This window comes from Pediculus humanus, genomic scaffold (assembly GCF_000006295.1).
Source record: "Pediculus humanus corporis 1103172108261 genomic scaffold, whole genome shotgun sequence".
NCBI lineage: Eukaryota > Metazoa > Arthropoda > Insecta > Psocodea > Pediculidae > Pediculus > Pediculus humanus.
Window position 1 is genome coordinate 50265 of NW_002987830.1, and position 62965 is coordinate 113229.

The following is a 62965-nucleotide window of genomic DNA, read 5'->3' on the forward strand; positions in this document are numbered from 1 at the left end:
GTGATGTTGTCTGCACGACGGATCCCATCATTATATCCACCGTTAAAAGTATTAAAATTTACGATCGGAATATGCAAAAACTTTGACGAAACAACAACAAAAGAAGAGAGAGGGAGGGAGGGAAGAGGGATAGAGGGGAGGAAGGGGATATTATTATTATTATTACTTTAATTAACTTCATCCAGGTAGGAAGAAGTAAAACCGACAACAACAACAAAAAATTCATTCACATTTTAATTATGTTAATTTAATTGAAACATTATAAATTAAAATCAATTTTAATTTATTACTATTATTATTATTATTATTATTATTATTATTATTATTAATATTATTCTCGTACAAACGGTTTGTTGATTAAATGATAATAAATAAATAAAAATTAAATTATTAATTAAGTAATATTCGACAATTACCCGTGAGTGTAAAATATATAAAATTACAGGTAAACAACAACAACAACAACATTAATAAATAATTAAATAAATAATAATAATAATAATAATAATAATTTTATTAATTTAACCTCGAAGGCATAAAACGGTAATAAATAATAAATTTATTTAATAATAATAATAATAATAAGAAAAACTTGTTGTTTAATAAAGAAAGAAAAGAAGGGAAAAAATATATGCCGTTGTTATCACTAGGTGGTTGTAAGTGGGAGGTGATAACAAACAATATTTTTCTCAGTGATAAATATTCGGTTGTGTTTGTCGTTGTTTGTCGCACGTTTGTTTGGTAGAACCAAATCAAGTCAAATAATTATTGAAATGGCGCCCCAAATAATTTTCATTACGTATATTAAACGAAAATAGATTAATATGGTTGTTATTATTATTATTGTCGTTTTTTTGTGTCAAAGTCTAATCCGACGTTAAATAAATAATAATAATATTAAAAGATGCCAAAATAATAATAATAATATAAAAAATGTTAAAGACGACGACGACGACGACGATAAAAATTCAATGTCAGATATATATGTCGTTGCCCTTCTCTTTCTTTACAATGAGATTATTATTATTATTATTATTATTAATGATGATGATGATTATAATAAATGAAAATGAAACAGACTGCAGGAAATAAAACTGTAAAAGGAATCGAAAGAGAGAAGGAGAGAGAAAGAGAGAGAGAAGAAGACATAAGAATATTATTATCCATTGTCAAAGCATCCTACGCGCGAGTGGTCGTGGACCGGAAGCACCTGGAAACCGATTTCAATGAAATTTTTAAAAGGTGTTTTTTTTTTCTTTTCCTTCTTCTCCTTCTCCGTCTTCTGGTCTTGAAGGGTTCAAAAGGGCGGATGTCCAAAAAAAGAAATAAGAATAAGAATCGGTAATGATTTAAAGATGTCATTTGATTATTATTATTATTATACACCTTTGTTCCGTATTTATCGCCACCCAAACTATTTAAAAAAAAAAAAAAGTTTCAGACGGATCTTCCTTTCCTTTTTTGGCTCCTGCCACGTATTTCCCTCCCTCCCTCTCTTTCTCTCTCTCTCTCTCTCTCTTTATTTAATCGTCTGGTTGATGCAAGAATGAGATTATCAAGATTTTGTTTTTTTTTTTTTTGCAGCTTGTGCGTATGCGTTTTCGTGAGGGTGTGCGCGCGGGTACACGAACGGTTGTTTATTGTTCTTACTAGAGACACGACGGAAAATGTAAAGAAAGTACAAAAAAAAAAAATAATAGCAATAAACATAATAATAATAGTAACTTGTCCTTGGTGTTGCATAAGCCCATTGACACGAAAAAAATGAATGATGGGCGAGAATGAGAGAGAAAGAGAGAGAGAGGGGGGGCAGAGAAAGAGAGATAAAAAAAGATGTTGTTTTTTGATATCATGAGTCACGTCGTCCGGCCTTGAGCCGTGGCAAACTAGAATGAGACAGGTATCAACACGATCATCGAAAAATATCGTGGCAAGAGATTAACAGTAGATAAGACCCCCCAACAAAACAACGCTTAGACGCGTGACCGGAAATAGAATGCGTTCTCGGGGGGTTTGTTCATTATTTCCGATAGTTCACGAACGACGACGCGTTTTATCTTCATCAAATCCCATTAAAATCTTTTGAAAAGACGGTTGTTCGTCCTCCTCCTTCTCCATTTCCTCTTCCTCCTCCACCTCCTCCTCCTCCCTTGGTCTCTTATACTGCAGACCAGTTTGTAATCCGGTGAAACATGATATGATTTAAATGATGCGATAGTTATTCAGTAGTTGTGCGCGTGCATGTGCGTGATAGGCGTGCGTGAGAGTGCGTGAATGAAGATTTTTATGTAGGAAACAAACAACAAGCAACGCATTGTCTAAGACAATAAGAGGAGGTTGTTGTTGAGACGCAAAGACGCCAAAGGTGTGTGTGTATCACGCACACACGCACGCACACACCGGACATGTAGTAATAAAACATTCGGAAGTAAATAACAAACCGCTTTTCACTTACTTTTTTTTTTAAATTAAAAATCGCTGACGATTTTATGGCGGTGGCGACGGCGGAAAAATCCGGCAGAATTTTGCTGTCGGTGAATGAAATATAATTTTCAAAAGGAAGAAACCAAAAATTCAACTTTTCCGTCGAGACAACAAATCGAAATCCAAAAAATGTTTCCTTCTCTCTCTCTCTCTCTCTTTGCCTCTTTTCCTTTTTTTTTTTATTTACGAGAAAAGTTTTTTGCTTTGTTTTGTTTTTTCCAGATCACGGAACAAAAATCTCTCTTTCTCTCTCTCTCAAATTGTTTTTTCCATTATTAAAACTTGTCTAAATTGCAAATGGGTTTTGATAACTAGGAAAAACCGTAACCGATAACTTGATAAGAAAATTTTCTTATTTTATTTCTTGTCATTTTTTGTCTTTCGGAAAATCGTTTGTGTACTTTTTTTCTTTTTTTTTGCGGGGGAGGGAGGGAGGTGGAATAACAAACGTGGCAACACCGTAAGTTTTTTTTTCGTTTGTTGTTGTTGTTGAAATTAAAAATTTTTTGACGTCATCGATCGATCGATTTGATTATTTATTTTTCGAATTTGAATAAGTTTAAATTTTTTTTTTCATTTTCATTTTACCGGAAATGATTCGGTATCGAAAGATATTTCGAAACGAAAAACGAGATTTTTTTTTTTTCATATATTCGTCGTACGTTTTCATTTCTTTCTCTCTTTCCCACGACATTTAAAAGTTTTTTTTTTTAAATTGTGACGTAATAGAAATGATCTATTTACGTAACAACTTTTGTCCGATTTCATCGTTGGCATTTCCGCCGGAAAAAAATTTTTTTCTTTTCTGTGATTTAAGTTAACGACGCGAATAAATTATTATTATTATTATTATTTTCTTCGTCATAACCAACGAATTAATTTTCGATGGAATTTTTAGATATACGCATTTTAAAAAAAACGGGGGGGGGGCGGAACCTGTTAGAAAACCGAAAATGAATTTGTTTCAAAAAAAAAATTTTGTGTCGCACATGAATTTGTTGTTTCTTATTTTACGGTGAGGGTGACGAGTTGATTCGTTGACAAAAAAAAAAAAAATTTGACACCTGTGCGTGTGTTTGTTTTTTCTCCAGACGTCGACACGTGTGTGCAAGTGTGTTTTTTTTTAATTTTTTATGGAGTATAAAAAAGAAACAAACTAACTCGAGGGGGGGGGGAAGGCAGGAGGGAAAAGGGGGAGACGATTTTTAACTCTACGGTTAACTTTCGGATAATGATAAAGGGTCGAAAACGAAAATGATAAGAATAAAAAGAAAATTCGTATCGTTCCAGAAGGAATAAAAAGTAAAAAAATGAAAAAGACAAACCGGAAACGGAAAAAGTTGAATTACGTCCTGGAGAAGCGTCGGTTGAAAAGGAAAAAAATTAATTTTATGCTTTTTAAAAAAATTTTTCACGGAGAGAGAGAAAAAAAGCGGGGGGAAGGGAGAAGAAGACTCGCTGGAGAGAAACTGGAAGAGGAAGGGGGGAAGGGAGACGGGATGGGAAAATTGACGAACCTTAAAAAAAACGATTATTATTATTATTATTTGAAAACTAAAAGATTCACATGATTGATTTTGTTTTTTTTTTTTGGAGGGGGAGACAGGTGAGAAAAATTTTCAATCGCCGACAAAAACAAAAAAATTTTTTATATTTCAATTATTAATTTTATCCGGCCATTTTGAAAATTTTTCTTTACGTCATTTCGAAGATGATAATAATGATGATGATTTTTTTTTTTTACGATCGAATGATTTTTTTTAAAAAATGAAATTCACCGAATGTTAGTTTCTTTTTGAATTAAACAAAAAAAAACGACGGGTTCGAGGTGTCAAAGGAAAATGAAATAAGTGAAAAACAAACAAACAAACAAACAAACAAACAAAAACGAAAAATGGCAGGAAACGTTTGGTAGTAGTAATAGTCGTTGAAAATATGGTGAAAATTTAAAATTGACGCCGGAAAGTCGCGACAAAATACCATTCTTCATCATCTTTTTCTTTTTCTTCTGCTTCGTTTTTTTTTTCTCCAGAGAGTTTTTGGAATATTTCAAAGGGAAAAAAAAGCAAAATTTTCCGATCATTATCCATTAAAAAAAAAAAAAACTTTTAAAAAAATTATCGTTGAGTATAATCAACTTGGCAGAAAAGTTTTAAAAATGTTCTAGAAAATTTTTTCTTTAAGGTAATCGAGTAAGAGAGAGAGAGGGAGAGAGTTTTTCTTCTCACGGAAAATTAATTTTTTTTGAACTTTTAAAAATTTTCCGAAATATTATTATTATAACGATACAAAACAAACAAACAAACAAACGATAAATAAGACGCCATTTTTATTTTATTTACGCTACGTCAGTAAAATAAATCAATTTTTTTTTATTTTAAAACGTTTAAAAAAAGGAATTAAAAGAGTTTTAAAAGAAAAGTCAAAAAACTACCCTCAAAGAAAAAAAAAAGAGTTAAGGGATGAAAAAGCTGATGCTGATGTTGTTTTCAATTTTTAAACAACGAGAAAAAAAAAAAAAATTTTATTCAGGTTGGCAACTTTTGGAATTCGATTATCGTCTCTCTCTCTCTCTCTCTCTCTTCTCTTTATAGGTAGTAGCGATCACGAAAAAAAAAATACCTGAAACGGGGTCAAAAGGGCAGGTGTGCGGTGAGATTTAGGGCTCGTGCCTTCGTAAAAAAAAAAAAAATTATTTTTTGTTTATAAAACTGTCCAGTTTTTCTTTTTTATTATCAAATTACATAAAATTTATAAATAGAAAAAAAAAAAATTTTGTTTATTAAGGGAGGGAGGGTTTTTACAAAAGTAAAAAAAAACAGGTGATAATAGCCCCTAATGATAAGGGATGATAATGACAAAGGTGGAGAGGGTGGTTGTAGGAAAATCGATATGTGAAAATTTTTTAGCCCGAAAATTTTTCGTTAACGCGCGCTTTTTTTTTTATTATTTATAAACAGATAAAGATCGCGGTGGGGTGTAAAGGTTATTGACCCCTTATCACTCCACCCTCTTTTAAAAAAAAGATACGAACACACGCGCACGTCCTCATGCACGCTAAATTTTTTTTTTTCTACCACACGCGTTTTTAAGTCACGTTAATAAATCGATCTACGACGATACCTTCTTCCTTTCGTCACGTGACACTTTTTTTTGTACCAAATGTACCTGATTTGATTTCGGTCGAGTAAATAACAGAAAAAAATTGAAAATTTTCTCAGAAACGATGTGCATAATGTTAAAAAAATTTAAAGAATTTAAAACAAAAAAAAAAAAAAGTAAAAAACTCGTCTTGTTCCGATCGTCGTTCAGCAATGGGTCAAACGTATCCGAAGGGCATAAATAAAAAAATTTACGGTACGATACTTTAACCGCCGCTGCCCCCGCCCCCCGTTACCCTCCCCGTCATCCCGTCACCCCTCGCCGCCCCCACCGCTTACTATAAAAAAAAAAAGCTTTCGAGGTTTGCAAATTTAAAATTTTTTTATCCTTAAAAAATTATGAATTTTTTTTTTTTTTAATGCTTCGTCCGTCGAACAAAAAGGAAAAAAAAAAGGAAAAATTCAATAGAAATTTTTATAGAATTTCATCGAAAAATTTTAATCGAAATTTTCTTTTTTTTTTTTAAATGTAAAAAAAAAAAAATAATAATTATTAAATAATATATAAATATTTTTTTTCGTATTGTAATTTGAAATTCGTAATAGATTAAATTATAGGACCGAACCGAATAATAATAATAATAATAATAATAATAATAATAATAATAATAATAATAATAATAAATTCCACTCGGAGGTATTTATATAACTTAAAGGTATTTTTTTTTGTATTTTCCCATAGGTAGTGGGTTGGTTAGGAATCGGTTGTCGGTCGGTTGATCGGTCGGTCGGTTGTTGTTGTTGTTTTAATTAAGTTAAAACAATTGCGTTCGGTTATTTTTCCTGAGAAAGTATCATCATCATCATTATTATTGTCGTCGGAAAATTTTTTTTTCATTTTTCATTTCCACCTATCGATTCGTTGTTTGTTTGTTACCCTATGGGAAACTGTAAAGAGATGTGAGTTAGTTGGACAAACAACAGGAAAACGACGACTACGATGACAACAACGTTTTCCTTCTCGTTTTGTTTGTTTGTTTGTACGTAAGTGTCACGTGGGTACGACGGATACGAACGTAAAGTTTTTTTTTTTTTTATGTAGAAAACAAAACAAAAAAAAAAAAGTTGCTGACGTAAATAATAATATAATTGCTGAATTTTACATTTGATTGTTTTCCTGTTGGCATTTTATTATTAAATGTCAACTTTTATTTGTTTTCCTCTTTTTCCGTCCTTGAAAGGTGGTAATAATAATAATAATAATAAATTACAATGTTGCAAATTGTTTTTATAAAAAAAAGGTTTATCCGTGGATTTATTTGAAAAAACGCGCGTAAAAAAAGGAAAGCGTTCGTTCTTACATACAAATAATAATCGTTATTATTATTATTAATAAACGACGCGTCGTGAGAAAACAGAAAAAGTCCCTCCCCTTTCCTCTCCCTCCCACCTCCCCCCCACGCGGAAACGTACCGTCCCCCGAGGGTGATAAGTTGCCCCCAAAAAAAAAATGGCGGTTACGTCGATAACAATTTTTTTTCAAACTATTTTACAATTCTTTTTCCCCCTTTTGTTTACAAAAATAATTTAGCAGACGAAATAATTCGCGTTGTTGTTGTCTTGTGTGTGACGTCATTATTACGTTTTGTTTATATTTTTTTTTTTAATATTTTTTTTCCTGCGTTGAATTCATACAAATATTTAAATAATTTTAATTTATTAATTTCGATAGATCGATCGTTCGATCGATACATATCGATTTTTTTTTTTTTATTACTTATTTATTTTTAAAATTATCATCATTATCTAGTTATTTATTATATTGAGATAATTTAAAAAAAAAGAAAATGCATTTTTCGTATGGAAAAAAAAAAAGAAAACCACGTTTAATGTTATATAATAGCATCATTAAAAAAGGTTACGAACCTTTTTTTTTTTTTTTTTAACCTTTTCATGTATATTTATATAAGTTTTTTTTTTTCCTTTTTTTCGATTCCTTTTGCGGATCAATTTGTGTAGTTAATGGAAATTTTTTTTTTTGTAAAAGGAAACATTAAGAGAAAAACGTTTTTTTTTTATCCGGTTTTGATATTTTCATGTTAATACGAGTTTGTAAATATTTTTTTCTTTTTATCTTTCGACATTTTTTTTTCGTAATTTTTTTGGAGCGCTAGTGACACGACGTTATCATTACCAAACGATGGATAGATTGTTTAAAAAAATAAATAAATACGTGAAAATGAAAATGAAAAAAGAATCGTACAAGATATTCAAAGTGGCAGGAAAATAAAAGTAACTTAAGGCGATTCGGTTAAAGGGGAGGTGGTTGATGCCGTCGGGCCGCCACCTGTCGACTTTTTCCCCCTCCCCCCCATTTACCCTCCCGGGATCATCCATTTCGGAAGGCATCCAAAAACCTCGAGGCAAAGCAGACAAGAACCCAATCACTTAAATTGCCGCTCTGCCCTTTTTTTTTTTTTTTTAAATACTTTTAATTTTCATGTTATTTAATCAGGTTTTTTGGCACCCTTAGGCAAAATAAATTTCGATGTGTACCACTACCACCACGATCACTACCACCACCACCGCCGCCACCGCCACCGTAATCTCTCTCTCTCTCTCTCTCTCTCTCTTTTTATAAGAATGTGCGAGATAGAATGCAGGTGCCATTAAAATTAGTTTTTCATCATCTATTTTACCATAAATTTTTTTTTTCTGGTATTTTATAATATAAACTTCGGTTTATAATTTTTTTTTTTGGGGGAGGGAGGGGAGCCTTAATGAATTTAAAAAAAATTGTTTTTCAGTCCAACTTATACCTGATTAATAATCGACCACTTTTCCAACTTTTGAGCGACAAAAAAAAAAAAAAAAAAAAAAATTTGTCGGATTCGATACGAGATGACACCGCCATAATGATATTTTACGATGGTCGGAGGTGAAAAACAAACGTGGGCGAAAAACGTCTGATACATAAATATTATGCGGCGTCAAAGCCTAAAAAACTTGTATTTACACGTCTTTTCTTCTTCTACCACGTCTTTTTTTTTTTTTTTATCGGAATGTGTGTGTGTTTGTTTGTTACCACCTTTGTATCTTTTTCTCACGTTGTGTGTTTAGCAATCGTGTTTTCTTTTTTTTTTTTTATATAGGTTATTAATCGATAACGCAACCCTCGAAAAATAATAATGATGATGATGATGATGATGATAATTAAAATTAATTAGAGTAGATAATTTTTTTTTCTTTTTGTTTCATTCGAATAAATTTTTTTTGAATGCGCAACCTGAAACGTGGTTGGTTGCATTTTATAAAAGAATAAGAATAAGAAGAAGCCATTAATTATGTTTGAAACACCGCAGAATTTGAATTCATGTTTCCTTTTTATTTTTATTTTTTTTCGTGGTTGTAGATAAAGATCGATTCGAAATTATATTTTATTAAAAAAAAAAAGGTTTCACAAGATTTGTGCGGTCGCCATTTGCCACCGTTCAATTATGGATATAATTATTTTTAATTGTCATGAGAATAATTTACTTAAATTTCGAGGAGAGGAGGGAGAAGGGGAGGATAAGAGGAAAGGGGAGGGGAGGGAAGGGTTAATTAAAGAATTTCGATCATAACCGCCGCCACCACCACCACCACCACCTGATTTAATTTCCTTAAAAAGTTTGTGGAAGAAGAAGAAGCGTCGAAGGTCGAAGTTTTTTTTAAAGAAAAAAGTCATTTTTTAAGAAAAAATTTTATATCTTGACGTGGAATTAGATAAATGCGGGGAGGGGGGTTTAAGGATTCGAAAGAAAAGACGAATTAAAAATTGGCACCAACAAAATTTTTTTTTTTTTCTTCCGAAAATTATTCGAGAATAAAATTTTTTATAATCGATTTATCGAATCAATAATTAATATCGATCGATCGATTTATCGATATTAGTAAAAAATTTGAGGGGAAAAATTTTTGTTTTCGTAACGGTTATTGATAACTTTTACAAAAAAGGAGCAAAAGACGGAAGGGTAGGGGAGGGGGGAGACGGAAGCGGAAAATAAGGAAACACGACGACGATTTGTTTGCTCGTAAAAAAAAAAAAAAAGATTTTAGTTGGTGTAATGCGATACACGTCGAAGAAACGCTTTTTTGCTTTTATCTTTAATTTGCCAAAAAAAAAAAAAAAATGTTCTAGAAAGTTCTCGAATTGCATACATAAATTGATTTTTTTTTTCGAAAAAAAAAAAAAATGAATGAATGGAAAGGATTTGGAAAAGAAAATAAAAATAAAATTTCGTTTGAGTCGATCGACTAGTAAAGAAAAAAAAAAGTTTTTACCGTTATAAAAAAATCTTCTTCCGTAATCTTCTTTTCACACTCTCTATGAAATTTATAAACATCTCTATGAAATTATAAAAATCTATATATATCTATGTATCTGAAAGGTCTTTTGACAAAACCGCCATTTTTAAAATAATAATAAACATTTTCTAAGTGAAATTTTAAAGTTTTTCTTGATACAAAAAAAAAACCGCAAAAAAAACGCGTTCGTTTTTTCCGAACGTTGTTGTTCGCATGCAATTCTTTTGTTGTTGTTGTGAACAAACAAACAAACAAACGAAAAAATATTTACACGTAAATTCTTTTGCAATTTCACATTCTCACACATCTCATCGCCACATACAAAAATCCTCGTTTTTATTATTTGTGGTTTTTTTTTTTTTTTGATTCTTTTCCAAATTACGCGCGACACGCATGACTAAACATTCCGACTATCACCTAATAAAAAACAATAATAATAATAATAATAATAATAATAACATACGGTAAATATTTTTCTCTCTATCTCTTTCTTTTAAAGAAAAAAACCGGATCGTGAGAGAGAGAGAGAGAGAAAGATCTGTCACGGGTATTTGATTTTACCCGTGTGTGTGTGTGTGTGACGTCACACGTGATACTTTAATAGTAAAAAAAAATAATTTAATTTAAATTATTTAAATTTTTTATTTTTATTAATAATGATGATAATGATGATGATGATAGGATTCGAAACGATGAAAGTCGTGAAAAATAAAAACGCATAACAACAACAACAACCACAACAACGCGGTGTTTGTCCGAACAAATATTTATAATGTTTTTAAAAATTTGTGTCCGTTCCGTACGAGAGAAAAGAGAGAGAGAGAGAGATAGATAGATAGGTAGAAAAGAGGAGTTTTTAACTAGACCGTAACAAATAAGGAAAGCAGATGTTTTTTTAGTAGAAAAGTTAAAGATATGATTGAATGATTGAATGATTGACTAACCGATAACGAACGGTTGGCAAATTTGAAAAAAAAAATTCGATGGATTGCGTGGACATAGTGACTGGAAAATGCATAAGAGAGAGAGAGAGAGAGATGATGATCAATTTTTTTTTTTACAACTTTAAGATCCGGGTTTTTAAATCCCCCATCATTGTTGATCCGATGTTTGTTTGTTAATGATCGGTAATACTTTTTTAAATGGTAACACCCACGAAACCGGTAAAAACTAAACACAAGACGACGATAATGATGATGATTATTATGATTGAAAAACGACCACGACGACGTTCACACGAACGACGACGACGACGACAAATATTCCATCCATATTTGGATTCGAATCATTATTATTATTATTATCATTCCGTTTATGTAACGTTTTTTTTTTCTCGTTAATTCCACGTCGTATTAAATTCGATTTTAATATTCTTTTTTTTTTTTTTTTAATTTTTGAACTTGGTGATCCCCGATTAACGATGACGTCGAATGACGTCCATGATAGAAAAAACAAAAATTTTTAATCCCTTTTTTCTTTTTTTTTCAAAAATCGAAATTATTACGGGTAATAAATTCATTTTTAAATTTTAATTAACTTTTTATTAAAAATTACCGAGAGTTTTTAAATAATAGTAATGATAATAATAATAATAAAACGCGTTTTTTTTTTGTTGTTAAATTTCACGTGAATTTTCGCAGCATCTGTTTTTCCTTCCTACCACCCCGTTATTATTATTATTACATAATTATTTAAGATGAAAGAGAGAGAAAGAGATAGATAGAGAGACTACCTGAACACGATCTTTGTGTACCAATTATTTAAAATACCAAAGGTGAAAACGTGAAGAAAAAAAAAAACAGACTGAAAACGTGAAGGGGAAGAAATAAAAAAAAAGCAGAAGATGAAAAAGAAATATGGCGTTAGAGAGTGAAAGAGTAGCACGAGGCATATGTTTGGCCCGTGCCATTTACTGAAGAAGTTAGTCGTGCGTGTGTTCCATACCTGAAAAAAAAGCCTCTACGTCATCACAATTAGGTATAAAAAGTGGTAGTGGTAGTAGTAGTAGTAGTGGCTACCTACCTACCTACCTATCTTAAGCAGGTGTCCCCGGCCAACTGTTTTTTTTTTTTTTTTTTTGTACCCCCGTGAGAGCACCTGGAAATTTATTTCGATCAATATTATATCAAGTTGAAACATGTTTAAAAATATTTATTTCACATCCGTTTGAGTGGGGAGGAGGGTTGTTGTTTGTTGTTTGTTGTTGTCGTTGTTGTTGTTTCAAATGTGCCATTTTGTATAACCTAATTTGACGTTTTTTATCACCCGTGGCGCGTATATAACGAGTAGGAAAATAATTTCTTTTTTTTTTTTCTATTTGACCCGTTATTTTTACGCCGGCGTTTTTGTTATTAATTGTTTGTTAACACTCGCGATTGTTCTATCTCTATCTATCTATCTCTCTCTTTCTTTCTCCCCCGTGGTTATAATTAATTAGAAAAATTTTTTTTTTTTATTATCGTTTGTCGAGTTGTTTGTGTGTGGATAAATTGTCGGATTTAAAACTGTCAAGATTTTTCGTACGCCGCGTTTTTAGCGATGAATGAAATGAGAATAATAATAATAATAAGTTTTTCGAACGTGTTTCCTACCTCTAAATTTACTTTTGTGTTTTTTTTTAACAAACAAACAACAAACAAAAAGAAACCTTTTCGTTTCATTCATGGCAACGCATAAAAAAAAAGTATTCGTACGGTGGGAAACATGTTTGGGTCATTTAGAAAAAAAAAAAAATCGTCGTGTGAAATTATTAAAAGAGGCAAACGGGGAAACAAACGACAAACAAAAATAACGATAATAATAATGATAGATTGAAAGTTTTTTTTTCAGGTATGAATGAAAGAAAGAAAAACTTTCTCGTTAAATTTTTTTTTTTAGAATGAAACAGATAAATAGATATTATTTTAAATTGACAACGAGGACGATGACATTATCGGTATGTCGTTGTTGTCATTTGTTGTTGTTGTTGTTATTGTTTGTTTAAAATTTTTTAATTTTTTTTTTAATTGATCGATCCATCGATTGTTTCGGTAAAATTTCGTGAGATTCGTTTTGAAATTCAAAAAAAAAAAAAATGAATAAATAAGTAAGGCGGTCGGTTTTCGCGCGTTTGTTGTATTTATATCCTCCCCCGCAAATACGATTCCCTCCCTCTTTTCTTTCCTCCTCTCCTTCTCCTCCTTCTCCTCCTTGATTTTCTTTGTCGTCGTTTGTTTTGTTTTGTTTTTATTGTGCCATATAATGCTAATTGCGGCTTTTGTTATTTTTTTTTTAATTTTTTTCTTATTTCGTTTCGTTTTTTTTTTTTTTTTTTTTTTTAATTCGTTTTTCTTTCTTTATTTTTTTCTTTTTTTTTCATTCTCGAGCCTTTGTTCATAATAATAATAATAATAATAATAATAATAATAATAATAATAATAATAATTTTATTTCCCACGAGTTTAAAAAGAAAGAAAAGAAATGAAATTAAGAAAAAAGAAAAAAAAAAGAAAAGAAGACGTTTTAATTTAGCACCTTTAGTAACGACATTTAATTTTATATTATTATTATTATTATCATTATCATTATCATTATTATTATTATTACAATTTTTTACGGTAGTGTTGTGGAATTAGTTGTTGTTGTTGTTGTTGTTTGTATGGTTTTTATACGAGTTGTTTGATTTATTTTAATTACCAATTAACGGTTTTGTTTGAAAAAAAAAATATTTAGTTAAGTTATATATACATTTAATATACGATTTAGAATCACACGAATGTAATAGATTATGTATTTTATTATTCATTGTTGCCAACAATAACAACAAAAATTTTTTAAAGAGTTAATCGAGAAAGATCGAGAGAGAGAGAAAGAGATAGAGAGATGCTGGAAAAATATAGAAAAAAAAGAGTTTCGATCACGAGGTGGATGATCTTTTTACTCTCGGATTTATTACCGACGACGACGCCATTGTTTGTCGCCGGTTGTTCTTTATTATCATTTTGTTTTTTTTTTTTTTTTTTTGGTCCATATGAATCGGGGTGACGTATCTGATGCCACTTCACCCTTCAATTTATTTATTTGTTTGTTTGTTTGTTTGTTTTATTGTTTATCACGGGTGGGATGAGAAAATTTTTAGAACGAGGAGGAAATTTTGTTTTCTTTTACAAAAATTAAAAATTTTTAATTTTTATCGGAACGTTATCACGATGAATAGGTAGTAATGATAATAATAATAATAATAATAATAATAATAATAATAATAAACGGCGATGAACTCAATCATCATGGCGGTCCAATAATCATAATCATCATCATCATCGTACGCGTCGACCGATTTTTTACAGTTTAACGATTACAACGCGAAATCCGTTATGTCGTAATTTTTCTGTTTTTTTTTTTTTTGATTTCTAAATTTACCGACAACTTGTGCGTAAAATCACGCACTCACGCACGCATTTACGCACGCGTTTTTTTTGTTTTCACGCAATCAAATTTTTAATTTTATCTCGTTTTGAATTCCATTTATAAATTTTTTTGTAACAATTTTTTCATCGTCGTTCACGAATTTTTTTTTTTTTATGGAATTCTAGAATGTTCGAACCGTCAAAACCTTTTTCTCCCTGTACCTCTCCCCCTTTTTCTTCCTTCTTTACCCCCCGTTTTCCTTCACTTAATTACGCCGTAATAATAAATAATAATAATGATAATTCATTTTACGGTTTGTTAGTTTTTTTTTTCTTTTTTTCTTTTCTTTTTTCATCCTCTCCCCCCCTCTCTCTCTCTCTCTTTTTTCATTTGTATTCACAATTTAATGATTTTCTTTTTTCTTTGGTTCGCATGATGAAATAACGACAACAATTAGTAAATTAAATTTAAAAAAGAAAAAAAAAGTAATGGACTTAGAGTCCATCTTTAATGAATGAAGGTGAAATAATTTATTATAGTAATGAAATATTTATTATTATTACTATCTCTCTCTCTCTCTCTCTCTCTCTCTCTTTGTTTTATCCAGTATGCACATAAATAAACATATGACAAAGAATACGTCACAATTAAGAAAGAGAGAGAGAGAGAGAGAGAAAAACAAACAAACAAACAAAAAAGTTTTTTTTTAACTTTCCCACATTCGATTTTTTTTCTTTTTCCAGTTGTTTGTTTCTTTTATTAATTAAAAAAAAAAAAAGTTCCAGGATATCAATTTAATTAAACGTTTATTATTCGTAGAAAAAGTTAAAAAGAAAAAAAAACGCGACGACGACTATAATAGTAATACTATAAAAGCTATATATTATTTATAGCAAATCAAATAATGTATAAAAAAAAAACATTTGCGTAAAACCCGAGTAAAGAAAGAAAAAGAGAAAGAGAGAGAGAGAGAGAAATTTTTATTATTTGAGGTCATAACCTTTTGTCAATTTAAAATTACAAACGGTAAAAAAAAAAATGTGTTGACATTTATTACAAATCATTTTAAACGCGCGCGTTTTTATAGCGCTATCTTTTTTTTTTTATTCTCGGAGTTAATACAACAAACAAACAACAAAGTTTTAAAAAAATTATTATTATTATTATTATTATTATTATTATTAACATTAATTTTTAAATTACACTTTAAGTGATGAAGACGAGATTTCTTTTTTTTTATTTTATTTGGTAAAATTAAACGCCGCGTAATTTATGACTGCGTTTAAATGGAGAGAGAGAGAGAGAGAGAGAGAGAGAGAAAAAGTTGCAAATTAATTACAATTTTTTATTGCACTTATGAATTTTTTTTTTTTTTTGTTAAACAAACGTGCGAAGAACGTGGGGTGGTTTTGTAAAAACGCCGCGTATTACACGCATTCATAAAATTATTATTATTATTATTATTATTATTATTAACCGCATTATAACGGTTAAAAACGCATCGAATCCGAATATTCCGTACGTCCGTTTTTTTTTTTTTTTAATTCGAATCCGTTAATCGAAAATTTTTTTTTTTTTATTTCTTTTGCAAATTGAAATTTTCTTTAAATGGTAAAAAAAAAAAAACGCGCGCGTAATTTTATATTTTAAATGCGTCGTTTAAATGCCTTTTATAGATACGCGCCAAGAGTAGGACATCAAATGTTGTCTTGTTAACCGTAAAGAGAGAGAGAGAAACGATTGTTTAATTTTTTTTATTTTTATTACATTAATATTTATTATTATTATTATTATCATACGAGTAACGTTAATAATATTAATAATAATAATAATAATCATAATAATATTTATTACTCATATAATTTGTTAAACGTTTGAGATTTGCAAATTATTTGACGACGATGATGATAATAATATTATTTTTGAAAGGATTGTTTTTGTTGTTGTTTGTTCGGTTGGAAAAAATTCGTTTGTCGTCGTTGTCGTATGTTCCTTTTCGAAATATTCTTTTTGTAAATTGTAAACGACAAACGAAATTTAATTGGTATTAAAAGCCTTTGTGATCGTAATAATGATGATGATGATGATTTTGTTTTTAGCAAATAATAAAAGGACGTCGATTTGAGCAAAAAAAATTTTTTATTTTCTAATACCCCGCGACAAAGGGTTTCTGCCACGTTATTCTTCGTTTTTAAATAATATTTTTCCAAACGATTTGTTTGTTTGTTTCCACTTTCGAAATAACTCGTTTGTTACATTAGAATTGTTTTTATTTTTACTTATGCGACAAACGGATTCGAAAAAAAATTTTCTTTTCTTTTTTTTTTTTTTAACAAAATAAAAGATTATTTGTTCGATCCAAACTCTTGTCATTTGTTTGTTAATCCTTCGACAAACGAATTATAAAATAAAACGTTCGATTTGTTGTTGTTGTTTGTGTAGTGATTTTCCCTGGCAACGAATAACATTTCAATTCTACAAATGATGATGATGATGATAAAAAAAACATTTTCACACGTAAAAGTTTGTTCGTTTGTTTGTACAAACAAAATCAATCGTATATAAACAATCGTTTGTTGCCATCACCACTTCACGTATACTCCACGAATTTATTTATTTATATATATTTACGTATACGCAAAAGTGTATTGTAAATTTTTTTTTTTTTCATATACATCCATCTCCGTCTAACAAATGACACGTTTATCTCCATCTTTATCTAACGAATAAAAAATTAATAGTAAATAAAAAGTCGAATCGTTGTGAATATAAGGGGAAGAGGATTTAAAAGTGCAAAAAAGAACTATTTGAATAAGTTAACCAAATGATTTACGTAGTCTTTTTATTTTGAGATTAATTGATTGTTTTTTTAGCGATCGTCCAATCGCGTGCCGTTTTAGTTTTGTCTCGTACAAGCATGAGGTAAGTTCTTGTCAGTTTGTCAGTTGAGCTCAGTAAATAAATATTGTCGTTTTCTGTTTGTTTGTTTGTTTGTTGTCGTCGTTGTACCGTTGCCGTTGTTTTTGTTGTTGTTGTTATCATCGTTATATTATTGTTTCTTCGTGTTTTGTATTTCTCGAATCAATTTGACGTGTTCTAAAAAGAGAAAAAAAAAACGCGAATGTGCGCGAAATATTTTTATACAATTTGTGCGTTTGTATTTACGCGTGTGTCGTCGTACTTAAAATAATTAACGAAAAAATAAATATATTATTATTATTATTATTAACGCCGCGATTTTGTGAATGACTGTCTGAAGGAGAAGTAATAATAATAATAATAAAAATAGTTAAAAAAACGAAACAAAATTTTTGTCACGTTTTTTTACTACTACTTATTGATACTTAAATTTTTATTTATTTTTTTCTTCGAAATTTATTGAAATTTTATTTATTTATTTACTTTATTTATTTATTACTTTTTTATTTACATAAATTTTTATTTTATTAAAGTCGCCGTCGTGCATTGAATGAATTCGATTCGAACGCGTGGAAAATTTATGAAAAATTTATCGAAAAGAAAATTTTCTTTCGTTTTTTTTCTCGTCTATCGCTTTTCCCATGACCACAAACGATTAAACAAACGGACGACAAACTAACAAACGCCAGACAAATTTACAAAACGACGGACGATTTGAACTATAACTGCAAAAGTAAAAAAAAAAAAAGTTTTCTCGAAAATCATTTTAAAAAAATAATAAAATAAAATTTATTTGTGGAAAAGTTTGTGCGTACGTATGCGTGTGCACGTGAAAATGCGTGAGGTTGTTTGCCTTTTTTCAATTTTCCAATGGGTTATAAAATTCAACGGGTTGAATTCGAATTTTAAAAAAATTTCACGATTTTGATCGTTTTCGATTTCGTTCGATGATTATAAAAAAAAATTTCGAAAAAGGGGAGAAAAAAATTGCAAACGCGTGCGAACACGCACGTTCGCACGCGTTTGCAATCCGAGTGATACTTTTCTTTAAAAGAAAAAAAAAAAAAAAAAGTTTTTTCCTTGCGATCTTTACAAAATTTTAAATCGAATCCTAAATGAATGATGAATGAGTGAATGAATGAATGAATGGAGGATTCCCGCGAGAATCGCCTCCTTGCTTTTTTCTTTTAAAAAAGTTCAAAAATTTCGATGTTTCGGTTTATTATTCTCTTTTGAAAAAGTTTTCGTTTTTCTACATTTTGCGACAAATTCGGACGAAACTTTGTTTTTTTTTTTCTTTTTTTTCTGCTTCCACGTTCAAAATAAAATTTAAAAAGAAATTTTTTTTTTCCCGCAAGTTCGCGCGAATGTTTTCATCGATTTAAGCGATTGACTTTAGTAAATTAATTATTAGTATTATCTTTTAACAATTATTACGTAAAATGAATGACGAATTCGAATCGAATTTAAAACAAAAAAAAAAAGAAAAAAAATCCGAAATTCCAATCGAAAAAACAAAATCGAAACTTTAAAAAAAAAAAGAGAAAAAAAAAGAAGAAGGAAAAAAACGAGTGCGGCGTTCGAATTGAGGTCGCAAACCATCTTTTTTTTTTTTTTTCTTTTTTTTGTTTTTTTCAAAGGTGAGAATCGAACAATTAGTAAGAAAGCAGGCTTTAATAATAATAATAATTATTGTTATTATTATCATATTTGCGGCGTCGTTTTTTTTTTTTTTTTTTTCATTATTATCGTAAATCGTATTGAAAAAGAAACGAAACGAAGGAGAAAAAAAAGAAAAGAAAAGAAGATTTTATTATTTATTATTTATTATTATTATCATCATCATTATTATTATTATTATTAATATTATTGTTATTATTATTATTATTATTTAGAATCGATCACAATGCAATTCAATGCGGCGGTATCGCATTGAATTGAAATAAAATGTATAAAAAAAAAAAAAAAAGTTCTTATTCGACACAAAATATAATATTTGTTTATCATTATTATTGTTATTATTATTATTATTATTATTATTATTATTATTATTATTATTATTATGCGAAAAAAAACAAAAAACAAAAAGGAAACGAATCGAACGTGGAACTAATTTTACTTTTTTACGAAATTACGAACGCGAATAATTAAAATCACCAATTTACGATTTAATTAAAAAAAAAAAAGAAAATTTTTTAAATTATACGGACGATGGATTTTATTATTATTAATATTATTATTATTATTATTATTATTATTATTATCATTATTATTTTCATTATCATTATTATCATTACGGTAACATTCGTCGTAAGGAAAAGAAAAATTTTGAGCCAAGTGTAGGAAAAATGTTTTTTTCCCCCTTTTTTTTTCTAGGTGAGGAGAAGGGCGGGATGAGAGAGAAGGAAATTAAGAGAAAAGTGAGAAAATTTTTCAAAAAAAGAAAAGTTTTCCTGTCGTCCGCCATTTTTTTTTTAAAATCGTAATTTAAATACGCTCGTGACGGTTAAAAAAAATTTTTTTTTTTTTTTTTTAACGTTTCGTCAACATTTAATTTAATAAAGTCAGTCGTCGGGGTAGAAAAGAAAAAAAAAGAAGGGAAAAAAATTTAAAAGTTTTTTTTCGTCGTGTCACGAGTCGGAGAGAGAGAGAGAGAGAGGGAAAAAGAAAAGAAAATTCATCGTCCTTTCGTGATAATATATATAAATATTTAAATAAACGTGGAAGGAAAAAAAAAGAAAAAAAAAAGTGTCGCAAGCAAGGAGAGGCGAAAACCTTTTTTTTCCGATGGTGGGGGGAGGCGCGTTGGATTTCTCCTCTTTTTTCCCCTCCCCTTTTTGATTTCGTTTTTTTTCTAAATTGAAAATTACGGTTTTTTTATCGGGGTCGGTCGCGCATGCATAGACAAAAAAAAGAAAAAGTTGAAAAAGATGATGGGGGGGGGGGGCGAACGAAAAAATACAAGATTTTTTTCCCTTTCCCAAGGGGGGGGCAGTGGAGTCAAAAGGGGAGAGAATGAGAAAGGATTAATTAGAATTTAAGTCGTAGTCATGATTATAAAATGACAGTAATTATTATTACCATTATCATTTCGTCTTTATCCACGACAATGAAATGAATAAAAAAAAAGGAAAGGAAAGAATGGGGAGACTTTTTTTTTTTTTTTTTAAATTTTTCCGGAGAGAGGTGATAGAAATAGGTGGGGGGAGGGGAGGAAAAGATTTTCTTTGAAATTTATTCTCGGAAAGTTTTTAAAAAACAAGAATTTTCCATTTTCAAATGTCGGAGATGTAAAAAAAAAATTTTTCTGTCTTCATTGACGCGTTCGTCGTCGTCGTCGTCGGGGAGAGAGAAAAAAAGACGTGGAAGGAGAAAGAAAAAAAAAAGAGGAGAGATTAAGAAAAAATTTTTGTTTTTTCATACAAACTTTAAAGAAAAAAAAAAATTCGAGTTGAGTTTTTCCGGTTGTTGTTGTTGTAAATTTAAAAAAAAAAGAAAATTTTTTCCCTCTCCCTCCCCCTCTCTCCCGCCATTTTCTGGAACGGCTGGAAAATTTTTTATTAAAAAAGGTAGAGAAATAAAATCCGGTTGAAAAATTATGATTATGATGATGATAATGATAATTGTCCACCCGAAAAAAAAAAAAAAGAAAAACGTTCGTGGTTGGAAATTTTTTATTCTCCCGAGTAAGAAAATTATTATCATTATTATTATTATTATTATTATTAATTATTATTATTATTATGTCGTTTCCTTTTTTTAGAAAAATTACGGAGAGAAAAAAAAAAAAACAAATTTTTGCTGTCATTAAGATTTTATTTCTTTCTTTTCTCTCGAGACAATAGATCGTGTTTAAAAAAAAAAACCGGAAATGATCTTCCCACTTGTTTTCTTTCAAATGAAATGAAGTAAAGTAAAGTAAAGGAGGGAACAAAATGACGAATCGGTTGTTTTTTGATGATGAGAAGGAGGGAGAGAGGGAGAAAGAGGAGGGGAGGGATAAACATCAGGGAAAAACGGGGATGGGGTGCAGGGAAATTTTTTTTTTTTATAAAAATGAAATCCCTGTTCGTCTGTTCTATTTTGTTTATCGCGCATTTTGATGTGCGTTTGTTTGTTTGTTTGTTTATACTATTTTGGATTCGCATAGAAATCGGAAATTTTTACGTGTCAATTTTTCTTCTGCTTTTAAATGTAAACATTAAATTACGTTCAAAATAAAAAACAAAAACGAAACAAAGATAATCGTGATTACGTGTGGACGTACAACCATATCCGGTTCGTTTTTTTTTTTTCTGTGCGACGACGACGACGACGATTAAAAAAACATTTTTGGCGATGTACAAAAATGTTTGAATGATGCAAAGAATGCCGGGGATTCGCGACGAAAAGGATTTTTATTTATTTATTTATTGTTTCTCGTTTGTTGTTTGGTGTTTGGCACAACCTGGGTCCTCCTACCAAATTTAAGGCTTGAGGCCTTGATAATTGGCGTCAAGCCACGGGACCATAATTATCATATTAACTCGATTCGAATAATAATAATAATCCAAAAATTCTTTTTTTTTTTTTTTTTTTTTTATGTTTATTTAAACGGGGAGAACGTGACGAAATTTCAATTATGACGTCATCATCACTTTTACCTTCGCGTTGGGAAAAAATGTGAACGAGCGCGTTTGAATATTTTTGTTTTTAAGGGATCGTAAGAAATGAGGGAATCCGGAATGGCGATGAGAGGGGGGAAGAGTGGGTTTAAAAAGTGGATGGTTGGACACACGCGCACGCACTCACGCACACACGCACGAACGGAGAAGTGTGTGTGAAATCATTAAAATGATTAATAGTTTTTTTTTTTTTTTTATACTCCTGGAGTGGGTTTAATGACTTTGTAACTTTTTTTTAATTAATTAATTAATTAATTATGTAAATAACGCGCGTTTTCGATGATTTTTATTAAATATTTATTTATTTATTTTATTTTATTCGGTTTCCGGTTCGTTCGCCGACGCCGGTTCTCTTCTGACGTGTTTTTTTCTTACCTTTTCCGTTCCACATCGTGTTTAATTTTATTATTCATGTAAATATACAAATTTTCCTTTCTTTTCTTTTCTTTTAAATTCCAGAAGGATAAAAAAAATTATTGATTTCGTGGTTGTAGGAAAAAAAATGGTTGATTGTCACGCAAACCGACCGGGCAAAACACACAACTGGTTCTCTCCCTCCCCCCCCCTCAGATAATGTTTTTCCATAACTTTTTCCCTTTTTTTTTTTGTTTTTCAACCCTCTAATCAATAAAACAGGAAAAGGAAGAAGAAAAAGAAGAAAAAATTTTTTTTTTTGTTTTATTGCGGTTCCAGATGCCGAAGCAAAAGAAAGAAAAAAAAATAATAATAAAAAAAATAAATTTTTATTATTATTATTTTTATTCGAATCGAAAGAAAAATGCTTTCGCTTTTTCGTTCGTTTGTTTGTTTGTTTGTTTTTTTTTGCATAAGATTTCGTTCGATCGTTTGTGTGTTTGTTCGTCGTGATTTTTTTTTTTTTTTTTTTAGAACGAGAATTATGAACTATTTTTAATTTTTTTTAAAAAGGGTATTAACCTTTTTACCCTTTTCCAGTTGTTGTTTTTTTAATGATAATGATAATGATGATAATGATGATGATGATAATGTCGCCGCCACCGGTAAACGCTTCGGTTATTTTACTTCGATTTCTTTTTTTTTTCTTTTTTTTTTCGTATCAGTGAATTTAAATAATTACTAGAAGTGCATTAATGATAATTTTAACGGGTGGGGAAGGGGGAAAGGGAGGGGGGAAATCAAAATTTTCACGATCGAACGAATTTCTTTATTTTTTTCCAAGTCGTAAAAAAAAAAAAAATTTCAAATTCGTGGTCGTATCGTATAATAATTAATATTAAAAAAAAAAAAGAAATTCTCGGTTTTTTTTTTTTTCTTCACAACGACTTGCGTGTTGTTTGTTGTTTGTTTGAATTTCGTACAAACGCCCGAAAGAGGGAGGAAGGGATGGAGGAGAGAGAGGGAAGAGGGAAAGAAAAGGGGAAATTTCCACTAATTCAAGGTCTAGGTGTTTTTATTATAATTTTTTTTTTACGTCGTTTTTCTTTTTCTTTTTTTTTATCTCTCTCTCAGTAGTCTCTCTTTCTCTTACTCTCTCCACTCTCTCTCTCTCTCTCTCATACAGTTTGATCGGAGAGAAATAATAATAATTTGCCAAAAATAAAAAAAAATAAAATAAACTACTCGACAAACATTAAAAATTACATTACTTACGTAACCGTTTATTAGATTTAAGTGAAAAAGTTATTATTATTATTATTATTATTATTATTATTATCATTTTCGGCGGTACACACGCTTACGTATTCATCATAAATTAAATAGTAGTAATAATAATAATAAGAAAGTCGTTAGGTATAAAGATTTATTAAGACGGACGAAGGAAAAAACGAACGGACGGATGGATGGATGGACGGGATGGACGGACGGGGCCTCTTTTAACTCGGGGCCTTTTTGACGGATTGTTTATGTAAGAAGAGAAAAAGAGAGAAAAAATGTGTCTCAAAGGACCACCAACACAGTTTGACCAACAAAAAAAAAAAAAAAAAAAACAATTTTTGAATTTGCGTGCGCTTCTTACATTATTATTTATCACAATCGGTTATCATGACGGGTTTTGACGTTTTTTTTTTTTTTTTGTACGAATCGAAATCATGACGCGGTGACTTTTTTTTTTTTCTTCTTATAAAAATTCTATTAATCTTTTTATTATTATTATTATTATTTATTATTATTATTATTTTTTTAAAGGTCCAGGTAACCGTTAACAAAAAAAAAAAAAAATAGTGAAAAGACAAACGTAAGAAAAGAAAGAAAAATATCGTTCGGTTTTTTTATTTTTAATCGTAGCAAAAATTGGATTGTTGTTGTTAGCAAAAAGAAAAAGAAAATTGTTATTATTATTATTATTGATTTTCGGTGACTGTCTGTTTAAATAGTTTTTTTTTTTCTGTGATTAGTTTTTGTTTTTTTTGTACTTTTTTTCGTGAGCCTGAGGAAATTAATTGATGGTCATTAGCATGGGTAAGTTTTTGTTGTTTTGTTTTTTTTATTGAGTCGGGGTATTTAAATTTTAAATGCCTCCTGTACACCAAAGGACACGTGAATTCCGAATGTGCGGTAAAGACATGAAAATATTTTTTTTATTTTTTTGCGACGATTTGTCATTACACGTTCGAACCTGAACGTGTTTTTTTTTTTTTAAACGGAAAACTATTAATGATAATGATAATGATAACGATAAATTTATTAATTATTATTATTATTTATTTTTTTAAAATTGGAATTTAATCGTTATCCTTTAAAAAGGTAAAGGAAACGGGAATTTTTTTTTTCCCTGTTGGGTTTACTGTCGTACTTTTTTATTTGTGTCTCTCTCCCCCTTTCTCTTTCTCTCTCTTTTCCATATCTACTACGATTTAAATTATATTTTAAAACGGATACTGGACGAGGGGAAGGACGGGAAAACAAGGACGCGATAAAAAATTATTGAAATCTTAATAAGTTGACTCGCGTGCGAATAAAAAATAAAAATCATGACACCGTTTGAAATTTCTAGAACTTTTCTTTTTTTTTTTTTTTTTTAATTTTTTATTTTTGGCGCCGCGAACGGATTCGAACGTTGAGGGAGAAAAAAAGAAAAACTTTCATAAAGTTCAAATCGAAAAAAATCCTCCGTTTAAAAACTTCTTCCCCAAACAAAAAAAAAAAAGTCGACAAACGAAAGAACAAACAAAAGTCTTAATTAAATAATCAAATGACGTAAAAATTGTTGTTGTTGTTTTTTTTTTCTTCTGCTAGTATTAATAATAATAATAATAATAATGAATAAACTCGTGAGAGTTTGTTTTAATTTTTTTAAAATCAGAAACGGAGAGGGAAACGAAACAATTTTTTTAAAAAATTAAATACATGAAATAATTAATTCGAATGATTTGTTAGGTCCATTAGAAAAAAAAAAAATTATTTATCGTCATCATCATCATCATCGTCGTCGTCGTCGTCGTCGTCGTTAACAATATCATTTCATCCTTTGTGAATGGATACGACGGTTTTTTTTTTACGAACTTTAAAAAAAACCTGTTTCGCAAACAAAAAAAAAGGAGGTTTTTTTGTCAGACGGCGATTTTTTATTTATTTATTTATTTATTTTTTTTACTCTCTGATAATAAAACTTATAATAAATTAACGACAAGTAACATTTTCTCTCTCTCTCTCTCTCTCAGACCTAATTATTGATCGTTAATTATATTTAGTGACATTCAAACCAATCGTTTATAAAAAAAAAAAAACTGCAAAAGTTTTCTTCGCGACGGTTAGAATTTATATATAAAATAAAAAATTTTTATTTTTTCCTTTCGCATCATATCCGATCGATGGAAAATCGATCGATCGATCGATCGATTATTGGCATAATAAAAAAAAATATAAAAAGAAATTACGTCGCGGAGTGATTGATTGTTGTTATCATTTAGAGGGAAGAAAAGAATAACAAATTGCGGTTGAGTAAAATTATTATTATTATTATTATTATTATTTGTCAGAGGTTGTCAATATGACGTAGAAGGATGAAATCGATAAACCGGAAGTTGTTGGAAGAGAAAAATATTTTTTGATGGAGGTACGCGCGTATGTTGGATTTTAATTTTTTAAAAACCGCGGCGACGAAAACGATTTTTTATTTTATTTTATACCGAAGAGAGAGAGAGAGAGATAGATAAATAAAAGACAAAGTTAGTTTGTCTTTCTCTCTGTCTCTCTCTGTTAGGAGAGAAGCCGATAAGTGAGTGACGGTTTAATTAAGCCTCCATCTTCCATATAATAAAGTTAAATTTATTGCCGGTAAGAAGATTTTTTATTACTTCGTCAAGAGAGAGAGAGAGAAGAGTTTAAAAAAAAAAAACTTTTCGGTTTTTCTCTGTTTCTTTATTATTATTATTATTTTATTTTATTTTTGTTTTTTTTTTTACTAACCAAAGAGTAATTTTTTATCATTAATAAAAACGAAGGCAAGAGAGAGAGAGAGAGAGAGAGAGAGAGAGAGAGATAGAAACGCACACACGAAACGATGATGAAAAAGGAAAAGTTTTTTTTTTTCCTCTTTGACGACGTTGATATGAAAGAAAATTATTTCCGAATTTATGGATTGTAAATTCGAATAAATTAAATAAGTCGTGGAATTAGACAGGAGAGGTCAGGTAGGAGGGAAGGGGTTCTGCGTGTGAAATTCAAACGCGAAGTAGGAGGAAAAAATTCGGGTGTCGGGAAAATATTTTTTTTTTTTTTTTAAAGAGGGAGAAGGGTAAAAAAATATGGCAAAGATTTTAAAAAATTCAAGACTAAGAAAATTTTTTTTTGTAGAAAAGGAGAGAGAGAGAGAGAAAGAGAAAAACTGGAAAATTTTGAGAAAAGTTTAAAAAAAAAAAAAAAAAAGTTTTCCTTTTTCTTTTTCTTTTTTTTTTTATTGTTTGTGTCGCAGTTTTGTTTGTTTTCGGTGCTTTCCGAAAAAACTCTCGAAAAAGATTTTTCCTAGTTTAATGAATGAATGAATGAATGAATTTTCCTTTTTGTTTTTCTTACTTACTTACTAAAAACTTTGATTTCTTTGATGTTTTTTTTTTTAAAAAAAAAAAAAAAAAACAAAAACTTTGAACTAAATTTTAATAAAAACGCGTTGTTAAAAAAAAAAAATAAGGAAAGTCAAAAAAAAAAAAAAAGAATTTCTGAACGCACTCGCTCTCTTTTTCGATAAATTTTCCCGCAAAAATTTTTTTTTTCAAACGAAAATGATAAAAAAGGATGTAAATTATCGGAACGGGAATTAAAATTTAATTTTCATCGCTCGAAAATTTTCGAAATTTTCCACTTTTTCCGTTCCGGTAAAATACCCATTACGACCGTCCCTAATAATAATAATAATAATTTTTATACAACGGAATGTATGTTCGAAAATACGTTCGGAAATTTTTTTTCCCCCCGTCATTATCATTATTATTATTATTATTATTATTATTATTATTATTATTATTATTATTATTATTATTATTATTATTATTATTATTAATGAATATCGATCGGAAATTCGTTGTTGCATTCATCGTAACGTGTTTTGTTGTTTTTTTTCACTGTGTGGATTTCATGTTATTCATTGATTGATTGATTGATTGATTGACTGATTATTCTTCTTCATTTCGTTGGGAGAAAATTATTTTTTTTATCGACTCAAGGTTGACATGATAATTAAAAAGATTTTTTTTTTTTTTCTTTATCAGAATCTTCGAATCCCCTCACTTCCTCGCTCCCTCTCCTCCATTCTTTTACCACCTCACCCCTCTCGTCTGTCGAATCACGATTGTCTTTTTAAATTTTTTTTTTTTGCTAACGGAAACAAAACAAAAACAAAAACAAACGTAAAAAAAAATAAAATAAAATTTCACGTGAAAATAAGGAAGAAAATTATTATCATTATTATTATTATTATTATTATTATTATTATTATTATCACTATTGTAAAGTATTGGGATAGATATAGAGTTGGAATTCGTCGTCGTGTTTTTTTTTTTTTTTGTTTTAACACACTTTCTACCGGTTGTTGTCGTTGTTGTTGTTGTTGATTCATATATGACGACAACACTTATCTCGGTCTACTACCACTACAACTACAACCGTCACAATTACGTGTTTAAATATCCGTTTCCGTTACGAGTAAAAATTTTTTTATAGATTGATTGACTGATTGATTGACTAACTGACTGACTGATTGTGATGCGGTGAACGATTTTGTTTTTTTTTTCTTACTTATTTATTTGTTTGTTATCCGATGGAAACGTCACGTCACGTCACGTCACGTTACGGCTTTTGGGAATTTTTGTTCTAATTCATCCCCGTTTAACAAAAAAAAAAAATTATAAGGGGGGGGAAGGGGGAAGGGAAAAGAAGAAAAAAATGTATCGGAAAACGTCATCACGATTGTTATTATTTATTTATTTTTATTTATATTTAAACAAAAAAAAAAGGAAGGAAAATTAATAACGAAAGTTGGAGGTGTTTAACACGTGTGTGAAATGAAAAATCAACAGGAAAAAAAAAGAAGAAAACAGGAAAAAGTAGAAAAAGGGAAGGGAAAGGAAGGGAAGAGAAGGGAAGGGTATGCGTGAATATATTAAATGGGAAAAAAAAATTCTAGCAGACGACAATTTATAAAAAAAAAAGTTTCGGTTTATTTATTTATTTGAAAAAAACAAAAAAGGCGGGAGAGTCACCGCCTGTTTAAATAAATGATTTTTTGATTTTCGTACGTAAAGGTTGTCGGCCCTTTTTTTTTGTCCGATCCTATCCGATCGATTATTTCCTTTTCCGGTTTTGTTTTATTTATTAAATTTTTTTTTTATATTCGTTTTCGTTCTTTTTTACACTTTTTCATAAAAAAAGCGCGGGAGGGGGAATGAATATCTCATCGGTTAATAAAAAAACTAAAGATGATGATGATGATATGCGTTATTAAAAACGTTTGCAAATTCGAATGGTTTAAAAAAAAAATTTATTTATTTATTTATAATGCGAAGGGCATTGCCAAGGTATTTTATTTTATTTTTTTTTTCACAAATTTAAAATTATTATTTCTTTTTTTTATTATCATTATTATTATAAATTAACGACCGATGGTGGCGGTGACTTTATTCGTCCTTAGAAAATGCCCGTGAATCATTAATAATAATAATGATAATAGTAGGATGTGGGAATTTGGATATGGTTTAAAAAGATCGTTGACTTTTAGATTTTTTTTTTTGTTTATTAAGTTTTACATTTTGCCAGAGGTTTCGAAAAAAAAAAAAATTAAATTAAAAATGGTGGAGGCGGAAACAAAACAAAATCTGATGCGATTAATGAAAATTTTTTTTTCCCTCTCCCTTCACTATTTTTTCCCTGCGTTTTTTTTAAAACTTTTCCTTTCGTTTCCCTTGCTCTCTCTCTCTTTCTCTTTTGTATCCACGGTACTCGTTTTTGAAATCGTTAATACGACGCTAATGATGATGATGATAATGATAATAATAATTGGGATTTGTTATTATTATTATTATTTATTTTCGCAAGAGGGAAAAAATGCAAACGACAAAAAATTTTTTTATAAATCTGTCAAAGGTAGCAACGTAGAAGAAATGATGATGATGATATTGTTGTTTGTTGTTTGTTGTCTGTTGTTTTTTTTCCGGCTCTCAATGATAATCGATAAGTTTAAAAATTTTTTTCTTCCCCCCCATTTTCGAACGCGAGTCTCCGCCACCGAATTTTAACGTTGAATTTTAATTCGGTTTCAATCTCACACATGTCGGAACCTGTCAAAATTTATTATTGAAAAATTCATTCCACATAATTGATTCCGTAACAAAGTTTTTAACCGGTTAAATGCCTTTTACGGCTTTTGTGCGTGTGCGTGCGCGTGTATTTCTTTCAGCGAGTTTAATAATAATGATAATGATAATGCGATGGACGTCCTCGTTACGATTCGAAATTATTCGAACGTCGAATTTTTTTTTCCCACCCGGAAGAATCGTCGTCGTCGTCGTCGAGTCGCGAAAAGGTCAGAAAATGTTTTTCTTCTTTTCTTTTCTTCTTTTCCCGTCTCGATGACGAGAATCCGACGTTAAAATATTTAAATTGGTTTGTTTGCACACACGAGGAAAATTAAAACGAGAAACTCCCCCCCCCCACCGATAGATGCGGTTTATATCGGTGGATTCGTGGTTGGCGAAAATTAAAACGATCGATCGAAAATTTGAAGAAGGTTATTTAGTAAAAAAAAAAAAGATCGAAGAAAGCGGAGGAAGGGAGTAGGGGGAGGATGAAAGGAAGAGAAAGGACGAGAAAAAGTTAAAAATTTTCTATTTTGTTTCCGTGGAAAAAAAAAAAATGACGGAAGACGAAACTTTTGTAAATCATCGCAAGAAGAATTAAATTCAATAACAAAATTGCCGACGGAATGTTTTCGTGGGGGACCCCTCCTTCTCCTCCTCCTCCTCCTCACGCACAAACCATCCTACTCCCCCTGCCTTCGAAACGTTTAAAATCAATAAGAAAATTTTATATGTTTGCCCCTGGGGGCGGTTTTTCGTCTTCCTCGGGGCGCAAAATCTGGAAAATTCGTGTTTTGTCAAATGTTTGCTCGTCTCTTCCCCTCCCCCTCACAAAAATTTTCTTTTTTCCTTTCCCACCCCCTCCCGTCTGTCTTTTTCCTTCTGTCCAATCCCAACGGATGATGATTTAAAAAAAAAAAAAAAAAAAAAAAAAGGAAAAATTTCGTGAATTCTTACTAAATAAATTATTTATTAGGAGCTATATACGAGTTTGTAGACTATAAAAACTAGATTTTTTGGTTGTTTTTGTTTTGTTTTGTTTGTAGTTGTCGTTTGTTTGAATTCGTTCTTCTATAAATAAATATATATATAGATGTATAAATGCGTAACCCTTCGTGATTTTTAATTTATTTATTTATTGAATTTTTCTTTTTTTGTCTTCTTTTTTCGTTTTTTTTTTGTAGTTTATAGCAGACGATATTAAAAACGTATAAACAAAAATTTGTCACGGTCTATAAAATGTTTTTTATGAATAATTTTTTCGTTTTCTTTTTCTTTTTCTTTTTTTTTTTTTAGTGTGCGTTTGAATGATAAAAACTTGTTTAATGGTATCGTCGGACGTCGTTCGATCGCACACGTACATGCATACATATTAATACTCGTTTGCGTGTTTGTTGTTCCCTCTCTCTCTCTCTCTCTCTCGCTTGCTTGATCGTTTGTTTCTGTTTGTGTGTGTTCTCAATAAAAAAAAAAAAAAAAAAAAAAAAAGAAAAAAAAACGAAAACGAAGAAACACGCACGCACTCGGTTGTCTCGATTTGACTTTAAAAAAACGAGTGAAAGTTTTTTTCGGGAATTATTATTATTATTTGTTGTTACTACGCGAGGGGGGGGGTTGCGATGGCGGGTGATCATGGACCAAACGCAGAGGGTGAAGAAAGGGGAAGATTGAAAGTGTCACTCGTCGCAAAAATCTTATTTTTTCTCCCTCGATTTTGAAAAAAAGTTTTCTACGTGTGAATATTGGAGATCCACGTGATTGTTCGACGTGTGCGTGCGTGAGTGCGTGCGAAAGTGCGTGGGAGGTCGGGTGTCGAATCGGATAAGGAAAAAAAAAGGTTAGAGAGAGAAAAAACGTCGTTTTTTTTTTTAAAAAAATTATTCGACTCCCACGTTTTGTTTGTGTGTGTGCGTGCGAGACTGACGAATGTTGGTGGCGACGGCGGTGGCGGTGGCGGCGGTGGTGACGGTTTGAGCAACGGAAAAATTTATTTTTATATTTTTTAATTAATCGCGTCCAATGAGAGCGAATTATTATTATTATTATTTTTTTTTTTGACAAGAAAGAGAAAAAGTTATAACGACGATGACGATGACGACGTTGACGCAGAGCGTTTCGATACAATTTCTCCCGAGTGTGCAATTTTTCGGTTCACTTATTTCCCACGTGCTTTTAATTTCTATTTTATTTATTTACTTTTTTTTTTTTCTTCTGCTTTTTCTTACGTTTTTTCATTAAAAACCCTCTCTCCTCCTATTAATGCTTTTCATATTTTTCTCTCCCCCTCCCCCCCATCCGTCGTTTTACGTGCCGTCAATTTAAAAAAAAAAAAAGATGGCATCCGCACAAGTTTTTTTTTCCATATTGGTGTAAAAATTTTCTCCTGGAAACTTATAGAAAATTTATTATCTCTCTCTCTCTCTCTCTCTCTCTCTCTCTCTCACACAAGTTCGTTTTTCAATTCAATATGTTGATTTCTGTCTCGGTAAAAAAAAAAAAAGTTATTATTATTATTATTCGAACATTTTTTTAAAAAATTCTTTTTTTTGGTGGGGGGATTGTTGTCGATTTGGACGTTGGTTGTATAAGTCTCTCTCTCTCTCTCTCTCTCTTTCTCTCTCCGTGGAATTTATTTCGAACGACATCAAACGTATTATGTTATTATAAATTAACGACTCGAACGTTTTTTTTTGTTTGTTCGTTTGTTTGTTTGTTGGAAATTTTTTTTTAATGGGATGATATCGATGATAAATTTCAGTGTTTGGAACGCAAACGCTCGGAACGAACAAGTCGGAAAGTATGGAAGAAATAAATAATGATAATGATAATAATAGTAAAACGATTGATGATCTTTCGTATTATTTATATCGACTACCAAACAACAACCAAAACAACAACCAAAAAACAACAAGCAGCACCTGTGGAATCGAATCGTGCAATCCAGTCAAAAACGTTTTAAATTGTAAATCTAAAATCGCGGGTGGTCCTTATCTACTACTAACCTCATTCCTTGCCTATGATGAATTTTTTTAGCCTGAAAATGATAGAGAGAGACAGAGAAAGATAGAGAGAGTGAGAGAGAGAGAAAGATTGTTTAAACCGGTGGAGATATACACGGTGGAACTAACTGTAAAACGATTGCCTGGAGCACATTTCGATGGAACACAACACTCGACTTGGGTCTGCCCTTTGATTCCAAGGGATTTCGCGTGGGGTGACGACGACGATGATGATAATGATGATGATGATGTACGACCCACCACTTGTTGTTATTTCATCTCTGAAAATTTTTTCTATTTTTTTTTTTTTTGCACCGCTCGATACCTGGCTGGACAACAACAACGTTGAATTACTTAATCCGTCTGGATTATCGTTTTTATTTTTTGTTTTTGTTTTGGTTGTTGTTGTTGTTGTGGTTGTTATTCGTTGCATTCATTTGAATCCGCCTTATTTATTTATTTTTTTCGTTTAAATCGACGATGGAAAATCAGGTATAAATTTTTTTTTATCAACGTCCGTTGACACCGAATAAACGCAGACGTACATGGAAAAAAGACCCACGCTTAAGAGAGAGAGAGAGAGAGAGAGAACACACACATGGTCTCGCACACGCAAACGCACACGCACGCGGAGGCAAAAGGACGAGAGGTGGCATTGCTTGCTTATACGCAATTTATTAAAACGAAAGAAAGAAAAAGAAAAAAAGAAAAAATGAAAGAAAACTTGTTAAACGTATAAATTAAACGTCTGGACTTAAATAGAAAACTTTAACGTTCGTCAATTGTGTGGTAGGAAGTGTAAAGGAAAAGGATAAATTTTCATGTCGGGCCTACACTCGTTCCTAGTTCGAAAGCATTCGAAAGAAGGAGAGAGAGAGATAAATATTAATAATAATAATAAAGCAAAGAAGGAATGGTTGGTAGAAGAAGAAGGAAAATAACCGACGAGAGAGGAGAGTCGAACGGTTGAATGATCATCATACCTGTTTCAAGTTCGGCCCACATACCTAACTGAATGAACTGAGGGCTACGGAGTGTGTAGCCCTTCTTAAGACCGTGAAATAAAGAAAGAAGGAAAAAAAAGTATATAAATATATATATACATTCGGTTCAACCCACTCAAAAGCCGAATTCATCATCATCATCATCATCATCATGAGTGTGTGCCCACACTCTCTCTCTCTCTCTCTTTTTAATGTCCATGGGAAACTCGGGGTCCTTGTTCTATGCAAATCCACGGAATGACTGAATTTTTTTTTTTTTTTTATTTGTTATATTCTTTTATTATTATTATTATTATTATTATTATCGTCATCGATTCGAGTTTTATCGAATCGAGTTTCGATTTTTATATTTTCTTAGTTTTTTTTACGAACGATCGCGTCGACCGGATGGCGACGAACGGGAAAAGGATTTGGCGAAAGAAGAAGAATTTGAGGATGATGGTGTCGTACCACCCGTTTCCATCTCTCTCTCTCTCTCTCTTTTTCTTCCTTGTTATTCTATCTTTCTTTCTCTACATGTTTTCCATCCTTTAACTTTTTTCACTCGTGGCTCGACAAAGTGTAAACGAGTGAATGCGAGTTTCACGCGCTTTTCGGTTAATTAATCGGGGCGGGGGAGAGAGGGAAAAAGGTGAAAAGGAAAAGAGGGGGAGGGGAGGGAAGGGTAAAAATAAAAAGATAGTCGTAATTACAGTTAAGAGTAATTAAAGATGAGAGCATCATCATTTAATTATAGCAAAACTCTTTAAAACAATTTATGAAATGCAGGTTGAGCGAATTACCGGGGCGTAAATTGTTATTTATAGTTTATTTTTTTTTTTTTACCACTCAAACTCGAACTTTTCAAACATGGTAATAATAATTACCAAATTTGTCGAAATCGTGGAACTAAACGTTGTAATGATAATAATAATAATAATAATAACGATGATGATGATGATGATTTGCATTCGGGTACGGATATTAGCGGCGACAAAAAAAAATTAACGCAAGAATTTCATTGTTTTGTTTTTTTTTTCCCACGCACAAACACACACACACACCCCTCATCCAATCGTCGTCGTACTCGTCATCATCATCATCATTATCATTATCATCGCCGCCGTCATCAAATGATAAATCGTTTTGATTGATGTAATTTTTTTTTTTTTTTGCGTAAAAAATTACGAAAGAAAACAACAAATAAACGGCGGGAGTTCATGCGACAAAAAAAGAAAAAAAAGACGATAATGATAATAAAGTATGATGTAAAAAAAATTGGGGGAGGACGGGTGGGGAGGGGGAAAAGTGATTTTCCCAACAACGAGTCCGAACAAATTTAAACAAGTTCAAACGAGATTTTTCACGTGCGGAAAAATGTTTTTGGGTGGCCTCGGGATATCAATGAGAGACGAAGGAAATTTTTTGCTGGAAAACGAGTTTGCTGGACTCAGCTCGTAGTGTTGCTTTTAGTGTTTTCCTTTTTTCTTTTTTTTATCGTAGTGGAAAAGAGAGAGAGAGAGAGGGGGGAGACAGAGACATGGGCGTTACGGATGGATGGACCTTGGACATTGTAAATTAATCATTTTATTATATCGATCGCGATATTTGGATTTTGTTTATTTAAAATTTCTCCTTATTTGTCATTCAACACCGATGAAAGACAATAATGGAAAGATGTCGTGGAATTAGAAAGATGTCGGTCGGATTGTGATAAATGGGAAGCGGTCGCGGCGGCCAGGGGGGGTGTGGAAAAAGGAACGAAGAGAAAATAAGAATTCAGTATTTTTCAAGAGCGACGGGGGGGAATGAAGGTTTATTATTATTATTATTATTATGACTTTGTGCAGGGAGAGTCCCGGATACTTGTCGGGTATTCGATCGAGGAAAAGAACTGGAGGAATTTGGATTGGTTATTACCATCAAACATTTACGCTTTGACATGGACACAGCTGGAAAAAAAGAAAAAAAAAACCTGATTGCAATTACGAATTCGCGCTCTTTCATCATAATCATCATTATCATAATAATAATTATTATTATTATTATCGGTTTGTTTTTCCATTGAAAATATTCGGGCGGTAAAGCAAAAAAATTTTTTTGTTTTTGATATTTCGAAACGTTGTTCCAAAATGGGAAAACAATCGCACGATTTGTATAGAAGGCAGTGAACTTAACCTGGATAACACATGGACGGATGGATGGATGGATGATGTGGTGGGCAGAATAAACAAATGAAAAGAAATCCTCTCCAGAATTCAGGAGAGTCCCACACCTTAAATGATTCATTCATCTTCCCGGAGGCCGCGAACTGTTTTGTAATTTTTTTTTTTTTTTAAATAGCAGAAGATATTTTGTGTGCCTTATAATAAATTTACTTTCCTTCTCTGGGTGCGTGCGTGTGCGTTCGTAAGTGCGTTCAGATTCGTGTGCCACACAAAAGAAACATTAATAATAATAATAATAATAATGAGTGTTTACGGTGATGATTGATTGATTAAATTCTTTGGAAATTAGTTTCGTTACAATTTGTTTTTTTTACGGCGCCGATTGTTTGTTATTGTTCGATTGTTTTTGATTGTTTTCGTGATTGCGTTTGTACTACTACTACTACTACTACGAACGAAAGGTTTACGATTCTTTCGTCTCATTTTTCACTTTTTGAAAACAAGTTCGCCATTTTTTTTTTTTTTGATAAGGACGACGTCGTGTCGTTAGGAGCGCATTAACTCGTTAAAATGACTACGTTATCGATACCGAGAATTTTTGCGATTCTCGAATTTTTAAAATTTATATTATTATTATTATCATTATCATTGTTTTATCGAGTTTCAAAAGGACGGGACAGAATCGGATTACCGGGGGTCTGGGAATTTGTTCACGGGATCGCGGAAGAGTACGAGAAAAGGATAAAATCCGTTCGCGACGCTCGAAGAGGTGCGCGGATTTATTTCCGGTTCCACCGAAATTTTTTAACTTTTTTTTCCGTTCGTTCGCCCGATTGTTTGTTTGTTTGTCAGAGTTTATAAATAAACGTTTCGTTCCGTTTGTTATCCGGTTCGTTTTTTCCAATCGATTTCTTTTCTTTTTTTTTTTAATTTGTTCCTTCCTTCCTTCCTTCCTTCTTTTTCCGGTTTCATTAGGGAAAAATTCCTCATGAAAGTAATTAAACTTAACAGAATGAGTAGTATTATTAGTAGGAGGAGGAGAGGGAGGAGAAGGAGGAGGGGTGAATTTTAGTTTTAATATGTGAAAAAACAAAAAAAAGTTGAGAACTCATTATAGTCAGTCATTTTTCCCATAAAATTTTTTACAACAAAAAAAAAATTATTTATTTATTTTATTCGTCAAAGGAAATTAGACAATGGTAAAATTGTATTTGAAAAAAAAAACTTTTAAATTTTGTTTGCATAAAAAAAAAATTATTATTATTATTATTTATCTTAAAAATTTAATCAATAAGATAAGATTTAAAGTTCTCACGACACACCTAACCACACACACACAAAAAAAAAACCTGAAAATGAAGAAGAAAAATTCCAAATGAAATTACCGAATATTTTTTGGGCACCGCCTTCGCGAGTACATTTAAAACCCCCCTCCCAAATCAAGGGGAACGGTAGGAGGGGGTAAATGGCGGAAAAAGGTCGAAAAAATAAAAAAGGGAAGGCAAAAAAAAAAAAATATTAAAAAAATGTTGTTGATATTTTCCATTGTGAAAAGGAGGGAATCGTGAAAGAAGAAACGTTGACTGGTTGGATGGTCTGGCCGTGGGGACGTGGTAGGAAAATAGACGCCTCGGAAATTTTTTTTTTTTTTTTTCATTTTCCGACTCTCGTAAAAACCTGAATGAAAAGTTTTCCTAATGAAGAGTGGCGAGAAAAAAAAAATTCGCCGTTCGTTTTTTTTTTTCGTAATAAAATATTTAAAATTATTAGAGCGATGTTGGAAAAGGAAGAGAGAGAGAGAGAGATGGAGAGAGAATATGACGTTATTATTATTATTTTGTGGGCCGAAATGAAAGTGAGAGAGGTAGAGAGGGGAAGGGGGGGGAAGAAAGGACGAGAACGACGTAAAAAAAAAAAGTGCATGTGAAAAAATTTTTCACACAATGGGACTATATATAAAATTATTACTTTTAAACTAATTTTTTATAGCTTTTTATAGTGTTCAAAAAAAAATAAAAAAAAAGAAACAAAGGAAAAAAGAAAAGAAAAAAAGGAAAGGAAAGGAAGGGAAAGGGAAAAAAATCTCATTATTTCGTGATTTCAATACTCGATGTAGAAAAGTAAAAAAAATTTCGACGTCATTTTTGAAAATTACAAAATTCAATTTTCCTTTCTGTTTTCCTTTTTTTCCCAACTTTTCCATTGTTTTCCTTTTTCTTATTTTTTATTTTACATGCGTTCCATCGAAACTTTATCATTAGATAAAAAGGTCTATTAAGAAAAAAATAAAAATAAAAGTTATTTTCTCGCCGACGAATTTATTTTATTTTTTATATTACGAATAAAAAAAAGAATGATTTGTGGAAATTTATCGAAAAAATAAAAAAGGAGAAGATTATTTCGTCACTACGTCATCATTATCATCATTATTATCATCATCATCGGCGTCATCATCGTTTAAAACGAAAAAAAAAAAAAATGATGACGATAGTCAAAGTTTTCGGTTAATAAGAATAATGAAATGACGTCATTTAAATATTTCGACGAATCACGAAAGAGAAAAATTTTTTTTTTTGAATTTCTGAACGTACCTTTGACAAAGTATAATCGACAAACGTTTGTCGTCCGTCGATTGCCATCGACAAATAATAAATAAACACCTCGGAAAATTTTAAAGAAAATTTTTTTTTTTACGCTGTAAGAGGTCTTTTTACCGAAAGTTAATAAGAGGCATTTTTCGCGTTAAAAAAAATTTTTAAAAATGTTCCTTCTCTCTCTCTCTCTCGCTCACTTCAGTTCTCTGATTTTTTTGTTTTGTTTTGATTGATTCGTAAATTACGCGTTGTTTGTTTGTTTGTTCGTTCGTTTGTTTTTTTAACAAATGAGGAGGAAAACGGGGATAAGTTTAAAGGTTATCATGAATTTTTCATTCATTTTTTTTAAGTATACTCCGTAGTATTTCGCATGGAAAAAATAGGAAATGGGAAGGGGAGGAGAAAGGAGATGAGATGAGAGGAAAGGAAAGGAAAGGAAAAGAATTTTTTTGTTTTTTTGCGGGTTTCGTTTTGTTTTGTTATGCCGTTTCCGGTTTTGAAAAAAAGAAAAAAAAATCAAGTAATAAACCTTTGTTATAAAATTAATTTTGTTCGGGGTTTTTGAGTGACAGATTAACTTTCTCGTTCCCGTGAGAAATTAATTTGAAATTATAATCGAATAATAATAATTTTGTTTTCATACAAAATCCTCTCCCTTCCCTTCCCCCCGTTCTCTTCCCCCTTCTCTCCCCTCCCACCTTCCCTTCCCCGCTCACTCTCTCTGTCTCTCTCTTTCTCTTTCTCTCGCAATTCAAAGTTTAGAAAATAATTAATTGTTATGATTTAATTATTATTATTATGATTATTGTTATTGTTATTATTATTATAAAATCAAATTTGCTCAAACTTTGAGATTCCGTTCGAAACCGGAAATGGATGATGACGAAACGGCGAAAATAATAATTCGTAATTTAAAACTTTTTTTTTTTTTTTTTTGAAACGTTGTCTCGGTGTGTTTGTAGTTGTTTCGTCTTTTGTTTTTTTTTTCTTATACTTTTCCTCTCTCTCTCTGTCTTTCTCTTTTTTTCTCTTCCCCCTCCCCCGCTACGCCGCCGCCGCCGCCCCCGTTTTTATTATTTATTTATTTATTTATTTTTTTTTTTGGCCAAAAAGTTTTTTTTACGTGCCTTGTTTATCATATTCGAAGTCGGACCTTTTGTTCCAGTTGTAACCTCGGTTAAATAAAAAAAAAAAATTATTTTATTTTTTCTTCTGTTTTATATTCATCAGCTGGAGAATCATAAAAATAAATAATACGTGGTGGAATGCGAAAAAAAGAAATAAGGAAAAAAATTAAGGGAGTTTCGTCGGGGGAGGAGGGAGAAGGAGGGGTGGGTGAGTTTGAAAAGGAAGGAAATTCTTTTGATTTGAAGTGGTTCGAGTCGATCGTCGTTACGAAGAAATGGAAAATCATCTGGAATCATTTTTCTCTCTCTCTCTCCCTTTCTTTCTCTCTCTCTCTCTCTCTCTCTCTCTCTCTCTCTCTCTCTCTCTCTCTCTCTCTCTCTCTCTCTCTCTCTCTCTCTCTCTCTTCAGCTCGAACTTTGACTCTTACGTCGTTTGTTGTAATCGAAAGGAAATCGTTCGTTGTCGTGTAAGGAAGGAAAGAAAAAAGAAAACAAAATTTCAAGGGAGTTGAAATAATAATAATAATATTCATTAGAAAGTCCCCGTCAACAAAAAAAAAAACTTGACAAAAAGTTAAAGTAAAGGGTTCGACCCGCCGACTCTCCCCTCCCCTCCCCTCTCTCCTTCCCCGTACGATGTTTGTTCGGACTGAGAATTTGAATTTTAAAAATCAAAAAAAAAAAAAAAAAAAAACACGAGTAGGAAACATGCGAAAAAGTCACGCAACGAAAAGAAAAAAAAAGTCTCAAAAGAAGGAAGAAATAATAATAATAATAATAATAATAATAATGATAAAAAGGTATATAAAAACAAAATCCGATGCGAAAACCCTTTACCCCCCCCTCCTCGCTTCTCCTCCTAAATCAATTTATTTAATTAACATTCAAAAATTGGTAAGCCGAAAAAACCCTCTTTTGACTTAAATTTTTCAATTTATCACTTTCTCCAGGTAAAAAATTATTATTGCCAGTTTAATATCGGAAAAGGGAAAAAGAGAGAGAGAAAGCGAGCGAGAGAGAGAGAAAGAGAAAAAGAGAGAGAAAGAGAAAGAGAGAGGGATTTTCTCAATTAATATAATGTATATGTATAAATCCGACGAATGGTATCAATCATCGACGTTTGTTCACTTTGTCGTGGCAGAATCGATTCCGAAATCCATCGTCAATCCTTAATCTGGTCCTTGTTAAAAAAAGGGAATAAAATATTAACCGCAGGAACAGGTTCGCAATCTTCTGATGAAATTGAAAATAATCAACCGAACGAACATTTTGAAATCCTCTTTCCAATTTTTTTAAACCTTACTCTACTTATTTTATCAAAATTATATTTAGAAAAATGTCGACAGTCCAGGAGAGGGGGGGAACTCTCTTTATTACTGGAAAATTTTCGGGAAGATGCTCCAGTTTAAAATTTATTTCAAACGAAATAAATTAATAATAATAATATTAATTTTTTTTTTATAAACGGAGTTTTATTTTGGTTCATTTTAAATAAAATCAGAGAAAATTTTTTTTTTTAAAAGGTGGGGGGGATCTACGATCGTGGATCTTAATCATTATCATCATCATTATTATTAAATCGATATACGTGGATCGATAAAAAAAAAGAAAATTAATTTATTCGTATCAATTTTATTAATTTTGTTTAGCGGCGATGACGTCGACGACGACGACGACGAAATTTTAATGTTTGTTACGAGTGCCAATTTTTATTTATTTAAAAATTTTTTTTTCATTATTATGTCGTCCCCCTTTTTTTTTTGATTTTTTTTAAAATCAAAAGTTCAAGAGGTGAAAAAAAATAAAAAATAATAAAATTTCTGGAGAAAAAACAAAAAAAAAAAAAAAATGGCTGGAAGGAAATTTTTAAATTTCGAATTTAGAAAAAAAAAAAAAAATTTTGTTTGCTTTTTTAATGATTGATTCGATTTTGAAATTTTTATTTTTGGCTCTTTAACACGTCGATAAATTATTATTATTATCATCGTCGTCGTCGTCGTCATCATCATCATCATCATTATTATTATTATTTTCGGGATTTAAAAAAGTAAAAATGATGACGCGTTGGCGTCGTCGACGATGAGGAATAAAAAGGAAAAGTTTTTTTTTTTCTCTCTCTCTCTCTCGTTTCAAAAGTTCGAAAATCCTTAAAATTATTATCATTATTATCATTATTATTGTTATTTATTTTTTTAATAAATACGCTCCAGTGTGTGTTAATATGAATTCGTCATGGAGAATCTTTCCGTCTGGAAATTTTTTTTTTTTACCGAGTAAGTAAGAAGAAAATGGTGCGTGACGAAATGACAAGGAGGAGAAGGGGGAGAAGGAGGAGGGAGGAGTCGCAAAAACTGTTCGGAGCAACGAAGCGAACGGAGAAGATATTTTGAGGCTCCCGTCGTATTCCCCTTTCGAAGGGATTTTTCTGGAACCGAAGTAAATATCCGTTCGAACGGGATACAAGACAAAGAGGAAGGAAAAAAATTATTGTTATTATTATTATGGGGAAGAAGAAGAGACTTGAAATTGTTTACGAATTCTCTCTCTCTCTCTCTCTTTACTGTCGTTTGTGTTTCTTTTTCCACGTACCGAAATTTTTTTTTTTTTTTTTTTTTTATTAACCACAAAATGATCACTAAATTAAAGAAGAAAGAGTGAATGAGAGAGAGATAGAGAGAGAGAGAAGAGGAGTCATAGAAAGAAAACCGCAGATACGGATTCGGTTTGTTGTCGTTGTTGTTGTTGTGAATATCCTTGAGAAAAAAATGTACATGAGAATTGGGTCTCTGGTTTGAGTCATTAATATTATTATTATTATTACGTTTGAATTTTTTTGTTTGTACACTTACCCCGAGAATGAATGAATGAATGTTGAATGAAACAGAAAAAGAGGAAGCGAAAAGAGAGAGAGAAAGAGAGAACAATTGTCGTTTGTCTTTGTTTTTTTTCCGAAAGCAGGAAAAAAAAAAATTTTTTTTTGGAAATTTTTGTCCAGTCGTCGTCACCGCTCCAGGGCATTGTAAAAAATTTTTGTTTGACTTCCGGTTTATGAAATATAAAAACGAAATCCGGTAAAAAAAAAAAAAAAATTTTTTTCGAATCGCGTCGCTTTCCTGGAACGGAACCGGAACAAAAAAAACGGTCAAAACTGTGAAATCGTTTGTTGTTCGTTTGTTTGTTTGTTTATTCATTTTCTTTAAGATTCTTATTAAAATTTTATACCACTGAATCATCATCATCATCATCGGACATCCGTCATTCGTCATCCGTCCGTCGTTTTGTTGTTTTATTAAAAATTTATTCGACTTAAAGAGACAGAGAGAGAAAGAGAAAAGTTTGAGCGGAAAAAACTGGAATCGGTCGAATTTTTAGGTAAAAAATTATGAAACGAAAAAGAAACAAAGCAGAAGAACTTTTTCAAACTTTGATGTAATCGTTGATGATACAAAAAAAGGAATAAAAAGGAATAAAAAAAAGGAAAAAAAGGAAAAACCTCTTAAAGAAAAGTATTTTTGGTCGTGGTGGTGGTCAGACAAATGGAGAGGAGAGGAGAGACGTTGGAGTTAAAAAAAAAAAAGGAAAGAAAAAGAAATTATTATTATTATCTTAATATCCTACGAGTTTGTAAGATGATAATAATAATAATAATAATAATTTTTTTCCTTTTTGTCCTTTTTTTTATTCCTTTTTCCACGAAAAAAATCGAAGGAGGATTTTCATTTAAAAAAAAAAAAAAGTTTTAAAGATCAATTTGGGAATACAAGTGGAAAAAAAGGAAATTAAGAGAGAGAGGGGGGAGGGAATCGATCGATCGATTTCATTGGAAAAAAGGAAAAAATTATTATTATCATTAATTTATTTCATTAGGATTTGAAAAGTAACGGTCGCGCCATAGTCGACAAAATTTTTTTTCTGCCACCACGAATCTTTTCAAATCTCTTATTCGATCCCGATCTAACTGTAAAAATTTTAAATTTTAACCTTTTTTTTAAAAAAAAATTACTCGCTTGTGTCTCCTTTGAAAAAAAATTTTTTTTTCCTTTTTATTATTATTATCATCGTTTTTTTCCTTTTCCTTACGTTTTGAGTCGTTCGCTTTCTTAAAGCAAAAAAAAGGAAAAAAAAAAAAAAAAAGGAAACGGAAAGTGAAATCCCGGTTTGATTTTCATTGAGTTTTTTCGTTTCCCTGTTTATTATTATTATTATTATTTGTTTGTTTTGTTGTTTGTTTGTTTGTTTGTTTGTTTCTTTTAATTTCTCTTATTTTATTTCAAAGGTTTTCTCTATTTGTTTGTTTGTTTTTTTTTGTTTCCTTTGCCTCTTTTTCTTTTCCAATCGTAAAGAGGATTTTGAGTTTTTCATTTTTTTTTTTTTGAGTCGATTGTCAGCTTTTAAAACTTTAAAACCTTTTTCCTTCTTTATTTATTTATTTTTTTTTTGGGGGGGTAGGGGGGAAGCTTTAAAAATTTGAAACTTCCGGTTCGTTACACGACTAAATTTTTGTTTGTTTGAATTTTTGCTACAGGAAAAAGTTTTTCCTTTTTGATGGCAGGGGAGGGTGGTTCATTTAAAAGCAATTTATTTTAAATTTCCCCCCCCAAAAAAAAAAAATATTTATTTACTTTTTTCCTTTTTCATTTTGAAAAAAAAAGATAAATAAATAAATAAAACGGAAATGGAAAAAAAACGAAAGTGAAAAAAAAAAATGATAATAATGATGAAAATAAGTGAATGAGTGAGTGAATGAGTGAGTGAGTGAGAGTTATTTATTTATTTAATAATAAAGTCACGAATATTAATTCAATTCCACACGACAGGTGAATGAAACATTGAAACAATTCAGGCGCGTACACGCACACACGCACACGCACACACAAAACTTTAAAGTCTGCTTCCTGTGTGTGTGTGTTTGTCTTTTATCCATAAAACAAACGGAAAACTTAAATGCGGCGCTGGAGGCGACTTCCAGTCGACTGTGTCTCCCTTTATATTCATTCATACGAAAAACAAAAAAAAGGGGAAGAGAGAGAGAGAGAGACCTCTCTTTCTCTCTTCTCTTGCCCTTTTTTTATTATTATTATTATTTTATTTTTGCGGAAATGCCGACATATTGATTTTATTTATTTATTTTTTATTTCTTTTGAATTTTTTACGCTCGGTGACGTGTCAGGAGAAAATTCATTCACGTCGTCCGATTTTTTTCCTTTCTTTTTGATCCTTCTTGATCCTTTTTTTCCGATCGATTGATTTTTTTACGAGTCCGTGAGAAATTTTCTCACGTCTTGTTAAACTTTTTATCGGAAAAAAGACGAGGAGAATGACGACGAAGATGACGATAACCCCCCCTCAAATAAAAAAAAAGAAAAAGGAAAAGTGGAAAAGAAAAAAAAACCGCAGGCGATGCGAGTGTCGTCATTTTTTTTCATCTCCAGGAAATCGAAAATGAATAAATAAATGACGAAACGAACGAACGAAAGTATGAATGAATGAATGAATGAATGATTGATGACGTCATTGAAAAAGTAAAAAAAATAATAATAACAAAGTTTAATAATAACGGTTATTTTTATCAAATTGTAAATCGTCCGTTTTTTTTTTTTGTTTCTCTAAAAAATTTAATTATTTCATTTACATAACAAGAAATGAAATTTCTCAAAATGGAAAAAACCGTTTAATTCAGTATTATTATTATTAACCCGCCCCCACCCCTTCCTCTTCCCTCTGTCTCCCATGTGTTTCCCTTTGTTTCCCTTCTTCTTCAATCTTTTTTTGACTTTTCCGGTTAAATTTAATTCTCGATACGACACCACCTGAAATTTCTATTTTTTATTTCCTCTTCTCTCCCTCTCTTTTCCCCCCGAACTTCCTTTTCTTCGACTTCCGGTTAAATTTCATTCGCGCTCCGATTCTTTTCATTTATTGTATTCAAATCGTGCGTTGCGCATTTTTTAAAATCATTTTCAAAATTTATTTTTTTACCGGGCAGTTATAATTATTATTATTATTAATCACAATTATCGTGACGGTTGTCGGTTGTTGGGGCGGTGCGTCGATGGTGTTGGTGGTGTTAGTGTTGATGGTGGTGGTGGTGAATCCGTTTTAATTATTTTTCAATTTATTCACGGTAACGAAGCGAATTATTCGAATAAATCGAATCTCATTCATTACTCTTTCGCCGCCGCCGCCACCTCCCCCCGCCCCCGCATCCACTCAATCACTCATTCGAAACAAGTTTATTAACCCTTTTAATTATCATCATCATCATCATCACCATTCGGAAAATAAACGGGGTTTTTATTATTTTTTTTTTTCCGCGTAAATGCGTTCATGAATTTAAATGTTCGTCTCGTAGAACTTTCTAGAAAAAAAACCGAACGAAATTTATTATCATTATCATTATCATTTTTATTTATTTATTCGATTCGGGCAAGCGAATGCGTGAATTTTTAATTGGTGCGTGAATTATAGCTTTATAATGAATAAATGAAGTAGGGGGTCAGGATGAATTAAGTGATGGGAGGAGGGAGAGGGGAAAGTCATTCCCTTCCTCTTTCACCCCCACCCCCTACCCCCCCAAAATTGAAATTTTAAAAAAAATCAAACTTAACTTTTGGTTTCAGATGACGGGGAAAAGAAGCCGTAGTTTTAAATGCGCTGTCCACCAAAGGGATCGAGAGGTGTGCAGCGAAAACGATTTTCACATATTGGTTCACGAACCACCATTGTTCAGAAGGTAAATAAATAATAATTATTATTATTATTATTATTTTAAAATTTTGATAAATTCCGATTATCGAACGGATTACACAACAACGAAGACGTCGACGACGACGACGACAAAAGAGAAAAAAAGTAAAAAAAGAAAACCTTGAAAGAAAGAAAGAAAAAAAAAAAAAAAAACTACTACTGACTGACTGTGGCTAGACGTTTCACCTCTTCACACGTGGGAAGTCCTCCAAGTTCATTTGGGGGGAGGGGTAGGGGAGAGGGAGAGGGAGAAAGAGGGCTACAAACCGAAAAAAACGTGGGAGACAAGACGAACGAACGAACGTTCGTACGTTCGTCGTCCGATCAGATCATTCGATTTCTTTTCTTTTTTTAAATTTTTTCAAATTTTAAATTTGTCTGGTTGTTCCTTTGATAAAACGAAGGTCAAAGGTTAAGGGTCATAGTTCAAAGTTATTTAGAAAAAATTTTTTTTAATCAGGTTTCCGACGGGGGTTCTGCTGATGCCACGTTTGAAATTTGAGCTTTTCCTTTCTTTTTCTTTTTGTTTTTTTGGCTTTACGGTGATTTTGACGACAGTTTTCCCCCGTCGCGTGTCGTCGTTTGTCAGTTCGTCCGTTTTCGAATTTCCTAATGATAATAATAATAATAACAATCGCGAAAATAATTTTAAAAAAAAAATTGTGTCGAGTGTTTTTTTTTTTTTTGTAAAAGAACGTTTCGAAAAATGTGAAAATGGCGGGAAAAGAGAGAAAAAAAGAGAGAGTGAGTGAGAGAGAAAAAGGAAAAAAGGAAAACAGAAGGAAAAGAAGTTTTCACGTTCGTTCGAGCATTTAATAACTCGTAATAAGATTTAACAAAACACGTTATTTTATTTTTAAGAAGAGAAAAAACGATAAAGTAATTAATTGTTTAAAGTTTGCTTACCTGAAGCAGAAAACAATAACGTTGTGATAATTAGCAGAAGGGGGGGAAACAAAATAAGGGGAAAAAGGAAAAACCTTGATCGTGGAAGGATTTTTCACATGACGAGCGCGAATAAAAAAAAATTTTTTTTTTCTCGAACGCCCTTCGTTTTTTTTTTTTTTTTTATAACGGAATTTTTTTTTTTTTTTTACATTAAAGAAGTGCAACGAATTGTAACAAATTTATTCACTTTCTCACTAATTACCAACTTTAAAAAAAAAAAAAAAATGAAAATGAAAAACGTAAAACAAAAGGGTTTTATCCGTGTGTTTGTTTGTTTGTTGTCTGGAATTTCAAGTCGGTTAAACAATATAATAATCCGACGTTCGTGCGTTCACGATACAAACACGAAATAATTTCGATTTTTATTGATTGATTCGATTGATGACGTGAAATTTTTTTTTTTTTTTTTTTTGCAAAACATTAAATTAAAAGAAAAGAAAAGAAAATTCGGCGAAGGAAAGAAGGAACGAACGCGGGCACGCACGCGAGTTTGGATTTAAAAAAAAATTTTTTTTTTCTTTTATTATTAAATGACGGAAACACCTTTAATTAACATTTCGCCGCTTATTCTTTTTACTATAATTAATGCGGGTTTGATTTAATTATTTTTAATGGCGATTTCGGGTCGTCGTCGTCACGTTTTTTTTTTTTACCTTTTTAAAATGAAAAAAAAAATAATAATAATGATAACGAATGAGAGAGAGAGAGAGATGTCGAAAGCACAGGTTTCAGGTATGTATTGTTACGCGATCGCGCACGCGTAAACAATGGAGGAGAGAAAAAAAAAGAAAAATTGTTTCGTGCGAGAAAGTTTTTTTTTAAATCGATTAATAATAATTGATTGGATTCTCGGGTAGCGTGTTTGAATATTAGAGAGAGAGAGAGGAAGAAAGAGAGAAAGAGAGAGAGAGAGTAGACATGATTTAAAACGAAAACGGCAACGGTTACGGAAAGAAAAGGTCAAGCTCACGGTCAAAGGTGAAAGAAATTATATCGAACGTGTTTAATAAATTTTTTTTGGTTTTTTTCTGGAATTTTCGATGCGAGGGAAGGAGAGATAAGAAAAGAAAAAGAGAGAGAGAGAAACAATGGCGAAATTTTCGATTTGATTTGAAATTATAAAAAAAAAAAAAAAATTGTTTTCGAAATTATTCTTTAGAAAGAATGGCGTCAGATTGGAAAATCGGTTTCCTTTTTTTTTTTTTTTTTGTTACCTTTCTTCCTTTCGCCCCTCCACCTCCCCTCCCTTCTTCCCACTCCACTTTATCCGACCCCTCGAATAATCGTTACTAATTAGAAAGATTATCCGGCGGATTTAAATGTAAAATTTTTTTTTCCTTCCTTTTTTTTCTACTTAACGAGGATTTGAGAAACGGAAAGGTTTCTTCTTTTTTTTTCCTTTTTTCCTTTTTTGTTGGTACTCACAAAGGAATGTGTTGAAATTGTTGAATAAACGAGGAAATAATAATTTTTCTTCCCGGTCGTCCACGAAAACCACGAAAGCGTAATAAAGTGAAAGAAAAAGAAAAGGAGGAGGGGAGAGGTCGTAAAGAATGAAAAAAAAGAGAGAGTGAGAGAGAGAGAGATGAAAGGAAAAAAGAAAAAGAATTTTTTTTTTTTGTTTGGCAAAAACTCAGATTTTATTTTTATTTAAGAATCAAAGACCTCTTGAAACAAAGACAATTTATTAGAGGAAAAAAAAAAGAAAAGGAGAGAGAGAGAGAGAGGAGAGAAAAATCAGCTGATGGATTAAGTTGAAATTTCAGAGAGACAAAGAAAGAGAAGGAAAGAGTCGAGGTGCGTGTGAGTGTGTGTAATCTTGCGTTCGTACGTTCGTGAGAGCTTTTTTAAAGAGAGTTTAAAAAGAGAGAGAGAGAGAGAGAGAGAGGAAGAGGAAGAGAAAGAGAGAGATTACACTATCATTTCGTCATTATCAACAATTTTGTTAAACGAACTACGAATTGAACTTTCTGTAGTTTTTTTTTTTTTTATTTAAATCCGAAAAGTTTTTCTCTCTTTCTCTCTCTTTATCTTTCTTTCCCCCTCTCTCTCTCTTTTTCTCCAGTTTAAAATATTTGAAATAAATAAAAAAAAATGTCTGACGATTGTTCTTTAATACAAATTTTTAAAACCTGCGTGTGCATGTACAATTTAAATTTTTTTTTTTTTTTCAATTGTTGTTGTTGTTTGTTGTTTGTTGTTGTTGTTGTTGTTGTTAATGCATTCACGATTCATTTTTTTAAATTTTTTTTTTATTTTTTTATAATTTCAGAATGGTGCGGTTAATAGCCAACGAATTCCTAACGGAAGAGCGAGACCGGAAATACTACGCGGATCATTACACATGCTGTCCGCCGCCATTGTTCATTTTACTCATAACACTAATTGAGGTGAGAGAAAGATAAAGAGAACGAGAGAGAAAGAGAGAGAGAGAGAGAGAAAATCTCTTATTTTAATTATACCTTTTCGTCAACCTCAAAAGCGTGGTAAAAATTCCGAAAGGTTTTTTCTTTTTTTTTCTCACCCGTTCGGTTGGGTGAAGAAGGAGGAAATCGGTTGAAACAAACGAATTTATTAGTATTATTATTATGATTATTATTATTATTATCATCATCTTCATCATCATTCCTATTCGTTATTTTCGAATTATTGACCGTGATAAATTAAATTTTAGAAAATATATATATATATAAATGTATTTTATCCGTTTGCTCGTGACGTTCGCGTACGGAAATTTCCAAGCGATTATTATTATTATTATTATTATCATTTACCGTAAGTTTCACAGACGCGTTGATTCCAGTTTTTTTTTTTTTTTTTTTTTTACAAAATTTTGGAAAGAATAAATCGAAGGGTAGAAATGCGCCGACGTCAAAAAAAAAAAACTAAAACTAAAATTACAACCGGGGGGGAAAAAGATTCGAAAGATTGAATTACTAAACCGGAAATGAAAAGACACCGACCGAGTGAGAGAGAGATAGTTACGGGCAGGAAGTCATTTTAGATTTTTCCCTGTTTTTGGATTTTGTTGTTTGTTTGTTTGTTGGACGTGGAAGCGTGCGTGCGTGGGGGGATGCGCGTGTTTTTTTTTTTTTTTTTCTAAAAAAAAAAACTTTGTTTTATAAATAAATTAAATTTTTCGGCGTCCGCGAACGATGAACGGTTGGTTGCAGGTGAGATGAGGGGGAGGGGAGGGTGTGACGTCATGAAACGTTCGCATTCCGTAACCGTTTTTTCGTGTCGCCATGATAATGATGATGATGATGATGACATCCAGCTTTTTTTTTTTTTTAAATACATTCATTTCTCATCAATTTTTTTTGTTTCCCCTTTCTTCCATCTTTTTCCCTTTTTTTTCTCTTTTTTTCTCGTCGTCTTCCTCCCCCCACTCTCTCTCTCTTCCCCTTTTCTATATTTTTAATTTTATTTTTGTCGAAAAAAAGGAAATCTTATTTTTATATTTGAATGAAATCGTTTCGACGACCTTTACCCAACCAGAAAAGCAGATAGAGGGATACAAAAAAAAAAGGGGGATATTTTTATTGTTTTCGAATTTCGTTGATGACGTCGACAACGACGACGACTGCAATCTTCTTCCACGATTTTATTAAATATTATTATTATTTTTCTGTTTTTTTCCCTGTTTTTACCGAAATTTATTTTTGAACACGTGTGAGTGTGTGCGTGTCACGCATACGTTGAAAATCATTCGCACCACACAAAATTTCGTGTTCCGAACGTGACGTCATAACACACGAAAATTGATGATAATGATGATGACTTTAATATTTTTTTGTTTTTTTTTGCAGTTGGGATTTTTCACGTATTATACGGTCGCGATGGGCGAAGTCAATCCTTCCGGTCCCGTTCCTATAGATTCAGTATTCATATACAGGCCAGATAAAAGACTCGAATTGTGGAGGTTTATATTTTACATGGTTTTACATGCAGGGTGAGTGTACCTGAAATGTTGTTTCCCCCCCTCTTTTTGCTGTCGTCTGAGGTGAGGGGGGCGCAAAAAAAGAAATTTTTTTTTTTTTTTCTAATATCATTCATCTTTCGATTTTCATTCAAGGTGGCTCCATTTATTATTTAATTTACTAGTCCAAGTCCTCGTCGGACTCCCACTCGAAATGGTTCACGGTTCCTTGAGAATAGGAGCCGTTTACATGGCGGGAGTTTTGGCGGGTTCTTTAGGCACGTCGGTTTTCGACACGGACGTTTACCTCGTGGGAGCATCTGGCGGAGTGTACGCTTTGCTCGCCGCTCATTTGGCAAATATTTTACTCAATTACAGCAACATGGAATTCGGCATAGTTCGACTCATAGGCATATTCGTCGTGGGTGAGTTTGGAAACAAAAGGAAAAAGAAAAAGGAAAAAGGAAAAGGGGGAAAAGTAAAAGAAAATGAAATTTTTTTTGTTTTTGTTTTTGTTACAGCGTCTGCGGATGTCGGATTTGCAATTTACGACAGGTACGCGGCGGAACAAGTCGGTCCACCGGTTTCCTACGTGGCTCATTTAACGGGAGCTTTGGCCGGACTAACAATCGGACTTTTGGTTCTTAAAAATTTCGAACAAAAGCTTCACGAGCAATTAATGTGGTAAGTATCATCATTTTCGGAATGATGCGAACACTCACGTACGCACGCACGCACGCACACACGTTCGAACAAACGCGTGGTGCGTGCGAGAATAGTAATAATAATGATAATGATAATATTTACGAAAATAATTTTACTCACACCACGAAAATATCCATAGAGAGCAATAAAAATAAGTAATAAAAAACCGTAAATATTCTCGCTCTCTCTCTCTCTTTTTTTTTTTTTTTTTAAAGAAGAAGCAGAAGACTTTTCAAAAAAATAAAAACAATTACCACGATGCCCAATATTATTATTATGTAACTTTATATTGCATTTTTCAGGTGGGTCGCCCTCGGGGTTTACGCAGCCTGTACGATATTCGCCATCTTATTTAACGTTTTCAATCCGGGACCGCCGCCGTTTCCATGATATGAGGCCTACCCAGGACGTTACGTCCTGGGTGGTGGCCTGCCTGTTATAAGTCAGTAGGACATTCCGAAAGTGAAAATAATCAATTAATTAATTATATGTCGCGAAAAATGAGCGAAAGGCGAGACGGGGGGGAGGAGAGAAATGTTTTAAATGATGAGTTTTCTCTCTCACTCTCCCTCTCTCTCTTTCTCTGCCTCGGAGCTTTTCCGTCGTGAAAAGGACATAGATAAAACAAAAATGAAAAACTCGCTTTTTCGCACGTGCACGTTCACGCACATGTAAATATTTCACACGTAAAACACACACACACATATTTACACTCGTGAACTTTATTTATTTATTTAAACGTTTGAAATGATAATAATGATAATGATAATGATAATAAAAAATATCGAAAGACTTTTACTACTCGCTGTAATATCGGTCGGGGAATTTTTTTTTTTAATGGAAAAACAAAAAAAGAAAATTGCACGTTGTATTTTGTGTACCGTTACGATTCGACACCATCGTCGTCGTCGTCGTCGTCAACGTCGTCGTCAACGTCGTCGGCATTCTCATTCTCATCATCGTGATCATCATCATCATCATCATCATCATCATCATGGTCATTACTACTACTACTACGATAAAGTGAAACGTCAGAGACTGGAATCAAAGGGCTTATGACTGGATTCTCATTATTATTATTATTATTATTTTTAATTATGTAAACGAGTCAATAATAATTTTTTTTTTACAATTTTGAAAACTCGATATATTTTACTACAAGAATACATATTATTATTATTATTATAATTATATTATATATATTTATTTATATGTATAGGATGATATTGTAAATAATATATATACATTTTAGAAAATTTCGAAGCCGAAAAAAAAAAATTAATAATAATAATAATGAAAGTTTTTTGTTTTGTTTTTGTACATGAAAAATAAGTCAATTTTGCACGTTATATTGTAATGATAATAATAATGATAATGATAATGATAATGATGATATTTATTTAATTTTGATTGTTTTTTTTGTTTTCTTTTTTGTTTTATTTACGCACTATAATTGATATTGAAATTATTATTATTATTATTATTATTATTGCTAATATTATGTCATTATTGATTATTATTATTGTTATTATTATTTATGACGTAATAATAATAATAATAATATTAATAATAATAGTAGTAGAACGTATTCGAAATTTTAATTTTTTTTTCTTTTTTTTTTTTTTTTGGTTCTGGAAACGACAATCAATAATAATAATAATAATAATAATACGAGTATTTATATGAGTAAAAATTGAACACAAAAAAATTTAACGCGTGCGTTTATTCAAAAAAAAATATTAATAAAACGCGCGTAACTTATTATATCATCGTCAAAGAAATTTTTTTTTTTTTTTCAAATTAATGTTTAACTTACGGGGGGGGTGGGGGGCAGAAAAAAAAATTAAAATCTCGAAAATTTTTTTTATTTTTATTTATTTCGTCGTGTGTACACGTGTATTATTCGATGGAATATATATTCACGATATTATTAACAGTCAAATAATAATAACAATAATACGTACAAACGTACAAACGTACAAACAAAATAAATATATATTTTTTTTTATTATTATTAATAAATAAAAAGTCCGAATTTAAAAAAATTTTTTATACGTACCGCATATATATATTTATATACATAAAAGTTTTGAGTTTTTTTCTACATTCGATTTCGTTTCGAAAAAGTTGAAAATTGAATTTTCCGATTAGAGTGAAAAAAAAAATCACGACGTGTGATGATTATAATAATAATAATAATAATAATTTTTTTTTAAATATATAAAATTCGATTTGATAAGCAAAAAAATATATATATATATAAATAAAAATCATATCTAATGTAATGTATTAATGTCGTAGATTTTCAACGAATGAATGAATGAATGAAAAAGCTATAAACGCTCCTACAAATAATAAAATTTAAATAATAATAATAATAATAATGATAATGATAGTTTTTTTTTTTTTTTTATTCATGTAAATGAAATGTAACGGCTTAATTTTTTTTTATTTTTATTATTCGATGATTAATAATAATAATAATAATATTAATTCATAATAATAATATTAATTCTATATTTATATAGTATTTTAGTAGTTGTAGTAGTAATCGTCGAATTAAACGACTGTAATTTATACTATATTATACAATTTGTGAAAAAAAAAAAAAAATTTCCGTTTGTTTGTTTGTTTGTTTCGTTCGTTGTTTGTTTGAAAAGAAAAATCTTCCGAAATTTTTACGATCGCATTCCTGATTGGCGGATTTCCATAGGTGAAGTTTATTTAAGTTTTTTTTCAGAGATGTGAAACGATTGATCTTCCATACACATATATATGAGCTACCTCAAATTGTTTATATTTTTTATGTAATGACGTCATTAATTGCTTTCGTCACTTATTTTGTAAAACGTAAAATTTGATTTGTGTGTAATTGTGTATTTAATTTGTAATTGTTCGAACGACAACGACGACGAAGTATTTTTTTTGTTAAATTTAATACTGTATTATTATTATTATTATTATTATTATTATTATTATTATTATTATTATTATTATTATTATTATTATTATTATTATTATTATTGTTTTTTTTTTTTTTTTGTAAAACTGGGAAAAAATTTTTTTTTAAGATTTGTTAATAAAATTCGTGGGGGGGCAGTGAGGGAAGGAGACGAATAAAAAATTTTTTGTTGTTGTCGATGTTGCAAAAATAAATTTCGTAATTGATGAATTTGAGTGTGTGTGTGTGTAAATTATTGTAAATTATTATTATTATTATTATTAATAAATTATTTAAATATATATTAATAATAATAATGATGATGATGATGATGATTAAAACGTTATTAATAACGTAAATAAATGTGCTTAAAATTTTTAATTTTTTTTTTGTTTTTGTTTTTTTTTTTTTTCGTTTATAATATCATTTTGTGTGAATCGTTATCAAACTATTATTATTATTATTATTATTAATAGTATTATTATTATTTTAATAACTATGGTCACTGTTTGCCGAAATTTTTTTGTGATTATTATACATTGATTGGATTTTTTTTTGTTGTGTATCAAAGAGTTTTGGGATGGGAGATAGAATGAAGACGTGGAAGAAGAAACTTTTCCACGGTTTGTAAATAAATCTTAAGATTATGTTTTTTTTCCATATGCGAATTGGGGAGACGAATGACTTGGTTAGGAGAGAGAGAGGGGGTCAATGGAAAAAATGGAAGAATCTCTTTATTTATTTACGTATTTATTAATTATTGTACGAATAATTATTAATAACACGAAATTTACGGGGTTCTTTTTTAATATTATCATTTATTATTATTATCATTATTATTTATACGTACGATAGTTTCGGCTAACAGTATTAACAAAACAACATTTATGGTAAAAAAAAAAAAAAAAAAATTTTCTATGTAAATAAGTAATTTATTTTGTATTCGTTTTTCGAATTGTATGGCGTAACAAAAAAGTAAATTTTTTTTTTTTTTTTATTAATTATTATATTTTATTTATATATATATATATAATCATACATATGTTTATGTATGATTACATATATATATCTACTTATGTATACATATATGTATACATAAATAAATGTATAATTAATAGCTTATTTAGAAGTGATTTTATGAAGCTAGTCAGGAAGGTGTAAGAAGTTACTTTTGGATAATAAAATAATTATTATTATTATTATTAATATTATGAAATATAGAAAAATGACATTATTATTATCAATATTATTTTATTTTATTTTTTTTTTCCTTTTATTTATTTATTTATTTTTTAATATTTATCATCAATTGATAATGTGTGTTCGATTGAATTTAAATGTCTCATAGTTTGTTTTTTTGACAAAAGATGGCGCAGTGTGTTACTTTTTAAAAAGCGGTGACTGATGGTGGATTCAGGTATTAAAATTTAAAAAACTTCGAAACAGTATAAAAAAAAAACGGAAAGGAATAGGAAGGAAGGTAAGTGAAGTAATATTTAATTTCGCGATTTCGGTGATATCTTAAACTAGAGTTGGACCTGTACAGGTTTGAACTCAGCGTCTTCCTTACTTTAAATTTCTCACCGTCAATCACAGTAATTATTGTCGCTCTTAGGGTTATTATTAGGGTTATTGTGGTTTCTTTTCGCCTTCCATCAAGGGGGACATACTCGAGGTGGCGGTGAACGCAGGGCGCTGTTTTCTCACTGTCGCTCGGAGTAGCGCGAACTTAAAAGGGGGTTATGGCTTAGGGGGCCGTGTCATTGAAGTTAAGGGAGAAAACAAAGCAGCTAAAGCGGCAGATCTAGCTGCCAAACTAACGGAGGTGGTTGGGTCAATGGGGGTCACGTTAACTTCGCCTTAAAAGAGAGGCGACATTCGCGTATACGGCCTGTGCAAATCGGCCTCATCGGGGGACGTTTTTCCGCGATTTTAAAGGCAAGAGGGTGCGCGGAAAATTCCGTTAAAGTGCACTGTTTACTCGGTAGAGGCGCAAGACGTATGGCATTTGTCTCCTTTTCGGCTGCGGTTGTTTCCACTTTGCTGAAGGCTGGTAAGATCGTTGTAGGGTGGGGCATCGCTAAGATCGTCCTTCCTTTTCGTAAAAGGGCTGTCTGCGTTAGATGTCGTAACCCGGGGCATTTCGGCTCATCGTGCCCCGTGCACCCGGAAAGGTTGGATGAGACACACCAGCAGTGTTTCAGGTGTGGAGAAAAGGGACACCAGGCGCGAGAGTGAATGAATGCTGTCTGTTGTGCGCCTTGCGCGGCGGCTAATCGGACGACTAATCATCGCCTTGATGGGCCGCATTGCGGAGCACCGCTGAGGAAGGGGGGAATTCACGATTTTGAGCTTGACGGAACACAGGGATGGTATAACAGAACGGTTTCTTCTTTGCCCGAGCCGAGAACAAACGGCCTCTTGTATAGCTCGTAATAGGATGGCGCGGGTTATACAAATTAATCTCAACCATTGCAGAGGGGCGCAAGATCTCCACTCGCAAATGATAGAGGACGGGGGCTTTGACATCGCAATGATTTCGGAGCCTTACAGAGTTTCCGACTGAGGGTTCCCGTTCTGACGGACTTTGGTGTGCTTCCGAGGACGGCAGGGCTGCGATCCACTTCTCCGGGTCGGGTCAGACCCCTAGAGATTCTCTCTCGTGCGATTAAAAGTGTGTGATTTAGTGGTGTTTTTCTACGGATTTCATACCCTGATTAGGGTAAGACGAATTTTCGGTGTTTTAAGTGTTACTCCTCACACCATCCGAATCATTAATTAACTTAATTCAATTCCATTTCGAACCCCACTCGAATCTATTCAGTGATAATTTCGTGTCAGTTCATTAAGCCCCGCAAAGCGTTAATTTTATTTCATCATCATCCGATTTCCACCATTACTACATTATCCCCCGATTAATTAACTGCCCCGATTTCTGCATCATCCTCTAATTACATCGACTTGTGACCGGATAGCCACCCCTTTTACCTTTTTTTTTTTTAAGTTTTTTGAAAAAATTTAGTGTCTTACAATTTCTTATACGTCTCCCCATTATATCGAAAGCCATTTATTTTTATCATCGGACCCAACTGGTTTTCGGCCCGTAACTCCAAGATTTTTCGGATTTTCTTTTCCGGGGGCAATTATGTTGGGACAGAGTATACAGAGCCAGGCAGATCTACCTATAATCAGGATAGATTTACCTATTCTCAGTGATAATTACGGTTTAATTTTAATTTTGTTTGACTAACTGCATACCCGGCCTTCATAAGGCGTTTCTCTAGACCATCATCTTGAGTTTATTGTTTTTCCTGCTATTACAAAATGACAAAGACCATGTCCAAATACTTCATGACCCTTGAAAAAAAGGAATCGTCCGGCGTGCAAGACGCCGTCCCCAACTCCGGAGAGCATGCTGATGTAGAGCTCCACGGAAACGGGGTCGGCGCGACGTCCGGACAGGAGATCTGAGTCAATTGACTCGAGACTTGGGATGAACGGTCACAAAACGGCACGGTTCGGGAATTAGGTTGAGAACAAAAGGCAGGGAGAACGAGGGAGGGATGCTCTTGCTCCGCTCGGCTGGCCAGGAAGAGAAGGAAGCAGCGGCGGAGAAGGCTGCCTTTCGCCCCCCTGTCATTCGCAAAGGTGGCTTAGCTAGCCTGGAGGGGGAGGAGATCCTCGTAACGGCGATGAACGCAGCTCGCTGAGTTTTAGCCGTCGTGAGGGGAAGTACAAACCTAAAGGGCGGTCACGCATTGACTATGAAAGATAGAATATCGATTGTATTGGCTGCCGTGCAGGAGCTCGCAGCAAGAGTTTCCGGGACGTCAACAGACGATCCTACCTGGTTTATCGAGTAACACGAGGTTACCTTTTTTTCACGGTGTCGGAAATGTCGCCTCTCGGAAGCATGTAGAACGCCGAGAGACGCGCACACAGGTACCCCGGCAGACTCGCCGAGAATGCGGTAATGCACGCCGTTCGGGTCCGGAGCCGAACGTCTTTTCGAGGCTGCGTCGAGGAGAAAGCGAACCTCCCACCAGTACTTCGGCCGTTTACGCGTCTTTGCGCGCGAACCAAACCTCTTCATGCAGGAGTCCAAGATCCGTCGTAAGTCGTCCCCATCTCCTCGCGGCATTTCGTGCACGCTTCTTATCGCACCTGGAGCAACTTCATTTCTCCAGGCCTCCGAGGCGAGGCACTCGGCAAACCGTTCTTCGTCGAACGATTTCAGGCTCCACCGAGGCGGGACAACGCGAGGCCGGTCGGACCCAACGAGACTCGATCTCAGGGTCAAAGAGAGACCTCCCAGCCGGATACCCGAGCCGCCACCGCGCCAAAAAAACCGAGAGATCGATCGTGAACCCGTCGGTGGACCGCACGCACGTCTTTACTCCTCTTTTATTGCACACGATGAACTGGCGCTCGTCGAACCGCTGTCTATGCAGTTGGGCGCGCGAGTTATTAGTATACCCTTTTCACGACGTGTGTTTCGCGTTGAACTACATATCAGATCGCAGTCGTGCCGTCCTCGGATACGAGTCAAGTACCCGCACTCCCCCCGACGGAACGATGTAAGGCTCCGAGATTATCGTGAACTCGATGCCCTACGTTCCTATCAAGTTAAGCTGGAGGTCCTGTTCCCCTGCACCTATTGAGATTTATTTGGAGAAACTTCCCCATGTTTACTGAGAGCTATCGACGAAGCCGTTCGTTCCGGCTGGCCCGTGGGGGTTCCCCCCTAACCCTTCCCCCAATTCTACTGGTTTCGGTTTCCCAACGAAACGGTGTTCCCCTGACGGGGGCGCACTACACGAAGACTCCCCGAGCCGGCTTCCGAGCGGGGAGTGCAGCGGACTTTATTCGCGCACTTTCACATCCCGTGCCCCTCTCCTCCGCAACTGAATCAACGATCCCGCCCCGTTTTCGCCCTATCTCCGACTTTAGGACAACGTGAGCCTAAATGTCCGGGATTTTGGCACCTAACACAGCAGGACCAACCTCGCACGCACCCACCCGATGACCATCATGCCCGCCGAGACGGATGCGTACGTCGACGAATAGAATCACTCCGCTGGTCGGGAGACGCATCGAGACGTCCGAAAGCGAGCACCCCCCTAGTTCCTTCGCGACCATCAGCGACGTCGCCGACTCGCAAACACCGTACACGCGCAGGTCGACTCTCCTCGCGGGACACGTGGCCGTGACCCCATCGACCCTGCGACGCGATCCTTGCGGCCAGCTCCGCTGCCTTGGTTGTCTTATCTCCCTATGACCCGCCCTCCCGCTGCTGACGGGCGAATTTTGAGGGAGCCTTCTCTCTTCCAAGAGGGATTCCTCTTGGAATTGACCAACGTAAATCCATCTTCGCTTACCAGTTAAGTTCTTTGTGATGTCGTCGCACACGACGGCAGCGACGCTTTTTCTGGTCTGAGCATGATCGGCGACGTGATCGCATCCGGGGATGCCACCAAGTCGTTCGTGCCAGATCCTTTTTTGTTTTCCAAGATAGGTGTTTTTCAAGCTTCTTTCTCTGGATCTAATTGTCTGACCCGTTCCCGCGCCAGATCCGAAAACGCCAAGCGCGTATCGGCCGATTTGTCTTCTCGACGTAGAGGGCAAGTTGTTCGAGCGCGTGATCGTGTCTCGAATAGACCAACACTTACGCTCAGGAAGAGGAAGGAACGACCTCTCTCCGAATCAGTACGGCTTCAGGGCGGATCGTTCGACGACCGACGCACTCGATCACGTGTGCGCCAGAATCCGGGAAACTCTTTGTCGGGGCGGCGTCGCGATCGCTGTCTCTGTTGACATCAAAAACGCGTTCTATTCTGTACCGTGGTCCGCGATAAGGGACGGACTGGCGTCAAAGTCTGTTCCCGACTACTTGACGTCGATCATCGGTTCCTTCCTCTCGGAGTGGAAGATCACGTACGAAAAACCGGATGGAACGACGGGAAGGGCAGACGTGTTCTGCGGCGTGTCCTAGGGATCGGTTCGCACCTCGGGCCGAAGACCCGAGCGTTCAGCGCGACGTTAAGGCACCTGATGCCGAACCTGCGCGGTCCACAGGCCAGGGCCAGGCGACTACAACGTTCACTCCGTCGCCCTGTACGGAGCTCCACTTTGGGCCGAGTCGGTACCCGGCAGCCCGGCCTCTTCACGAGAAGGCGATCCAACTCCAAAGGGCGTCTCTGAACAAGGTGGCGACGGCGTACAGAGACGTTACAGCGGAGATGCCTTGTCTTCTGTCAGGCACTCCCCCGCTCGACCTGCTAGCGATGCAGAGACTCGTCCTCTATCGCTAACAGGGTCGCGGCATTCGGAGGATCGCCCGTCATCGCAGGAAACTTGCCGTTCGTACGGTTAAAATCTGGCAGTCGCGTTTTAACGACGATAGAAAATGGTACGACGAGGAAATGGTCGTCGCTCTTGGCTACCGAGTAGGGGACTGGGTGAGGCGGGGTCACGGGGTTTTGGCCTGTCGCCTCACTCAGGTTCTCCCGGGTCACGAGGTGTTCGGCTCGTACTTGGCGCGCATCGGCGGAGTGTTGGTTCTGTGGTGCCACCGAGGACGACGTCGAACACACGATCGCGAGCTGTCCCGCGTGGGACAAACACAGGCAGCCGCTGGTCAAGGTCATCAGACCCAACTTGTCGATCCGCGGTCTGGTGAACGCGTTGCTTCGCGGGCCTCGGAAATGGTCCGCGATTTCGCGATTTACGTAAGTGGTCCTGCGGACAAAAGAGGACTGCGATCGCGAACGCGGATCGACGTTTTTTCCGGACAAGAAAAAGAAAAAGAAAAAGCGAAGACGAAGACGGCGGCAAAGACGATAGTCAGAAGAAGCCCCGTCCAAATAAGTAGTATATAGTTTACATCTAAAAAAAAGTGAAAAAATGTGAGAAAACGGCGGATTACGGCGACGAACTTAGCTTCGTCGTCGATAAGTTAACTTTTCTTATTTCTAACATTTCTTGGAGGATCGACGATCCCGGTCGATCTTTCGTCTGTCTTTTTCACAAAGAATCCTATTTACCAATAGAGAGAGGATACGATCAACTAACATTTAACTTTTAGCTTTACCCTTTACAGGCGACGATGGTAAGTCTATATCCCCATCCCGATTGCATTCTCAGAAAATGCGCGAGTTTTCTATTTTTTTCTCCCCGTCCGAAGGACCGGAGGACACTCCCGAAAGGGACCTGCCGAACGTCCTGGGGGATGCGTTCTCATCTTCGAGATGACGACGGAATGGAGATTAGAGCGAATCCCTCCACCAAACAATCATGTGGAACGGTCAACGTTCTGGCTTACCGAAGAGGGGTCTTGACTGAAATGTAGGTCTTACTCCAACGAACGTCCCTTCCCTCTTCATACAAGCCACGCTATTGCGACATGCTCAGGAGTTTTAGTGGGTATGGGTCCCCCGGTTAGGCTGTTTTACTTTATACCGAGCCCCACACTCCCTCTATGGAGGGGTTAGTGCGTAAATTCGCATTTCTCCTGAGATATCAAAAAAAAAAAAAAAAAAAAAAAAAAAGATTGTGAGCGGCCCGTTATCATCTGCGGAGATTTCAATGCTAATCACGCCTCGTGGTTGGGACGTGCTACTACTGCAAGAGGGTGGTTGCTGCGTGAATGGGTGAACACACAAAACTTCATAATTCACAAATCGAGGGGCGCAAAAATCTGTGTGAGGGTCAATGGTGCCGGCGATTGACCTCACGATCTTCTCCGCCACGGCGGCCCTGTGGGTCTCTGGTTGGGGAGGGTCCTCCCCGAGCTCGAGACCTTGAGCGATCACGTTTACTTCACGTTTTCGCTTGGTGGTTTTCGAGCTGTGGGGATGGGGGCCTCCACCTTGGACTGCGTGGCGGCAGGCTGATATGATGACTCTTGGGTCGATGAGTGTTGATCGTCAACATTGTTGTAGATGGTTGGAAGGTCGACAACCGTGCCTGGTTGGATTTACTGGAGGGTAAAAATGCAGAAGAGCTGGCGAAGGTCGTATTGAAACGACCTCGTATGATCTCCAACGAATCTCAGATTCGTGCATGCGTCGGGTAGGACGGGACATGCTTCGAAACAAGCCGAAGTACGTGTGGCGAGCGAAATAGCAGAGGAGTGGAGGAAGGCGAATTTCGCTCGCCGCCAGTT

At 33.1% G+C, this 62965-nt stretch overlaps 3 protein-coding genes across 3 annotated transcripts; all 3 read left to right on the plus strand.

Annotated features, from left to right (window-relative positions):
- Positions 1–35029: 35029 nt before the first annotated feature.
- Phum_PHUM493250 (uncharacterized protein) lies at positions 35030–35234 on the plus strand (the record flags this gene model as incomplete). Its single annotated transcript, XM_002430618.1, has 2 exons — positions 35030–35109; positions 35156–35234. The coding sequence occupies 2 exons, from the start codon at positions 35030–35032 to the stop codon at positions 35232–35234; spliced, it is 159 nt and encodes a 52-aa protein (XP_002430663.1).
- Positions 35235–35369: 135 nt separating this feature from the next.
- On the plus strand, positions 35370–35593 carry Phum_PHUM493260 (uncharacterized protein; the record flags this gene model as incomplete). The annotated part of the gene is made up of 2 exons (XM_002430619.1): positions 35370–35434; positions 35503–35593. The coding sequence occupies 2 exons, from the start codon at positions 35370–35372 to the stop codon at positions 35591–35593; spliced, it is 156 nt and encodes a 51-aa protein (XP_002430664.1).
- Positions 35594–46161: 10568 nt separating this feature from the next.
- On the plus strand, positions 46162–52250 carry Phum_PHUM493270 (protein rhomboid, putative; the record flags this gene model as incomplete). Its single annotated transcript, XM_002430620.1, has 6 exons — positions 46162–46274; positions 49509–49626; positions 51046–51188; positions 51312–51580; positions 51677–51839; positions 52163–52250. The coding sequence occupies 6 exons, from the start codon at positions 46162–46164 to the stop codon at positions 52248–52250; spliced, it is 894 nt and encodes a 297-aa protein (XP_002430665.1).
- Between the last annotated feature and the right edge of the window lie 10715 nt (positions 52251–62965).